The sequence below is a fragment of the Schistocerca serialis genome, chromosome 1 (genome assembly GCF_023864345.2).
Source record: "Schistocerca serialis cubense isolate TAMUIC-IGC-003099 chromosome 1, iqSchSeri2.2, whole genome shotgun sequence".
Lineage (NCBI taxonomy): Eukaryota > Metazoa > Arthropoda > Insecta > Orthoptera > Acrididae > Schistocerca > Schistocerca serialis.
The window spans coordinates 364,534,321-364,606,409 of NC_064638.1; the positions used below are offsets into that span (position 1 = coordinate 364,534,321).

General features: G+C 43.7%; 1 protein-coding gene across 1 annotated transcript; it reads right to left on the reverse strand.

The window, feature by feature from the left end:
- Window positions 1-10,823: 10,823 nt before the first annotated feature.
- Window positions 10,824-54,091, reverse strand: LOC126470409 (ATPase inhibitor, mitochondrial-like). The gene is made up of 4 exons (XM_050098261.1): window positions 53,939-54,091; window positions 50,814-50,964; window positions 22,184-22,328; window positions 10,824-11,036 (listed from the first exon to the last, which is right to left on the reverse strand). The coding sequence occupies exons 1-3, from the start codon at window positions 53,992-53,994 to the stop codon at window positions 22,197-22,199; spliced, it is 339 nt and encodes a 112-aa protein (XP_049954218.1). The 5' UTR covers window positions 53,995-54,091; the 3' UTR covers window positions 10,824-11,036; window positions 22,184-22,196.
- Window positions 54,092-72,089: the final 17,998 nt, after the last annotated feature.

Genomic DNA, 72,089 nt, shown 5'->3' on the forward strand with positions numbered 1-72,089 from the left:
TTACTTGCTTCAGTATCCACTTGGTCTCCAAGGTCTGCAGGGACACATTTCCAAAATATCCCAAGCACCAAAAATGTAGTCAACAGCAATCAGATCTGTAACCACATAAACAGCAACCACTGGATTGCTAAGGTTATCATGCAATCTGAATGCAATAGACCTCAAAACTGTTCTGCACTCTGCGTCTGCATTTTAGACAATTAATGCACTTTGCCCTAGATTACATACTACTGAGTGAACTCTTCACGAAATTCTAAGTGTCGGACATGATCTTTCATATGAATGTACGTTTTATATTTACTCCCACTGCAACTTCAGTTATGAGAGCATTCCACATGATGTTGATACACATTGTTAGCTGGCAAGTCTCTGAATAATGCGTAGGGTTTGAATTTAAATTCAACAGTGAATAGCAATAAATTCATGTTGATATCGCTCCTAAAACTTTCTAAGCATTTGAAATGTGATTGCAGATAAGAGCTACTACATTGAATAACAAAGGAATTTATTTGTAATAGTAGTATTTTTCTGAAAACCATTGTAGCTCCCAACTGTTGCTCTGTATTTGTGTGAAGTTATAAGCAGAATGTATCATAGTACCTTACGAAAAGTTTGTAGAGTGCAGATTCTACTGTTGGCAACATTGTCTAGTTGGTTGCATATCTTGCTGGTTATTGTATGGACATACATACTGCTCCTACCTTGTACAAAAATTGTGAATTCAAAGTATTCGTAATAACAAGTAATGGAAACTCCAGGTAAGAACATCAACAACGTAGGAAAAGGCAGACTGCTGCTTACTGTAAAGAAGACAAGTTAAGTTGTACATGGGCACAATTAAAAGACAATTATGCAACACTTTTGGTCACAGCCTTCAGCAACAAAATAAACACACACACACACACACACACACACACACACACACACACACACTAAAAACTACCCAATGCTGGCATTCTGATCCAAGCTGCCAGAGCTCAAAGCTTTGTTAAGTGCCTCAGTTGTGCCTATCTGCAACTTAACGGTCTTCATTATGGTAAGTAACAATCTATCTTTTCCTACACTGTTATAAGTATTTGTAATCTTTTGCTACATAGCCCTGGCTCATGCACTTGTGAGTTTCAGTAACAATGCGAAGTAATAATTAATTCCTATGCTATGGTTAGCAAACCCATTTTTTATAAAAAGAGGTGGTTACCAACTTAATGGACAATGTTAATAGAATTACGTGATTTTACAAATAGTGTCCGTTGAAGTTTCATCACAATGTAGTAAATATGTCAGTGGAAAATCCATTGTAATTGAATCAGCCTAAGTATATTTCCAGTAGCAAGTCACAAGTTACTGAGAAAACTGAGCAAATTTTCCTCTTGTAGAGAGGACTACTGCATTTTATGCAAATGAAGGAACAACGGATCTTTAATGTGTGTTCAAATGGTTGTAAAAAGCTGCAAAGAAACATACCATCCACAATACTGACAAGTGTAAAATTAAATGGAATTTCACAACCTAACAATAAGCTGAACAAAAAGGTAACAAACACTTGCTAGATATCATCTGATTTTAAGGTAAATATAACAAATTTAAATATGAACTTATGAACTTGTGTAAGACTGAAAGAATATTCAGAAACAATTTACATGGTCCTGAAGTATTTGATGCTGTGGTTGTCTATGCCACTGAACATAAATGACAGTTCTTAGAATTGGTCACTTCATTAATGCTTGCCCCCTCATCCTATCACCTGCTTCCACAATTGGGATTGACATTACACAATTTATGGATGTACACAACTGTTCCTGCAGCTTCTACACTTAACAATCCTTCCCAAATGTAAGGAAAACAGTGAACTGCAACTAACATCATGTGATTCTTACGTAGGGCAAAAAATTTTTGTGTGGTTTTGAAAGGACTGTCTGATGTGTACATACCTTTTGGTGCCCTTCACAATTCACTGTTTAGAATATAAAAGCTCTTAGTTTTTCAGCTGATGGTAAATGTGGAACATCGATGCTGTAACACTGTATTCATTACTGTTTTTGCTTTCTAATGATTAGTGGTATTTCTAAAAAATTCACAAGGAGCATTACAATACTGCAAGTAACAATGTCAATGACCAATGCCATCAAGTTTTAAGGTAGTAGTTTCAGACAGGAGCTAATAGACTGGTTTCATGCAGCTCTTTCCACCAGCCTAACTTGGGTAAGTACTTCTGTAAAAGCTCAATTACTGCAGCCTACAGCCATTTGCACATTCTCGACTTCCTCACACCTAAAATCATATTTGATGTTAAAATATTTATCTTTTAATGGGAAGGTTTTCTTCCTATTCTCCATTTCCATTTAATACCATCTTTACTTCTGCTGTTGTCATTTTACTGCTCAAATGGCCAGACCCAATTCACCTGTGCTCCATTAGCCATGTTTTATTGATGTTAATCTTATAACTTCTTTTGAAGATGCTATACATTCTGCTCAAGCAATCTTCCTATGTTGCCTCTGGCACAATTATAACGTCATTTTCAAAACTTACAGCTTTTATTTATTCTCCCTGAACTAATAGCTTTTCCAAATTTCTCTTTGGGTTCTTTTACTCACTGCATTACTTTCTTCAGAATATATTTTAGGCAAACAATGGGAAATACAGGATGGAATACGGACAATACCAGACAAGGATGGATTGCTACTTACCAGAAAGGAGACGAGTCACAGACAGGTAAAAAAAAAAAAGACTACTAAACATTTAAGCTTTTGGCCAGAATATACACATATTCACAAAAAGGTAGCTCTCACAAATATTACTACAGTCAGTGGCGGCCAAGGCCACAATGTGAGCAACAGCCCATGATGGGAAAGCTATCTGGATGGTGGGGCTGAGGAGGAGGCTGGGCAGGGGTAGTTGGGTAGGGATGGGAGATGGTAAAGTGCTGTGTGTGAGAGCATTCAGCAATGAGGTTGAGAGTAGGGCAGATAGGTGCAGTTGTGAGGTTAGACGGAGGGCGAGGGATGGGGAGAAATGGAATAGAAGGCTGTGTAGTGCTGGAGAGGGAACAGAGAAGGGTGTAGGTAGGCAAAGGATGATGACAGACTGAGGCCAGGAGAATTATGGGAATGTACAATACATTGCAGGGAGAGTTCCCACCTACACAGTTCAGGAATGCTTATGTTGGTAGGAAGGATCTGATGACACAGACTGAGAAGAAGTCATTAAACTGAACATGGTGTGGGCAGTGTGCTCAGCAACTGGGTGCTTCAGCTGTTTCTTGGGTGCAGTTTGTTGGTGGCCATTCATGTGAACAGTTTGTTGGTTGTCATGCCCATGTAGCACAGTTGTTGGAGCTTAGCTTGCAGGTAACATGTCTTGTTTTACAGGTAGCCCTGTCTCTGATCGGATCGGATAAGAGATGCCTGTGACAGGACTGGAGTGCAGTATGGGATAGACTTTGCATCTATGTCTATTGCAGGGATATGAGTCACGAGGCAAGGGGTTGGGAGTAGAGGTTGTGTAGGGATGGACAAGGGTATTGTGTAATTTGGTGGGCTATAGAATACTGTTGTAGGAGGGATGAGGAGGGTAGTGGATAGGACATTCCTCATTTCCAGGCACTACGAGAGGCAATCAAAACCGTGGCAGAGAATATGATTCAGTTGTTCTGGTCCTATGTGATACCAAGTTGTGAAGGGAACACTCCTCTGTGGCCAGACGGGGGGACTTCAGGAGCTGGTGGGTGACTGGAGAGAAAAGCCAAGGCTGATCTGTTTCTGTACAAGGTTGGGAGAGTAATTACTATCTGTGAAGGCCTGAGTGAGATCCCTGGTTTGTTTCGAGAGGGACTTCTTGTCACTACAGGTGCAACCTACCCTCCTAAATAAAAGATACCAACCACTTACACCACTAACTCTCCACATTTCCTGTTCCTTTCGCACACAGCCCTGCTCGTCACTACTGATGCCAGCTCGCTTTACATCATCATCCCTAATGCCCATGGCCTAGCTGCTACTTGACACTAACTTCTCCAATGCCTGACAGATTTCATTCCTTATCTCTCCAGTCACTCACCATCTCACAAAGTCCCACAGTCCAGCCACAGAACATCATTCCCACATGAAGTACCATCCAGGACAAGAGCAACTGAATCACATTCCCCACCAGTGTTTAGAATACCTCCTGTCATACTCAGGAATCAGAAATGTCCTACCCATTATCCTCCTCACCCCTCCCGCAGTAGTATTCCGCTGTCCACTAGACCTACACAACATCCTCATCCATCCCCGCACAACACCTGGTCCCAATCCCTCGTGATCCATACCCCTGTAATGGACATTGATGCAAGACCTATCTCCTACATCCTCCCACAACCACTTACTCCAGTCTGGTCGCAAGCATCACCTATCCCATCAAAGATGTGGCTACCTGTGAAAACATTCATGTGGTCTACAAGCTGAACTCAAACCACTGTGCTTCATTCTATATGGGGATGACAACCAACAAGCTGTTGTCCACATGAACAGCTGCCAACAAACTGTAGCCAAGAAACAGCTCAACCTCCCAGTTGCTGAACATGCTGCTCAACACCATGTACTTTATTTTAGTGACTGCTTCACAGCCTGTGCCATCAGATCCTTCCTACCACCACAAGCTTCTCTGAATTGTGCAGGTGGGAGCTCTCCCTGCAATATATCTTATGTTATTATAAACTTCCTGGCCTCAGTCTTCATTAGTCATTGTCCTCCATCCATCCCCTCCTTGTTCCCACTGCAGCACTACACCGACTTCTATTCCACTTCTCCGACCATTCTCCACTCTCTGTCTAACCTTGCAAACTACACCTAGCTGCCCTACCCTCTCACCGCTTCATTACTGTATGCTCCCACAAGCAGCACTTTACCACCCCTAGCCTGTTGTTCTTCCCCCACCTAGATTCCTCCTCACCCCCACTACTCAGATTGCATCTCCCATCTTGCGCCGCAGATGCTCCCAATCTGGCCTCGACAGCTACAGACCGTAGTCATGTTTGCGTGAGTTGTGTTTGCGTGAATGTGTGCGAGTATGTTGTTTATTACAAAACAAGGCCTTCTGGCAAAAAGCTTGTGTGTTTAGTAGTCTTTTGTTGTGCCTGTTGCAACTCAACATCACTATATGGTGAGTAGCAACTTATTCTTTTCTAATATTGTCTGTATTCTAGTCAATATTGTCATAAGCTCTATCTAAATCTACAAGCAGCATAAATGCAGTCTAAGTTATACAGTCAATACTGCTTAGTGTACTTCTCTGCAACCAAAATTTACCTTCCCCAAGATAGCCTTCTACCACTCTCCTGGAGATAATTTGTCAGTATCTCACCATCATGACCATTTAACTGATTCAGTAGTACTCATACTGAATTCTGGAATTTGATTTATTATGCTGTTCATGACGTTTGAGATTATTTAAAAAGTTTCATATGTTGCCTTCAAGCTGCAAAAGTTGTCATGGCTGGTTCTTTCACAGATTTTAATAATTCTGCACGGACATTATCTGTCCCATGTTATATGTTGTAGCTAAGGTCTTTCAAGGCTTTGCCAAATTGTTCTAGGAGTATTGCATCATCAATCTCCAAGTTTTAGTGATAAATGTTCTTAGGATAAATTTGTCTTTCAGTCACTTAAACTCTGAATTGTTGAATAAAAAGAAATTTACAATACTTCTTAACCAAAACTACACAATTCTGCCTGTCTTCCCGATGTGAAGCTGTAAGGCAAATGTTTTCAAATATATTGGTTTTTCTAAAGTCTTAAGAGATAACTGCAACTGCATAAGTAATAAAAAGAGAGATGATCTATAATGGGGCTAGGCACAACAGCTGTCCGCTTGGCAGTTCATGGGCAGGTCCATCGCAGTGAAAGTGTGCACTTTGACTATATCACAGGAAAAGCTTCTGAACTACAACAGAAGACTTAAGCAACCATTTTAAACAAGTGCGGGAACTGTTCACAAAGAATATTCTCGTAGAAGATTCCCAAATTTTCTCGTGTTATATCCCTCCATCTAAGCACAATTAGGAAGTCATTGAGCTCCAACAGAATTTCAGGAGACACCAATCCTGTGTCTACTGAAAAATCAGTTGCAAAAATGTTAACAACAAATGCAAAGTAATACAAGTCATTAAATTCATTGTCGAACTTATCTGTCAGAGCCGGTAGCACAGGAACAATTGTGTCAAAATGTTCAGTGCCTTCATTTCCAGATTTTTGATACTTATAATTAGTCTACTGTCTGGAAAGTGCACAAAAATTTTCTGAAAGTTGCTTTGTCATTAATAGAAATTTACAGTGCACATATTTACTAATTATTGAAATATTTGACACTGCTTTGTTTTCAGAGAAAATTACTGTTGTATGAGCTTGGTCAGTGCAGTTACAAATGCAATATCTAAAACTCAGCAGAGTCCTCAAATCCTTATTGACTTTCCTTAATGTCTTTATGCATGTTGAAAATCCTTTCGAAAACAACAACTCTACTTAACCAGCGTACTTCAAAGAAAGAAGCACATCGAAATTCCCAGTCACATTCTTCAGAAAAGATGTAAACTGCCGATTCCTCAAACCATTCAATCTTAAACATTATTAAAATTACTTGCTCGCCAACACTTCATGTGTTGGAGCTTGTTTCCTCTGATGAGAGTGCTCAACGTCACACCCAACTATTTGCCATTGCAAACTTGACACAATAAATGGTCAGTTCACTTCCATTGTTTGATTAGTACTTTGTGTGAAAGTGCGGCTTTCATCACCATCATTGTACTTGTTGTTTTTTGGTATGGTTATCGTGTCTCATGAAATGAGAAAGGGAGTAGATGTAGCATTTGTGATCCACAACACCAAGAATGAAAGCCATACAAGGAATTGTGTTTGAAGGACTATCACCACAAGTCAAGTGCAACATGCAGGAATATTTTGAGAGGGAGGCAAGAAAAGGGGGATCTTTCTTGATGGTTTTCTATCTACTTGTGCAAACTGCAGCCACTGGTAAGGTTAGTGAACTGACCATACTTCACGTTGGGACACAGAAGTACAGGAATGGTGAAAGTGAAGCAGGACCGTCTTGCCTTTATATGCTGGGCAAGAAGAGAAGTATTCAGACACACTTAAGAAATCTTATAATCATTTTGTCCAAGACAATTTCCTTTTGTGCAAGACGCAATTCAGCATCACATATTCAATTATCACAGAGATCAGCCTACATTAGGTAAGCTTCATATGACATTGTGCAAGGCCAAACTTTTTGAAGGCAGCAAATCATGATTTTGACTGGTTCTGCAGAGCCTTGATTTTAAATACAGAAATATTTCAGGCCATAAAATGTTGATGGAACAAACAGACGTAACTGCTTTGTGATGCAGATCTTTGTGTGAAGTAGAAGTCATTAATTTCAAGGACACCAGATGGATCAACAAAACATGGGTGAACGCTCTTCAAACTGTTACAAAACGTTGGACTGATGACAAAGGAGAAGGTATGGCATTTCCAATGGTAAAGGAGGTAGAATTATTCTTTTGCATGCTGGTATCTACCATAGCTTTTTTCCTGACTCAACTACTTTTCAAATTTAAGAAAAGTAGAAAATACCATGAAGAAACGTAGAACAAAAACTTTGTAAGTTGGTCCAAAAATACTTTTTTATAAAGTTCAGAAATTTCTTCAGTAATTATTCTCAACAACATACCATCCATTTGTAAAGGATAAGGCTCCAACCATGCTGTCTCTGAAGGAAGACATTACTCATTGGTTTTGACAACATGAAATTACTTCGGATAATACACCGAAAAAAGTAGAAATATTAAAATTTTCTTCATTTTATAAGCCACAATTCCTGACATACATTATTGACAAGGCAGCTTATAAATAAGAACAGTCGTAAGACTACTACCTTATCACTGCCACTTTAGCATTCTGAACTTATTTGGGCTCAAATGGAAGGACATGATGCTTGTGGAAGTAAAGTTTACTGTGAGTGAAATTGAGAAAGGAACTATTTAGGGCCTGGAAAATATCACATAAATGGACTGGAGGACTGTTGTGATCAATATGAAGTGAGTGACTGATGAAACTTGGAATAATGAAGGTCTTTTTAAGATAGTGTTATGGAGCTTATTGCTTCCAGTTGCTCAATCACTTTGGGAAGTTCCAGCAACTCAAATGTGTGATATCCCCACTTTAGGAAAATGCAACTGCCTGCAGCTAGCAGTTGGTGCAATTATGTACACACACACACACACACACACACACACACACACACACACACACACACACAAAACAGTTTCGTTACTTTTAAACAGTAAGCTTTATTTCTACACACCTTGTCTGTGTTGCTATAACCTGTAACCATGTGTCAATCAGGACTGCTCTTTCAGCTGTAACGTGTCAGATCGGACAGTGAATGTGAAGAACGTGAAAGCTGGACATTATAGATTGCTCTTAGTGTTGAAACTGAAATTTTTCTGTCTTGAGTTTGCTTGTAGAGGTTGGCTTGAATTACCGTGAACAAAGTGTGTGTGATTAATAGTTCTGGCATAGGTTGAGGCTGCTGGTTTCTTGGGTACACTGTACATCACAAGGTTGTGATTACATTAGGGCATGAGATTAATTTCAGGGCTACAAAAATCATAGCAGTTCAGGCATCGATCACTTAAAATCAGTTGTCAACAGAGCATTCGCATTTCCGTCATACCTCACGGCAGCCACCATTCACTATTTAATCAGTATGTATGGAAACTGCTCTCATTGAAAGTGGAATTATTTCAAAAAGAGAAATTTCCACTGGACATAAGACTGCTGTGGCAGTCACAAATCATTACTTCAAAAATGCTCCATCATTGAAAGGACACACTACTACTGTTATTTTGAGTGCTGTGTGATAGCACAGTTTCATTGCAGCACCATTATGCACTACACATATTTCTTTCTTAAAGAGGAAGACAAAACCACATTATGCATTATCAAGAATAGTAATGATTTCAAGAAATGGCTTAAGTAACTACATGAATATTTGCTTCTTTCTCTCTCTTGTCTTATCTTAGTAAGTTTGGATTTCCTTTCTTCAATTATCAAACTGATGACTAATTTATCAAGAAGCAGTTGTAAATTTTGCTTCATATTATACCTGTTCAACACCTTATAGTCTTATATCACAAAAACACTGTGTCCCACTTAATTGAAAATCAAAGTGATCTTCTCCAAAGCATCGGCTGAAGCAAAAGAATTCATAAGATTTTCGTGTTGAGAATCTAAACTTATTTTGGGCCATGGACATTTTCTTCCCCGTTATCACTTACTAAGATCTTGGACAGAACAATATAGCAGAGTTTAAAGTCAGTTATAAATAGAGAGAAGAGACTATTATTCCGTATTGTGGCAAGGGATATGTTAGTGTACAATGACAGTAACAAATACACACATACTGTTCTGAGGACATGGATTATTACAAAGTTAAGTATTTTATCTTGTACAGTTATAATAAAGTGCTCTAATATTTTGTGCATGTTGTATCCACTCAGCCTCCTCTAGAAGTAAATCTAAGAACCCACCACAGCACAAACGAGTGTTTTTTCGTCCTGCGTAACAGAAGTCGTGCAGAGATGGAGCGGCTTCTATGGGATACAGAGCTATGTCAAACCTGCCTTCAGAGTGAAGACCACAACACATGGGAGTAAGAGGAATAGGTGAGAGGGATAGATGTCCAACAACTCATACTCCATACTTCTCTTCAATGTACTGTTTGATGCAGCAATTCAAATGAGTTCTGAAATACCGGTTATCATTCTACGCATTATTATTTTGAAACTTGGGTGCAAAATGCATTAATATGTTTATTCAACATCATTTTGAACATAATTATTCCAGTGACACAAGGTCAACAGGACACACTGTTGTTCCCATCTTTCCTCAATAGAAGTACAGTGGTAGAGGAGGCACTCTGGCAGTGTGTGTGTGTGTGTGTGTGTGTGTGTGTGTGTGTGTGTGTGTGTGTGTGTGTGTGGGGGGGGGGGGGGGGGGGGGGCGGTGTATGTAGTCCACATGTGCATGAACCTGCACAATCATGGAAGATATTCATTTTACATGCACTACTGAATGTATACCTCAGTCTTCAGTTGTCTCTAAACACATGTATCACTTACCATTATTGTACATTGACCTAAAAACCAATTGTGCAGAATGCAAAAAATCTGCACTGTTGCCTTATTAAATTTATGTACAATGCTTATTGCTGCAAATACTGAACAGAGTCTCAATTTCTTTTCTAAAAGATTTAATAAAATTCATTTACTGGTACAAATGCACAAAATACAATTAGACAAATCTGATGGCTGCCACATAAGATGGAAATTTCAACTATCACAAAAAATAGTTCTAAAAAATATCAGCTCCAACAATACTGAAAATATTCAATTTGCAACAACAACCATCATCATGATCTGGTACTGATATCGATTCTGTGTTTTGGATACCAATGAATGAATGAAGATTTCTGCTGTATGGCTCACTCAATCTTATGCTGAAATTTATAAAGGTTACATGCAAGCAAATGAAGAGATGTCAAGTTGGCTCACAATGGGCTGTGAGAAACAAGAATTATTATTTGCAGGAACTGCTAATGATATTGAGATGACTAACATATTGCCTGTTATCAGGGCATTACTGGACAACAATTCATTCTAAATAGTTATTTGACTTGACAATACACAAAATGTCAACAGCTTCAAATCATTTTCTCCACAAATATGAATGGGCACTACAATGAATTAAGGTCATATTGGGACTTTTCAATGAATTTAAATACTCAAACAGTGTATCATTCAACATTTAATTAGTTATTGTAGTCAGTCAGTAATGAGTATATACCATTCAAAGTTTAACATCACAACTGTACATTACAATATAGCTATGGCGCCACACTGCTGCCAAGTAAAATTAATAAGTACATAAAAATCTGTACTTTTGATGAGGCTTACTAATGAGTAAAAACTCCAAAATATCCATTCCAGCTAGCCAAGCATTCTGAAAACAAGAAAAGTAACTGTATTCAAAGCACCTGATGTATATTACGTTCACAATGAAATACTCTTGGATGCTTTTAAATTCACTTATAATACTGAACTTAAACAGTAGCTTACCTCTTCAAATATAATAATAAATATGAATATTTCATAAATTAAGATTTTTCACAAACTATTTAATGATACTACAGTAAACACTAAAAATTACATAAATAATTGTTTGCATTATTTCATTAGACCCATTATCACTTTAAAACCTGCACGGGGTCTCACTTGTTACACTATGTTACTATTATTACTAACATATGAAAGTAAAAACAACAGAATAGACACTTTATGTGAGTGAACTCAAATGATAATGGCAGCTTTCAATAAATGAAGAAAAAGCAATGTAGATGATATCCAGAACTACAGTGTATGTGAAATCTGATGTTTATTGCAGGTAAGTCATGTCACATTCAGGTCAACAAACTATGAAATCTAACCCATTTCACAGACTAAATTTAAAAAAATATTCAGTAATTGTTAGATTACAGCTTTAGCAATGAATGAAACACAAAGACCATGAATTATCTAAACTACTAGACAAGACTGCTGATAGCTTGTGATGCATTCCTCTGATTATATTACCATATAAAATGTTGTTTTCTCCTGTGGTGGAGGAAAGACCAATTTGGTGATTCACAACAAAACATGTTTCACATACTTATGTACTACTTCCTTCACAACGCTTTTCTTCATTATATTAAATATTTCAAGCTACTGGAATACTTTACGGAAAGGACACATGATTAATACTCTTACCTTTAACTACAAAAGTACTGAAACAACTAAATATTTAAATAAAATGAAATTGACCATAAAGGCGTGAACACAAATGCTTCTCTACAGTGTAGGATAGAGGGAAGAATAGGGGGTAGTGTGGGAATCTGAGCACGACTATAGACAACCTATTCCTGGTGTCTTAGTTACATAACAAATTCTCAGCCAGTGTAGAATTGTGATGAGTGATAAACTGCTGTACTTATTTATGAGGGGGATCAATGATTGGATGGTTGGTTCAGACAACAGAAAATCTATATGGACATCAGACTGGCACAGTAAATGCACACTGCAATGGCTAACTATCTGCATGCTGAATTAGCATGTAACACACAGTTAACCCAATTATCAATGCCATAAAAGAGGAAGGGTTACAGACAACAATGAGTTACTAGCTTACTAATGGCCCCTTTCTTTTTAAATTCTGTGGAAGTTCAATTTTACGTTTTTCACAATTCTTCACTATAAATTCATAGCCCCTGTGCAAACTCTTAAGATAAATTCTAAAAATTCCATATTTTTACATTAAGGGAATATTTTAGGCTGTTTTGGAGAGGGGAGATTTGAGAGAGGAAAAGATGACGTAATCCAGTATCGGTGTAGCCAACACAACCTGCAAGATTTAGCTTCATCACATAATTATGGTACAACTACTGTTGGGTTGCAGTGGTAATGGTTAAAGAAGACTATCGACACCAAGTGTTCCAGACCCAGCTAGTACAAGACGAAAGGGCCCAACCTTCACCTTTTCTTGTGCCACTTATAACTCAGTCTCACCTTTTTGCATGTATTTCTGGTGTGCTGTATTCACCAACAAAATCAATTGTTAACATTTTAAATTCAAACACTGAATCTCTAAGAATATGATCAGTCATAATCAAGGAAATGTCGCCCATTTCTGCCTAGTGAACTCTTACTGGCTGGTGACTTTTTAAGTCACCCAATAGCCAGCGCAGCCACCGCACAACACTAACACATGTAAAATGAGCTCACCTACTGGATGTGTGGAGAGGAGGAATAGGCCTTGAGTGATGGGAGTGCAGGTAGAAGTGAAAGCATTTTGTGAAGTGCTGAAAATATAATTTTCATGTAGGTGGTGTGCTATGACAGATGTCACACAGAAATAGAACAAAGATTTTGCGACATCACATTTTAAAGAACTTTGTATTCTAATCTGATATGATACAGTTGCAACAACTGCACACACTAATCATGTAAATACTTTGAACCACACACTGTAGGTCATAAAGATTAGCAGCAGTGATAGAGGGCATGAAGCCAAATTGTAGCACCTGAGCTTGCTTTCAAATTTACATTTTACACAGTGTACAGAAATTCACTGAGCTGACTTCTAATAAGCTTGTAACATGAACTGGTGAAGTAAACTCAGTTTTTCGCATCTGTTTCTCCCATAAAGCCTAAAATAACACTGACAGTGGAGAGCATATGAAATGTGGCTCATGCGAGGTGCGACTATAAAGTAATGAGACTGATTTTCTTTGTAAGATTTTTGTTTGTTTGTTCGTTTTGGTTTGAGGGTGCAAAACTGCTATGGTCATTAGCGCCCGGTCCGTGACTTAGGAAACAGTAAAAAACGAAAATGGAAACCAGCAGAAATGGGAATGAAACTAAAAAAATTGGAGAAACTAAAAGCAGAAGGAAGGCTTAAAAATTCACTACAGAAAGGGGTTGGTGGTCCCCAAAAAAAGCTTCAAATGACTGACGTCATTTCACTGGCACTAATAAACTTGAGAACGCGATCGGCCGAGCGCGTGTCATCTGCTAAAACTGACGATATATCAGGCGACAGCTGTAGACAGGCGCGTAACGGAGTAAAATAGGGGCACTCAATTAAAAGGTGTCTTACCGTCCACAGCTGAGAGCAATGGGGACAGAGTGGGGGAGGATCGCCGCTTAAAAGATGTTGATGGCTAAAAAGACAGTGCCCTATGCGGAGTCTAGTTAAAATTACCTCCTCCCGACGACGCGTTCGGGAGGAAGAGGTCCAAGCACAAGGAAGAGCTTTCACGTCCCGCAATTTATTATGGGGAAGTGTCGACCAATGTGCGTGCCATAAAAGAACAACACGACGACATAAAACGCTCCGTAGATCGGTGAAGGGAATCGATTGAATAGCTGGCCGAAGAACAGAGACTCCAGCCTTGGCCACTATATCGGCCGCCTCATTTCCACAAATACCAACGTGTCCCGGGAGCCAGAGGAACACCACCAAGACGCCCGCCAGGTGGAGCAAGTGCAGACAGTCCTGAATCCGGTGGACCAGAGGGTGGACAGGGTAAAGAGCTTGGAGACTGAGGAGAGAGCTGAGAGAATCTGAGCAGATAACATACTGTATCCGCTGATGGCGGCGGATGTAGTGGACAGCCTGGAGAACAGCATAAAGCTCCGCAGTATAAACCGAACACTGGTCGGGAAGCCGAAATTGATTTGGGGTGTCGCCAACAATATAGGCACTCCCTACACCTAACGATGTTTTCGAGCCATCAGTGTAAATAAATGTGGCTTCCTTCATTTGTGCACATAGAGCAGCAAATGACCGACGATAAACAAGTGGAGGGGTACCATCCTTGGGAAATTGACAGAGGTCACGGAGCAGGCAGATCTGGGGACGGAGCCAAGGCGGTGCTGTACCCCAAGTTGTCAAGAAGATTTTAGGAAAGCGGAAGGAAAGAGAATGGAGCAGTTGACGGAAGCGGACTCCCGGTGGTAGTAGGGAGGAGGGGCGGCCTGCATACCCTACATCCAAGGAGGTGTCGAAAAAAATGTCATAGGCTGGATTAGCAGGCATGGAAGACAGATGGCTAGCATAACGACTCAGAAGGACAGCTCGCCGATTGGACAGCGGAGGTTCAGCAGCCTCAGCATATGGGCTTTCCACAGGGCTGGTGTACAAAGCTACAGACACTAAATGTAATCCACGGTGGTGGACAGAGTCGAGACGCCGAAGAATAGACGGCTGAGCAGAGGAGTAAACTATGTTTCCACAGTCCAATTTCGAGTGCACTAAGGCGCGATAGAGGGAGAAGGACCACTCGGTCCGCTCCCCAGGAGGTACCATTCAGGACATGGAGGGTGTTGAGGGATCGCAGACAGCGAGCCGAAAGATAGGAAACGTGGGAGGACCAACACAGTTTTCTGTCAAACATAGGACTCAAGAATTCAGCGACATCCAAAAACGGAAGGTTGACAGGTCCTAGATGTAAGGAGGGTGGAAGAAACTCCGTACGACGCCAAAAATTAACACAAACGGTCTTACTGGGAGAAAAGGGGAAGCCTGTTTCGATGCTCCAAGAGTGGAGGCGATTGAGAGAGCCTTGAAGACGTCATTCAAGAAGGCTGGTCCGTTGAGAGCTGTAGCAGATCTCAAAATCGTCCACAAAGAGGGAGCCCGAGACATCAGGAAGGAGACAGTCCATAATTGGATTTATGGCAATGGCAAACAGTACAACACTTAGCACGGAGCCCTGGGGTACCCCGTTTTCTTGGGAGAAAGTACGGGAGAATGTAGTGTTCACCCGCACTCTAAATGTGTGCTCTGCCATAAATTCGTGAAGAAAAAGTGGCAGCCGACCTCAAAAGCCCCAAGAGAACAGTGTGCGGAGGATGCCGGTCCTCCAACAGGTATCGTATGCTCTCTCCAGATCAAAAAATATTGCTACTGTTTGGCGTTACCAGAGAAAATTGTTCATGATATAAGTGGGGAGATAAACAAGATGGTCAACTGCAGAACGATGCTTTCGGAAACCGCATTGGGCAGGTGTTAAAAGACTGCGGGATTCCAGCCACCAAGCTAAACGGCAATTCACCATACGCTCCAAAACCTTACATACACTACTTGTGAGAGAAATGGGGCGATAGCTAGAGGGGAGATGTTTGTCCTTTCCAGGTTTTGGAACAGGAATGACGATAGCTTCCCGCCATCGTCTGGGAAAAGTAATGTCGGTCCAAGTTAGATTATAAATGTGAAGGAGGTAACGCAGACTATGGGTTGATAGATGCAGCAACAGTTGGATGTGGATACCATCCGGTCCTGGGGCAGAGGAGCGTGAAGAATAGAGTGCATGTTGGAGTTCCCGCATGGAGAAAACAGTATTATAGCTTTCGCGATTTTGAGAGAAGAAAGCAAGAGGTTGCACTTCTGTTGCACGTTTCTTCGGGAGAAACGCTGGCGGGTAATTTGAAGAGCTCGAAATCTCAGCAAAGTATTTACTCAAGGAGTTAGAAATTGCGACGGGGTCCACTAACGTATCACGCGCGACATTGAGCCCAGAGACCGGGGAGAAACTAGGCGCGGCAGATAACCATCGAATTCGATTCCAAACTTCCGAGGAGGGAGTGATGTTGTTAAATGAGCTAGTAAAGAATTTCCAGCTCGCCTTCTTGCTATCGCAGACGATGCGACAGCATCGCGCACGGAACTGCTTATAGCGGATACAGTTGGCCAAAGTAGGATGGTGCCGGAAAACGCGAAGAGCACGTCGCCGCTCACGTATTGCATCACGGCATGCCTCGTTCCACCAAGGAACTGGGGGGGCGCCGGGGCAATTCGGAGGTGCGTAGTATTGAACGTTCCACAGCTGTAAGAATAACGTCGGTAAGATGTGTGACCTCATCGTCGACGCTAGGAAAGTGACGGTCATCGAATGTTGCTAGACACGAAAAAAGTGTTCAATCGGCTTGGGCAAACTTCCAGCGTCGCGGGCACATATATGGCAGTTGAGGCTGCAGTCTAAGGACACATGGAAAGTGGTCACTCGAGTGTGTATCATCAAGGGCGAACCATTCGAAGCGCTGAGCTAGCGGAACAGTACCGACCGAAAGGTCCAAATGAGAGAAATTTGTCGTGGAGGCAGACAAAAATGTAGGGACCCCAGTGTTGAGGCAAACTACATCCGCTTGGTGGAAAACGTCTAGCAATAGTGAGCCACGTGGACAAGGATGTGGAGATCCCCAAAGCGGGTGGTAGGCATTGAAGTCCCCAACCAGCTAATAGGGGGGGTGGAAGCTGACCAAGAAGATGAAGGAGATCAGCTCGTGCCATTGGTGTGGACGATGGACTGTATACAGTACTAAGAGAAAAGGTATATCCAGAAAGGGAGAGACGGACAGCGAGAGCTTGGAAGGAGGTGGTTAAGGGGATTGGGTGATAATGGAGAGTATCATGAGTCCACCATGGGATGGAGTGCCTTCAACAGAGGGGAGATCAAATCGGACAGACTGAAAATGGGGGAGAACAAAGCGGTCATGGGGACGCAGCTTTGTTTCCTGAAGACAGAAGATGACCGGCGAGTAGGATCGTAAGAGGATCAACAATTCATCCCAATTGGCTCGAATGCCGCGGATATTCCAGTGGATAATGAACATAGGGTAAACAGAAAAATGGAGGAATGTGACAAAGGTTGCCGTCAACTCAACGACTGCTCAGAGCTTGCGACCGACAGCATGGAATGGCATTTAGCCGAAGACAGAAGATCCTGATCCATAGGTTGTTCAGGAGCAGCTCCTGCCACCAGCGATCGGGCCGGTTGATCGGCCGCCAGCAGTGCGCCTCGGCGACACACAGGACGGCCGAGGGCGATTTCCGCCATGTGGTGCTGTAGATGGGACACGCCTTGGCGGAGAAGGAGATGAACTGGGCTTCTTATTAGCCTTCTTGGAAATATGATGTTTAGATGAAGGAGGAACCGATGGTTGTGAAGTTGGGGTGCGTAAAAAATCATCATGAGTATGCTCTTTTTTCGAAGTCTTGGTGTCTGACTTTTGGGCTCAAGATTTAGCAGAACCCGATGAAGGCTGAGCCATAGAGTGGGCAGGCGATAGTGGTGATGTTGAACGGGCGATCTTTGCACTGACCGATCTGACGACCGTGATACTACAGGTGAGGTCGCAAGTCTGCGTGGCCGCCTCCTTTGTTGACCGAGGAGAAGCAAGGACAGTGGTGTATTTTCCTGTCTGAGGCACGGTGGGCTGGTGACTGGCGAATAATTTTGAAGCAGCAAAGGTCGACACCTTTTCCTTCACTCTGATTTCCTGGATGAGCTTTTCAACTTTAAAAATGGGGCAATCTCGAGAGAAAGCAGCGTGGTCACCCATACAGTTGATGCAGCGAGGGGATGGAGGTGGACAAGCACCCACATGGGCGTCCTTGCCACACGTAACACATTTGGCCAGATTGGAACAGGACTGGCTGGTGTGATTGAACCGCTAACACCGATAGCAACGCGTAGGGTTTGGGACGTAAGGGTGAACGGAAATTATCTCATAGCCTGCTTTGATTTTGGATGGGAGTTGAACTTTGTCAAATGTCAAGAAGATAGTGCGGGTTGGAATGATGTTCGTGTCAACCCTTTTCATAACTCTATGAACAGCCGTTACGCCCTGGTCAGACAGGTAGTGCTGAATTTCGTCGTCAGACAATCCATCAAGGGAGCGTGTATAAACGACTCCACGCGAGGAATTAAAAGTATGGTGCGGTTCCACCTGGACAGGGAAGGTGTGGAGAAGTACGCAGCAATTTTTGTGCCTGGAGGGCACTGACTGTTTCTAACAACAAGGTGCCATTCCGTAATCTGGAACAAGACTTTACGGGACCTGCAATTGCGTCAACACCTTTCCGAATAATGAAAGGGTTGACCGTGGAGAAGTCGTGACCTTCGTCAGACCGAGAAACAAGGAACTGTGGCAACAATGGAAGAACTGTCTGTGGCTGAGACTCAGTGAACTTATACTTGTGAGCGGACATAGTGGAAGGTGAGGAAACCATTGCGGAAGAATCCCCCATGATTACCGGCGTCTCCGATGGCGCGCTCCTCCCTTGTGGGGGCCCTCTCTGAGGGCACTCCCGCCTTAGGTGATTGTTCACACCTCAGGTCACACCTCCCGACAAACGGACGGATGGACCAATCGGCACTTTCGGAAGGTATCAGCTCGGGTAATCACCCCTCCCTGGGCCTGGCCGTTACCACGGGGTACGTACGTGTCCTACCTGTCTACCCGGGGCGGGGAATTACGCGTTACCCCGTCACCAGCTACGCATGGAAATGCATGGGTCGGCCTTCAGACACGCACAGGGAGGAAAAAAGAGAAAGGGAAAGGAAAGAAGAGGGGTCTCAAATGCCACAGCAGAGAAAAGGGCAAAGGGAAGAGGTAAGGAAAAGAGAAGGACAGAAGAAGAACGAAGACTTGCAAGCGGAGAAAGCAAAGAATTTGTTACTGTTTCGAGCGTCCGTCTCTGGACGTAGGCACAAACCATACTCCCAGAGGGGGAGAAAGGGAAGGAAAGAGCCAGAGGTGAGGGGGGGGGGGGCGAAGATGGGGGATGGGGAAGGATGAGGAAAGGGAAGGTATGCAGCCCGGAAAGGAATGAAGGCCACATTAGCTCGGGGTCCCGTGCTCGCTATGCACGTATCCACAAAAGAGTTGTGGACCCCCTGGGGGGTTTGTAAGATATGGCAACCCTGCAGGCTTGCATAGGCACAATATCTTTGACCTTCATCTATAAGCTGCTTCTAATCCAAGCGGCACATCGATGCAACTTCTCAGTCGTGAGTTGTGCTGTAATAAGTTAACATGTGTTTGTGTCTCTCGTCACGGAAATGGAACAGCATAATATTGCACAACGGTATGCCATTTCTTTTTGCCTTAAATTGGGTGAAAACATGACGACAACTTACGGTAAGCTTCAGAAGGCTTTTGGAGAGGGGGTTATGTCAAGAGCTCTAGTTTTTCGGTGGTGTAAAATGTTTAGTGAAGGCAGAATGAATGTTGAAGATGAAGACCACAGTGGACGACCATCAACCTCATGGACGGATGTCAACTTGACCAGGTGCATGTACTCTTACAATCTGATCGAAGATTACCCGCAAAAAAGATAGCAGAAGTACTGAACGTCAATCGGAGAAATGGTTCATTTAATAATAACTGAAGATCTTGGTATGAGAAGGATTGGTGCAAAAATGGTGCCCAAAAATCTCACACCACAACAGCGAGAAACACGGAAAAATGTGGCAGGTGATGTGTTAGAGCAAATGGGAATCAATTCAGAATTGTTGAGCTGTGCTACCACTGGTAGTGAAAGTTGGTTTTTTCAGTACAATCCAGAGACAAAAAGCCAAAGTTCGCAATGGATCTCAAAGGGATCACCTAGACCAAAAAAAGCTTGCATGTCAAAGTCAAAAGTGAAATGAGTGCTTGTGTGCTAATTTATTCCAAGGGAATTGTTCATAAACAGTGGGTGCCTCCTGGACAAACAGTTAACCAATATTACTACAAAGAGACGTTAGAAAGATTTCGTAAAAGAGTTCTTCGTGTCCGTGCCAACATTGCTGATAACTGGATTCTGCATTAAGATAATGTGCCACCCCATACTGCTCTGTCAGTACAGCAATTTTTAACCTCAAAACAGATTTTAGTACTACCACAGCCACTTTATTCACCAGATATCACTCCGTGCGACTTTTTTCTATTTCCAAGAGTCAAAATGGTGGTCAAGGGGCACCATTTTCAAACAACACAAGATGTTCAAAATGCTGTGACGAGGTCTTTGAGAATATTACAGAAGATGAGTTCCAGAAATGTTACCATCAACGGCAGAAGTGCTGGAAAAAGCGTGTGCAATCAGAAGGGAACTACTTTGAAGGAGACAACACTAAACTTGACTAAAATGGCATGCAACATTTTTTTTCAACATCAGTCTCATTACTTTAATGTCGCACTTCGTAAGAAAAGCATTACACAATAACAGCAATGGTGACAAAGTATGTCACTAAACGTAAGTCTGCATTTATGCTTATGGTTTAACAATTTCGCTGCTGCGATGTTTTTGATATAATTCAATGTGTTCATTAGTTTTTGCTTTTTCCTGAATGAGTGCCAAGGATGAAAAAAAGCATGTTTTGAACATATAATCTGTGGTCTTAGCACATCAGAAAATAGCTCCATTACCTTGTACCCTGATGAGTTTTTACTTGCTGTTACCCATCTATGATTTTTTAAGAACTGATGAAACCACAAGTTATTGTATAAACATTGTATTGTACATTTACTTTCCTTCACTTGGACAGATTTCATATGAAGTATTGGAGAGGATTGGGATTTTTTTTATCATATATGTCAATTACATGTGTTTTTGCTTTTTTTTTGTGCAGGGGGGGGGGGGGGGGGGAGGAGGAGGAGGAGGAGGAGGAGGAGGAGGAGGAGGAGGATAACATTTTCCTCAATTTTGCATTTTTTAAAGCCTGGACTGCACGAAAATGTAAAATAGGGGTTTCACTTTACAACACTTTTACAGATACTGCATATTCTCCATCTTCTCTGTACAAACTTCTCTCTGCCCATAACATCTCAATATTATCCAATTCAATCTCGGGTAACTTTGCTGCACTAAACACCAACCATTTCTAGTTGTTTAATTCTTTGTTCCACGTGCCACGGTAATTCCTTTTAGTAACTCTTCAACAAAAACTAATGTTCTAAGATTAGCTGTCTGCCAGTTCTTACACTAAATATTTAACATTAAAGACACTGTAATTCATTATCTCCCTCACCTCCCTCTCTCTTTTGCAATTCTGAAGCAAACTATACAGGTGGTTAACAAGGTTGTGGAAACCCGGGCATTAGCTCATAGCCTCTTTTGTAGTGAGGGGGGAGAGGGGGGAGAGGGGGGAGAGGGGGGAGAGGGGGGAGAGGGGGGAGAGGGGGGAGAGGGGGGAGAGGGGGGAGAGGGGGGAGAGGGGGGAGAGGGGGGAGAGGGGGGAGAGGGGGGAGAGGGGGGAGAGGGGGGAGAGGGGGGAGAGGGGGGAGAGGGGGGAGAGGGGGGGAGAGGGGGGAGAGGGGGAGAGGGAGAGGGAGAGGGAGAGGGAGAGGGAGAGGGAGAGGGAGAGGGAGAGGGAGAGGGAGAGGGAGAGGGAGGAGAGGGAGAGGGAGGAGAGGGAGAGGGAGGAGAGGGAGAGGGAGGAGAGGGAGAGGGAGGAGAGGGAGAGGGAGAGGGAGAGGGAGAGGGAGGAGAGGGAGAGGGAGGAGAGGGAGAGGGAGGAGAGGGAGAGGGAGGAGAGGGAGAGGGAGGAGAGGGAGAGGGAGGAGAGGGAGAGGGAGGAGAGGGAGAGGGAGGAGAGGGAGAGGGAGGAGAGGGAGGAGAGGGAGAGGGAGATAGGGGGCACAAAGCATTCTGGCCAAAGATGACATTTAATAATTTCCTATTTTCCATCTAACAGCAGCTTTGTCTTTCATTATATGACTTAACTGAGTTAGAAGATGGCAAGCGTAGCTTATAAAATACCATTTAAAAACATTTTACATAATACTTACTGCTAGAGGTTTGCTAATTGTCATCAATTCCCTCAACCCTCTTCTTGTGGCGTCTAATTGCCTCCTGATGACGCTTTATTTGTTCTTCGTGGAAACTTATCTCATCCTCAAGGTCTGATTTTAATTTTGTGAGCTGTTCTTTTTGCTGAAAAAAAAAATAATATGGTAAACATACTAAGTATGAAAGAGCAATTTGGCTAAGCAAAACCTCTGAATAGAAGACAGGCTGGCTAAATTATACATTCAACAGATCACAGTTCCATATGCTGAAGAAAACAATTTACATACTAAATATTTTATAATTATGAAAATGTACTGTGAACACTGTGTTTAACTTCTGTGAACCCATGTCTCAACTGAGGCCTAAGAATAGTTGTTTTATGAATTTTAGGAAATACATGGTACATGTAAATTCCAGGAACACAACAATGAGATTGTACACAACCTTCAACAGAGCTACTTTTTCCATAAGCTGTGGCTAGTGCCTCAGTAACTTTCATACTATAAATCCACAGGTAAAGTCACTCATATCTTACATTCAGTTTATGGTAAACCAGCTGTGTGCAGCGTGTGTTGTAGTGACTTTTTCTCTCTCTGTAAGTAATTAGGAACGAACACACACGCACGCGCGCGCGCGCACGCGCGCGGCGCGCACGCGCACACACACACACACACACACACACACACACACACACACACACACTTGTACAAGTAATTCCCCCGTATTTACTGAATTTTGCACTGTAATTTCACCAGCATTCTGAGAAAATTTATAATTTTGAGATTAACTGGTAGTTGTTTGACAAAGACCAGTCGCTGGCAACTGTCCAATTCTCCAGTGTTTTATATCATGCGACTGTAGAGAACACATTAAATGTGCCTATAGTATAGAGTCTGGTGGCACCAATCTTTGGCCCTGAAAGATGATGTAATTGATGCGCTGAACAATGCAAATGAGACAAGTGTACTTCATACTTATGTAGTATTCCAATTCAACTAATCACACGAAAGATATTAAAGGACATTTTTGGACATTTCTACATGTCAACCCTTCTCATTGTCACCTCATCTATAGTGGTAGTAGGGGTATCCTACACCAGCAGTATTTTTATGCATTTAGTGTGTCCATTTGAAATTGCAGGCATTCCCAAATTAATATTTACTATCAAAAACAATCTTGATCACAAGATATTTATTCCGGTGACTGGTTTCAACCACAACTGTGGTGATCTTCAGACCAATGAGCAAGAACCTCCATCTGGTGGCAAATCACTAGTGATTTACCACCAGTTGTGGTCAAAACCGGTCACCAGAATAAATAATTTGTGATCAAGACTGTTTTTGATAGTAAATATTAGTAGTAACACTGATCACTGGTTGCTCCCACAATGTATTCAAAAGTAATTCCCCACCTCTGCAGGTGGTAGGTGGTTCTTACACCAACAGGAACATGTGCAGGTGTGAGTACAACAACTCACTGTAGTTTCATCATTATTTGATTAATGGCACAGAAACACATAGATGACTGAAAGACAAATATTCATTTTTATGCATTAGATTGTTAAAAAGGCCATAAAATTTCCCAGCAGGTTAAAACTGTGTGCTGGGTCGAGTCTCAAACTCTGAATCTTGCGTTTCACAAACACTGCTCTTATCAACTGAGGAACCGAAGCATTATTCAAGACCCACCCCTCACAGCTTGATTTCTACCAGCATCTCTCTCAGTCACAGAAGTTCTCCTGCATACCTCATTGGGCTAGCATTCCGGGAGAAAGGACATTACAGAGAAATGGTTAGCTACAACATATGGAACTGGTTCCAGAATGCATCAGGATAGCTACTCAGTTGGTAGATCAAGTCCTTTTTATCTCTTGGCCAGTTTTAGTGCCAAGATAGTTTCCTGTGACACACAAATGTGTTGTTATCCTCTAGAAATTCATGGTGGCAGTAGTAGTTTCCCATCAATAGTGAAAAGCAAAAATTCTGAAGATGGTGTGTCTCAAGCATTAGGTGCCCATGGTCTGACCACCACCAAATGCACAATGCCATGTGCTTTATCTTTAACTACATATACACTGTTGAAGTCATGTACAGTACATCGAAGAGTGTACTTTGCAGTAATAGTAAAGATTTTCTGTCCTGTTCCAGTAACATACTGATAAGGGGAAAAATGACAGGTTACAATTCTAAATGGTCTACAAAAAATGTTAAGATTCTATCAGCTCATCCCTGAATACATCTGATATCTGCTGTGCTGCCTCCTTGCAGCCTTCAAGCAATGGCGCAATACTCTAGAAATGATCACACAATAGAGTTTTACTAATTTCTTCACAGATGCACTGTACTTCCCAAGGAACTTCAAATACATCCAAATCTTACATTCACTTTCCCTATTAGTGGCTTTTTGACAGTACCATTCTTCCTGCTTGTTGGTACTATATGATGGGTGTACATAAAGTGTGGGAACACTTTCAATTATTTATTGCACAAGAACTAAACATTGTACAGATGTCATACACATTGCACTTTGAAGAGAAACTCTTAACTTTTTTTTTACCTGTCCCAGCACGGCATCATCGACTGTGGCAGTCACTTCCTGTAATCTCTCCCAGAGCTCTGCTACATCATGTGGTAGAGACAGTACATACAACAGATCTCTAATGTGTCCCCACAGAAGAAAGTCATATGGAGTGAGATCTGGTGATCAGGAAGGACATTTCATGAAACGGCTGCCCCTACTGTAGCATGGCTGATCCATCCACATGGCAGCTCCGTGTTCATGTACCCACAAACTTCACAATGAAAATGGGGTGGAGCCCCATCCTCTTGAAAGATGAATGGCTCTCAGCAAAGAAGTATGGCCCATACAGTTTTTGATGTGAAAAGGCACAAAAAACATGTACCTTTGGGGAATCATGCTCAAATTCAATGCATTCGTGCTTCATGGCTAAAAAATTAAGCAATCAACAATCCTTGTTCAGTTGTTGCAACTGTGAACAAAACTTGAAATGCTTGCCTTTGTCATAGTCATTGAGCTTCTGCACTAGCTCCAATTTGAATGGTTTCATAGACAGCTTCTGTCGTAGGGCTTTCCACACCATCACTGAAGTCATTTTGAGTTCACGGGATGCATGGCACACTGATTTCTTTGGACTCATTATTAATGTCTCTGGTATGCACTCCACATTCACTTCACTCACACTGGGATGTTCGCTTCTCTTTGCCAGGCACAAGCAAGCCATTGTAACGAATTTGTTATGCCAGTGGTAAATGGCCTTTCTTGTTGGTGGCTTCTTACCATACTTGGTTCTAAACATCTGTTGAGCAGCTGTAGCAAACTTGTTTTTGTCAAACTCAAACACACAGAAAGCTCACTCCGCACCTGAACTCGCCATGTTTGCGACTAGCGCTGACTATTGGCAAATTACCAAACTGCGCTGTTGCAGTATACATGGGAGGGAGGGGGGGGGGGGGGGGGGGGGAACTTTCAGGGTTTCTCTTCAAAATGACATATGTATGATATCTGTACAATGTTTGGTTCTCGTGCAATAAATAACTGAAATAACTGAAAGTGATTGTGGACTTTATGTACACCCTGTATTTAAATGATGTGACCACATTGATTTTCCTTTCATTGTTTCATCTTTCAGTTGGTTCGTTGGAGGTTAAGTTACTAAACAGAGGTCATTTGTCACTCCGTCAAGAGTTAGTTCATTAGGAGTTAGTAACGTCCACCAGAAATTCTGACTACATTACAGAAGTATGTAGTAGTGGGAAATACGTGACACTGAAAACAATATTTTGCCAGAACTGAGGCATAATTGAAGAAGTAAAAGTATTTGGGTTGGGAAAGTACTTAGGTGAGAGCAAATGAGGGTTCTCCCAGGGTTCATCTGTGGCAGAATAAAATCCACCCACATCTGACCCCTTGCTAGTGCTGTTAAGGCTAACAGTTACACAGTAACAGTTCACCACAGGAGAGCAATAACAATAAAAAATGATACAGCTGACAACATAATACTTATCAATTGGACCTACAACAATAAAACAATGTGTGAGAACTAAGCAGGTCAGCAATGGGGTGGGGTCATGTGAGCTTCCTCCAGAGCTCTGCATGTGACGGGTTGTCCCACCCCCAATAGGTTACTGGCAAAGTGTTAAAGAGGGGTACAGCATCCACTATTGATTGGAGTGTTACCCCTGAAACGGCTAATAAAGTGCAAAAGAAAAAGGGACTACCAATGCAGCTGGTAAAAGAGAGATGCTTGAGGGTTGCCAGTCTTAGCATGCAGTTGGAGACGCCCCAAACCCAAAGAAGCAACACCCACCTCAAAAGCAGTTTAAAACATTGTATCAGAGAGAGAAAACCTCTTAAGGAGAAAATGACGAACCAATTCAATTGTGCGTGACTCGCATGCCAATATCAGAGGCAAAGAATCTGGAAGGTTATGCTTAGCATGGAGGACCAGGAGGAAGGAATATTTTAGCAGGATGTGAATGATTGCCTGTAACCGCAACATAAGGAGCTTCACTGCATAATATAAATGTGTGAGTTAATACAGCATGACAAATGTGGAAGCAATACACACACAGAGAAGCGTATGATAACATGCTGCTTCTGAGAATCTAGGTTGGTTGGTTGGTTGGTTGGTTGTTTGAGGTTTAAGGGACCAAACAGCAAGGTCATCAGTCCCTTGTTTCAAATATGGTCCATTCCGTTAATGGGACATCTCAATAAAGTAAGAACAATAAAAGGGAAAAAGCTAAAAACGTAAAAAGGCAGTCATGTTGTCAATGGTAAAAAAATGAGGGAAGTCAGCAAGAGAACGAACCCAACACTATGCTGAAGCAGCAGAGGCAAGACCACCTGTGACTTAAAAGGTGCAACCGCTAGAATGTAGAAGTATGTATGGGAAAAGGAGACTAACTAAGCCTTAAAAAAAAAAGGGTAAAAAAAAAGAGTAAAAGGGGAAGAAAAGAGGATTTCGGTCAGGGAGGTGAATCGGGAATCTCCGAACACTACTTACAGTGGGAGACACCCAAACACTCACCGCCCTGCCCCAATACCAGAGAGAGATTAAAAATCTTAAAACTGAGAATAAAAACCACTTTCCCGCAGGAAACCAAGAACCAGAGAGACCATCCGGGAATCGTCAGCCAACATCAAAGGTAAAGTGTGGGGGAGTCTGTACTTAGCACGCAGAGCCAAAAGAAGGGGGCATTCAACCAAAATGTGGGCTACCGACTGGAAGGCTCCACAACCACAAAGTGGGGGTGGCTCATTATGCAAAAGAAAACCATGGGTCAGCCTGGTACGGCCAATGCAGAGACAACACAGTGTGGTCGAGTCCTCTCGGGAGAGGCGAAAGGAAGAACGCCACGGGCCTGGTGTCACCTTAATCGCACGAAGTTTATTAGACAGGCGAGTAGCCTCCCAAGAATTGGCCCATGACTGTGCGAAGTGGGATTTGATGTGAAGCCGTAACTCAGCTGCAGGAGGGGTTACAGAAAACGGGGGTAAGTGACTGCTCCCCCAGCCAAACGATCAGCGAGCTCATTACCCGGGATACCCACATGGCCAGGGACCCAAAGGAAGTCAATGGAACAAGCAGCACGGTGAATATCAGCGAGATGGTCATGGATGGCAGAGACCAAGGGATGGTGCGAAAAACACTGGTCAATAGCAAGAAGGCCACTCATCGAGTCCGTACATAACAAAACGTCGTTGTGTTGGGACTGTTTAATAAAGGTAAGGGCCTGGGAAATTGCCATCAATTCCGCAGTGAACATCCCACATGTAGGTGGCAGCAGATGATTTTCCGTTCCGACAGAGGACGTGAAGGCATACCCCACATGAGCAGCAGATTTAGAGCCATCAGTGTAAAAAACAACAGCATCCCGAAACTCCCATAAAATTTGGTGGAAGAAGGAACGGAACACCACCGGGGGGGGAGGGGGGGGGTGGGATGGAATCTTTTGGACTTCGGCGGAGATCCATCCGAATTCGAGGCCGAGGAACTAACCAAGGGGGGGTGGAGGGGAGGGAGCGAGGAAGGCAGGACAAAGAAGGAAGCTGAAAATCACGGCAAAGAGACGCAAGGCAGAGCCCAACCGGTAAACCCGCCCAAGGGCGGGAGTCAGGTGGGCGACGTCCATGGTCTGGGAACAGGATAGAATAGGAAGGATGAGTGGGAGAGGAACGGATAATGAGTGCATAAGACACCAGAAGCTGGGACTGCCGAACAGAAAGGGAGGGGGGGGGGGGATCCCAGCTTCAACCAGGAGACTATCAACAGGGCTAGTAGGGAAGGCACTGGTGGCCAAACGGATACCATGATGGTGGACTGGATCCAGCACGTGCAGTGTGGAAGGAGCAGCTGAACCATAAACTTGACAACCACAGTCCAAGCGAGACAGAACTAGAGCATGATAAAGATGGAGAAGGAGGGAACGGTCCGCACCCCAAGAGGAGTGGGCAAGGAAGCGAACGACATTGAGTTTACAGAAACATCCTACCTTCAGATGTCTGATATGGGGCAGCCAAGTGAGCTTGTTGTCAAAAAGAAGACCCACGAAATGAAACTGTGGGACCACAGGCAATCGGTGGGCATCGAGGTAGAGCTGTGGATCATAGTACGGCGACAGAAGTGGACCACCCGCGATTCTAGAGGAGAGACTTGGAACCCATGTGAGAGGGTCCATGCAGTGGCACGCCGTATAGCTCCCTGGAGCTGCCGCTCTGCAGATGCCGCCGAAGAGGAACTAACCCAAATGCAGAAATCATCCACATACAGGGCAGGGGCGACCAAAGGACCGACAGAGGCCACAAGTCCATCGATAGCAATGAGGAAAAGAAGGACACTCAAGACAGAACCCTGTGGGATGCCCATCTCCTGGGTTCGTGGAGAACTAAAAACTGTACCAACTCTAACTCTGAATGACCGATGGAACAGGAACTGGCGGATAAAAATTGGGAGTGGGCCCCGAAGACCCCACTGATGAAGGGTAAGTAAGATGTGATGGCGCCAGGCCGTGTCATAGGCCTTGCGAAGGTCAAAAAGCACTGCAACCAAATGGCGGCGCTGGGAAAAAGCCTGCCGAACTGCGGATTCCAAGCGAAGTAAATGATCGATTGGAGACCGTCCCTCTCGAAAGCCACACTGGTAAGGGGACAATAGATCCTGAGATTCGAGTACCCAATTGAGCCGACGGGCTACCATCCGTTCAAGTAACTTACAAACAACATTGGTCAAACTAATTGGCCGATAGCTGTCAACAGATAGGGGGTTCTTACCAGGCTTAAGGACAGGAACCACAATGCTATCCCTCCACTGAGAAGGGAAGTCACCCTGGAGCCAGATACGGTTAAACACCAAAGCACTGAGATGTTGAAGCAGTTGGTTATGAATGGAATCTGGGCCGGGGGCTGTATCATGAGAAGAAGAAAGTGGAGAAAGAAATTCCCATTCAGTAAAAGGTTCGTTGTAAGATTCTGACTCACAAGGGGTAAAACATAAGGTGGAAGCTTCAGCCCACTGTTTCAGGTGAATGAAAGCAGCTGGATAGGAGGCTGATGCTGAGGCCACTGCAAAATGGGTCACAAGATGTTCTGCAAGAACTAATGGGTCCGTACAAAGGCCATCTGGGAGGTGAAGGCCTGGGAGGGTGGACTGCCAATGGCAACCTTGGAGAGAGCGAAGTGTAGCCCATACCCGTGACAGAGGGACAGTAGAACCAAGGGAAGAAACGAATCATTCCCAACATATCCGCTTGCTCTGTTTGATTAAATAACGGGCTTTAGCGCAGAGGCGTTTAAAGGTAGTAAGGCTGGCTACGGATGGGTGCCTCTTAAAAGTGTTGCAAAGCTCGACGGCGATCACAGATGGCAATGGCAATGGCCGTGCTCCACCATGGGACTTGCCGGCGACGAAATGGTCCAGATGAGCGCGGGACAGCAAGGTTAGCAGCGTAAACAATCGCATCAGACATGTCACGTAGGACGTCATCAATACAACCCGACAAAGAGGGAGAAAACACGACCTGTGCAGTGTATAGAGGCCAATCGGCGCGTTGGAAAGACCAACAAGGTAACCTGTCCATCGGGGAGCGGGAAGGGAGTGAGATAATCAACGGGAAATGGTCACTATCACAAAGGTCGTCGTGTGGCGACCAGTGTAATGAAAGGAGGAGAGAGGGAGAAGAAAGAGAAAGAGAAAAGGTACCATGACCGGCACTGAAATGAGTAGGGGAGCCAAAGGCACAAGTTGTGGACTGCAATAAACTGGTCTATAAGAAGACCTCGTCTAGATGGAAAGGCACTGCCCCACAAGGGATGATGAGCATTAAAATCCCCAAGGAGGAGGAAGGGAGGAGGAAGTTGCTGAAGAAGGGCAGTTAAGGCAGCAAGTGTAAGAGTCCTGTCAGGAGGGAGATAAAGATTGCGAACTGTGACCGCAGAGTCTAGGTGGACCCTCACAGCAACTGCTCCCAATGTAGTTTGAAGAGGGATCCACGTGCTAGCAATGTCTGCACGGACCAACATACAAACACCACCAGAAGCCCGCAGGGGTCCGACCCGATTTCGACAGAAAACACGGAACCCACGGAGGGTCAGTGAGTGAGAATCAGTAAAATGAGATTCCTGGAGAACCACACAAGCTGCAGAGTAAGACGAAAGAAGGGATTTCAATTCCGGAAGGTGACGATAGTATCCATTACAATTCCATTGCAGAACCACAGAATTATGAGTTAAATGGGGGCTGAACACACTAAAGCCAGTCATACTGCCAGATCCCCATACGTCACCGACAAGGAGGGGGCGACATCCATGAACGACAGGTCAGAATCCGGTTGTGAAGTCGGGGAAGGGACCTCCGGTGACACCAGAGGCTCTTTGTCCCGGGACTTATGTTTCTTCTTCTTTTCAGGCTGAGATCGAGGAGGGCTGTGTGGCATAAAGGAGCCAGCTGCAGCAAGATCAGGAACAGAAAGAGACCGGGTGACCTGGGGGCCGACAGACCGCGGCTCTCGCAGTCGTCGCGCGGCACCAGACCTTTGGCCTGGAAGGTGCCGGGAAGGGGCATCCCGGGAGAGGCGCCCTTGACCGGCAGACGCCGAAAGAGTGGGACACTTCTCCGGCTGGGGAGGGGGAGCAGCGCCCAGAGGGGAAGGTGTGGGAGCCGCAGGAGAGGGGGGGAGGAGAGGGGCGGAGGAGGGGGGGGAGGAGAGGGGCGGAGGAGAGGGGGGAGGAGAGGGGGGAGGAGAGGGGGGGAGGAGAGGGGGGGAGGAGAGGGGGGAGGAGGGGGGGAGGAGAGGGGGGAGGAGAGGGGGGGAGGAGAGGGCGGGAGGAGAGGGCGGGAGGAGAGGGCGGGAGGAGAGGGCGGGAGGAGAGGGGGGGAGGAGAGGGGGGGAGGAGAGGGGGGAGGAGAGGGGGGAGGAGAGGGGCGAGGAGAGGGGCGAGGAGAGGGGCGAGGAGAGGGGCGAGGAGAGGGGGGAGGAGAGGGGGAGGAGAGGGGGGAGGAGAGGGGGGAGGAGAGGGGGGAGGAGAGGGGGGAGGAGAGGGGGGAGGAGAGGGGGGGAGGAGAGGGGGGGAGGAGAAGGGGGAAGGAGAGGGGGGGAGGAGAGGGGGGGAGGAGAGGGGGGGAGGAGAGGGGGGGAGGAGAGGGGGGAGGAGAGGGGGGAGGAGAGGGGGGGAGGAGAGGGGGGAGGAGAGGGGGGGAGGAGAGGGGGGGAGGAGAGGGGGGGAGGAGAGGGGGGGAGGAGAGGGGGGGAGGAGAGGGGGGGAGGAGAGGGGGGGGAGGAGAGGGGGGAGGAGAGGGGGGAGGAGAGGGGGGAGGAGAGGGGGGGAGGAGAGGGGGGAGGAGAGGGGGGAGGAGAGGGGGGAGGAGAGGGGGGAGGAGAGGGGGGAGGAGAGGGGGGAGGAGAGGGGGGGAGGAGAGGGGGGGAGGAGAGAGGGGGGGGGAGGAGAGGGGGGGGGAGGAGAGGGGGGGGAGGAGAGGGGGGGGGGAGGAGAGGGGGGAGGAGAGGGGGGGGGGGAGGAGAGGGGGGAGGAGAGGGGGGAGGAGAGGGGGGAGGAGAGGGGGGAGGAGAGGGGGGAGGAGAGGGGGGAGGAGAGGGGGGAGGAGAGGGGGGAGGAGAGGGGGGGAGGAGAGGGGGGGAGGAGAGGGGGGAGGAGAGGGGGGGAGGAGAGGGGGGGAGGAGAGGGGGGGAGGAGAGGGGGGAGGAGAGGGGGGAGGAGAGGGGGGGAGGAGAGGGGGGGAGGAGAGGGGGGGAGGAGAGGGGGGGAGGAGAGGGGGGGAGGAGAGGGGGGGAGAGGGGGGGAGAGGGGGGGAGAGGGGGGAGAGGGGGGAGGAGAGGGGGGAGGAGAGGGGGGAGGAGAGGGGGGAGGAGAGGGGGGAGGAGAGGGGGGAGGAGAGGGGGGGAGGAGAGGGGGGGAGGAGAGGGGGGGAGGAGAGGGGGGGAGGAGAGGGGGGGAGGAGAGGGGGGGAGGAGAGGGGGGGAGGAGAGGGGGGGAGGAGAGGGGGGGAGGAGAGGGGGGGAGGAGAGGGGGGGAGGAGAGGGGGGGAGGAGAGGGGGGGAGGAGAGGGGGGGAGGAGAGGGGGGGAGGAGAGGGGGCGAGGAGAGGGGGCGAGGAGAGGGGGCGAGGAGAGGGGGGGAGGAGAGGGGGGGAGGAGAGGGGGGGAGGAGAGGGGGGGAGGAGAGGGGGGGAGGAGAGGGGGGGAGGAGAGGGGGGAGGAGAGGGGGCGAGGAGAGGGGGCGAGGAGAGGGGGCGAGGAGAGGGGGGGAGGAGAGGGGGGGAGGAGAGGGGGGGAGGAGAGGGGGGGAGGAGAGGGGGGGAGGAGAGGGGGGGAGGAGAGGGGGGGAGGAGAGGGGGGGGAGGAGAGGGGGGGAGGAGAGGGGGGGAGGAGAGGGGGGGAGGAGAGGGGGGGAGGAGAGGGGGGGAGGAGAGGGGGGGAGGAGAGGGGGGGAGGAGAGGGGGGGGAGGAGAGGGGGGGGAGGAGAGGGGGGGAGGAGAGGGGGGGAGGAGAGGGGGGGAGGAGATGTAACCAAGGCGTAACTAGATGTCATGGACACAGGGTGAAGACTTGTATATTTCTTACAGGCCTCTGTGTAGGTTAAACGATCGAGGGACTTTTACTCCTGTATCTTTTCCTTCTAATATACTGGGCAATCTGGTGAACGTGGAGAATGACTACCATGACAATTTACACACACAGGAGGGGGAACACAGGGACTCCCCTCATGGAGTGGACGTCCACAGTCACCACAGAGAGGGGCCTGTGAACAGCGGGAAGACATGTGTCCAAAATGCAAGCAATTAAAACACCTCATAGGAGGTGGGATGTACGGCTTCACATCACATTGATAAACCATAATCTTAACTTTCTCAGAGAGGCCAGGATAAAGGCACCAGTATCAATGCGATTGTCTTTACGGCCCTTCTGGACACGCCGAACAAAGTGAACACCCCGCCGTCCGAGATTGTCCCGAAGTTCCTCATCAGTTTGAAGGATGAGGTCCCTGTGAAAAATGACACCTTGTACCATATTTAGAGACTGGTGGGGAGTAATGGACACAGAAATTGTGCCAAGATGGGTACAGGCACAAAGGGCCGTAGATTGGGCAGCTGAAGCAGTTTTGATCAGCAACGAACCCGACCGCATCTTGCTTAGGGAGTCCACTTCGCCAAACTTGTCTTCAAAGTGTTCCACAAAGAATAAAGGTTTGGTATTGGTGAAAGTATCTCCATCAGTCCTGGTGCAAACTAGATAACTGGGGAAAAGTTTCGCCCCGAGCCGACGGGCCTGACCATCCTCCTAGGGGGTAGCCACGGAAGGGAAGGCCGAAGGGGCAAGAGAAGAAGCACTTGAAGAATCAGTTCCACGCAGAGAGACGGCCGCAGAAGAACGGCCAGAGTACTGGACCCGTATGCGTTTCATTTGCATAGCGTCCGCCCTGATACCACCCACTCCGATCAGGGGCTCTCCTCACGGGCGCCACCCTGCCACAGCAAGGGCTGTCTGGTACGGCGGCCATTGCCGGGAGTTCCGATGCTCCAGGATGACGAGCAACCACTCCAAGGCATGCATGAGGAGGTCACAGAAGTGTGATCCCTGTGTGTTCAGGGGGCCAACCGAAAGGGTACATAGCGACCCCACCACACGGGCTGGCTACCGTGCTGGCTATGCACCCTAGCATCAGACAAAGACATGAAAGAAAAGGTGGAATGTACTAGGAGAGCGCACGTCGGAGACACTCGGTAAGGTGCTCTTCCCCAAATGGCTCACACTACGGAGGAGAAATTTTGTAATGGAGGTCAAACGCCAGAGGGGGACCAAGGAATGCCAAAAGGAGGAGATGATTACGCAACAAAGCCGGATTGTAAAACCAACAGAACCAGGAGGATAGCAGGGGCCAAAATAAGCAAGGACACCAAGAGAGGGATAGGAGAGGGCGACGGGAAAGGAGCAAGAAGGGGAGAGGAGGGGAAGGGGAAGGAAATGCAGCCCTGGAGAGAAAGAAGGCTGCAATAGCTCGGGGCCCTGTGCTCGCCACGCACGTATCCACAAAAGAGTTGTGGACCCCCTGGGGGGCTGAGAATCTAGAGACATGCCAGCCATGGATAAAATCTGACTGGCAGGTTAACAACGAGGGCATGTGTGCCGGCCAGCCTGGATGTGGCTTTTAGGTGGTTTCCCCACATCCAACTAGATGAATCTGGGCTGGTACCTGCATTCGAATGCACTTATACCATTCACAAATGTCGCAAGAACTCACTCTCACTTTCACATGAGAACACTTGATGCAAACAGATGGAGTACACAAATTCCACGTTGATGTGTAGGAGGGGGAAGACATGGTGATAGGAAGGGCATCTGACCATGATCTACCACTAACACTGCCAAATCCATATAAACATTCTGATCACAAGATGATATGAGAAGACGACAGGAAAAAGAAGAAAGGCCACTGCTGAGGTGACATAGGACTGTGTGTTCCTTTCTGGGAGGAATAGGAGGAGTCATCCCATTCAGCAGTAGTTGCCTTGAGAGTATGGAATTGATTAGAGGGCAGCAGCCCACCAGATGCTCCATTTCCAAGTCATAAGAGGTGAGGTCTTATTTGAACCTGCAAATCCACACCTGGGGTCATCAAAGAGAATATTGGGTGAATAATTGCTTCTTGGTCCAAATGGTCCACCAGTTCACTCCTTGAATACACAAATGTCTTAAGAAAAGAAATAACTGAACAGGCTGCACAACTAAGGTCAAATAGAAGGTCATGAACAGGCTGCACAACTAAGGTCAAATAGAAGGTCATGAACAGCAGGTATCACACAGTGACAAGAGTAAATAATAGCCTGGAGACTGCTTACTGAGTCACAATAAATTAAAAAGCACTTGAGGGGAATACTTTTAATATAACTAAGGATTCCATCAATGGCTATTAGCTCTGTAGTAAAAAGACTACATGTTCCCAGCAACAAATATTCCTGAAAAGTGGGAGATGTCCTATTCACGATTTTAGAGCCATCAGTGTAAATTATGACAGCGCCCTTAAGAACAAGAGGAACAGACACCGAAAGGTAATAGGGATGACGAACTTTAGGTCCTTGAAATATATTGATCCAATTTCATTGTCTGGGTACTACCCTAGGGGGCACAGGAGAAGGGGTGTGGGGAACACAGAGAGAACATTCTTAGGTGGTTAGTCAGAGACTTCAGTAAAGGGCCTTGAGGTGCTTACCAACTAGTAATCTCATTGAGGGCAGGTTTTAGTGGTCTATACACCAGGTGTGCAAAAAGAATTTAACAATGCTGACAGCAAAATTGCTGGGTAGTGACTGCATGAGTTGGCACCCCTAATACAGAAGAGAGGAGATGCCTGCTTCAGGAATGAGAGTGTCTACAGGATCAGTCCAGAAAGTGTCAGTGGACTGTCTTACTCTATGATAATGGACTAGGTTCAACAATTTGAAAGCTGAAGGTGCTGCTGAGCCGTATACTCAATCACAGTCCAGTCAACACGAGATCATGGCCTGGTAAATATGGAGATCAGCAGCCCAATTTGCACCCCAAGAGGTGAGGGCAAGGAAGTAGATAGTGTTAAGCTTCCACACACAGCTAGCCTTTAGTTAATGAATATCAGGCAGCACTGACAGCTTTTTACCAAAGAGAAATCCCAAAAATATGGACTGCAATAATGTCCAAGTGCTGCAGTGGTATCCATGTAGAACTGTGGGTCAGGATGGACCGAGGCATGATTATAGATGTTTAATTTGTGTTCTTGCAACAGAGAATTGGAAGCTATGGTAAAGAGCCACATGGAGACCTTTTGGATAGTACCTTTAAGTTGGCATTCAGTGAGGACCACAGACAGAGCTATATCAAATACAAAAGTCATCGACTTACAGTATGGGGGGAACAGTAGCTTGACAGAGGTCACTAACCAATTTGAAAGGTGATGAAGGGATGTAACAATCAGCACAGTGCCCTGCGGGATGGCATTTTCTTGGCCTCGCGGGGTGCTGAGTAATGTACCAATTCTAACCTGAAAAAACCAGTGAGATAAAAACTGATGAATAAAAAGTATAGGGAGCCTAAAAGCTCTAGTCATAGAGGGTAAGCAAAACAGGCACAAAGGGGTGTCATATGCCTTATGTAGGCCAGATAGCAATGAGGTATTGGCATTTAGAAAAGTCTGTCAGACTGCTGTTTCCAACTTAACCATAGTGTTACTTAAACATCAGTTAATTGATAGTACCTGCACTATCATCACAATCGGTCGCCTGCTTTAACTATCCATAGTCTATGCTGTTTATAAATTATGTTGTTAACAGAGTGGTCGCTGTGGGGGGAGGGGACGAGAGAGAATTTTCTTGTTTGTCTTCCAGTAATTACAATTCATGGGCTCATCCTTATGGTAAAATCTACACATGTAAATAACATGGATTTGTGATTGTGCATTATACAGATTGTCATCTTCAATTGAGAGAGCTTGCTTGCTTGTAGCAAGGAATAAAAATGTAACAAAGACTGGTGTAATACAACAGTTAGTAAAGAGGAAAAAAAAAATGACATTTTAAAGATTTGTTAAGTGTCTGTAATTAGACAGCATAAAGAATTTTAAAATAAATACAATTATTATCAGTATTAATTAAACAGACCTGCTACTGTTCTCTTCTGTTTCTGAGTCCTCATTGTACATCCAAGTATTTTCAGTTGTACATGTTAATGTATAAGATGATTCGAAAACAAAAAACACTGACACTCCTAACACACCCCTAATTGAACACAACACAGGCAGTCAACATATATCATTCATATATTGACTGCCTGTGTTGTGTTCAATTAGTGGCACTTGTTCCTTCAAAGACACACCAGCTCCCGCAGAACTGAAGATAGTTAAAAAACAACCTGTCAAGTGTCAAGTTTTTTTATTTGCATGGTGGCGGACATAGTCATTAAAATATACAGCTGCGTTCACATTCTATCTGATTTCACAGTATTTCAGGGCATATTCATAAATAATGCACGCGAAATGTGAATATTTCAATGGATATGAGACAAAACTAATCTCTTTTGTCAAGAGTAGATGGTGAATGTTTTGTAAAAACTCTTAATCCTATACACATATCTTGAGCTGTTGCCCATTAATGGTGAAAACCGTTCCAGAATGAAATTTTCATTCTGCAGCCAAGCGTGTGCTGATATGAAGCTTCCTGGCTGATTAAAACTGTGTGTCAGACGAAGACTAACTCTGGACCTTCGCCTTTCGCGAGACGGTTCATGAGCCATGCTTGGGTAGCTCGGTTGGTAGAGCACTTGCCCGTGAAAGGCAAAGGTCCCGATTTTGAGTCTTCATCTGGCACACAGTTTTAATCTGCTGTAAAGTTTCTGAAGCCCCTTGTTTAAAACTTGTGGAGTTGGTGGATTAGCTCACCATAATTTCTTTTTATGTTTTCGAGTTGACATCATTGTGCGACCTGACAAATAATTTCTCAAGCATTATGAGGAAAAATTCTGCCTCTAAAGCTTCTAGCTCTTCTGTTAGAATAACTCTTTTAAGAGCTTCTCAATTCTTTCGGTTGCACCTCTTGCACTGTATCTAGATCACAAGTTCATCTTTATCCACAAATGATTGCTATTGATACCATTCCATACAGAACTTCCGACCATCTGGGTTTTAAAAAATTTGTTTAGAGAGCAGATATGAGTTGCCAGATAAAACCACACTGTTCATTGATCTCAATAACAATATGAAGAGAGAAAAAATAAATTAGAAAAAGCCCTTACAAAAGGTATTTTTTTTAGTGTTACAATGGACATGTGGAAAAGCAATGCAAATGAAGGTATACTGGCACTGGCTTGCCACTTAAGACGATGAAACTCAATGTAACATTGACAAGTAATATGTTGACCAAAGTTTTATGAGAATTTTTTTTTTAAAATATGAAAGTAATTTTTCAGGTTTCAAGGATTGAAACAAACTTGTTTGACAATATTGTGCAAAATTTCGGACATACTGGCAGGTGATTTTAAAATTACATTTTTTCCAGGTCATCATTCAGATCTTAATGGAATACAATACTCATGATAAGACAGTAGTAGTGGTCACAGAAAACTTTACAATATGACAATGCTGTCGAAATCCTAAGCATTTGACATTCACCTGTTTCGCCCACTGCATCAACTTAACAGTAGAACATTGTTTCAAAGCAGAAATATTTTCCAAAATTTTATTGAAAACAAAGGATATTGTGACTTTCAAAACACTACACTAACCAGCTACAAACTGCGCAATGTTAAAAAAAAAAAAAAAAAAAAAAAAAAAAAAAAAAAAAAAAAAAAAAAAAAAAAAGAACCGAGACTGATACAAGTGGCGCTGGCTTGATGGAAAGCTCACACTACATGCTCAAAAGAATTATGGAAGTACGAAGTGAGCTTGCGATCGCGATCAATGAAAGTTCCAAAGCACTGCCTACTCTCACAGCAGAAAATTACTTAGCTATATAAGAGATAATAGGTCTTCTGAAACTTTTGAAGCAGCAACAGCAACAGCAACAACAATCTCAGGGGAGCCATATCACTGCTTCCTTAATTTCCACGAACAATATGAGACTGGAATAGAAGGGGGAACTGCTAGAGGTACTCAAAGTACCCTCCGCCACACACCGTCAGGTGGCTTGCGGAGTATGGATGTAGATGTAGATATGAGGTATTGCTGCAAAGTTGTCAGTCTTGGAAAGCTTGGTAACTAATGAAGTGCCACATGTTCTGGATTCCTTGATTAAATTAGTCAAAGAAAAAGTGAAACCATTTAACTGATTGTTAATATGCTTGTGACATTATTAGAGACCAGGTTTAAGAAACATGTTTCAGATCATTTCAAGAGGCAGAGACACTGCACAAGTACTTCAGGAAGAGCATGCTGCTATCATTGTATCAACACCAAGAATATTACCTGAAACAGAAGCATCTTTGAGTAGTGCTAATACATCTACTGATATGTCGAACAGTTCAAAATATGATCTACTTTTTCTGCCCAATTAGCAACAGTGTAACATCGATGTCATTACACCAGCCAGTGATTCTGTAATTGACTAATGTCAATACTTTGAAAAATCTGTAATAGACAAACATGCTTGTGCATTAGAATATTGTGGAAAATCTAATAGTATGATGTGTGTAATAGCCACTAAATTTTTGTGCTGTCCAGCGACTTCCATTCCAGTAGAGGGTGCTTTCCCCAGCACAGCACAAATAATAACTGAAAAATGCAATAAACTAAATGATAAGAATTTAAATACCTTACTTTTATAAAAACAAAATTTACATATCCTGTATTATTGTATTTTAAACAATAAAAATTCTTAGAAAGCTATTTTTCATTTCAAACACCTGCACAAAGCAGTCAATAGTTAATATATTGACAGTATTTAAGAATACTATTGATAATATCGCAAGAGTCAACTATTGATGTTTAAGTAACACTACCTAACCAGATGGCCAGTTGTGGATTGTCCGTCCCAGAAGCCACGATTTGAGAACCCAGAATAATACTCGAGCTACAATATTTCCAAGGAGTTTGCAGAGGCTAATCGGTCAGTAGCTGCTGAGAGACATTGAGCTTCTACTTGGCTTAAGGACTGGGGCAATGATATCTCACCGTTGCGAAGGGAAGGCATTTTCAAGCCAATTATTGTTGAAGACCCTGAGTGGATGTAGCCTTTGCATAACATTCACATGTTGACTCATCCGATTATGAAGAGTCTATAGCAGTTTCCAGTCAGCAAAAGGTTCATTACATAATTGGTGCAGCGGCAGAGAGGGGGCATTGGCAGCAGGGAGTGAAGGACAGTACGTCCAACTCTTTTATGCATTATAAAGGTAGACGTATAACAAGAGGACACTGATGTCATCACAAGTGGGTTGCAAGTTGTTTAAGGAAGGGCAGATGCACCGGTACAAATAACAACATGGAGATCTGCAACAATTGTTCACTTTGTCAACCCCGAAGATTACAGAGCTTGGCCCACAATTGGGATGACAATGGACACGTTCCCAAGGAGGATAAGTAGTGCTTCTTGCACTCATTCTTACTGCATTTACATGGTGTGCTCCAAAACTAAGGTCTGGTAACCAACGTTTAACTGATGATAGGCATGAGTGAAGTGTCACACATGCAGTGCTTTCTACAAACTCTTTAGGAAGCTACTGCAGTTTTGGTTTGATTCAGAAGTTATTTGGCAGTCAGTGAGAGCAGATCGCAATGGCCAAGACAATCTTAGATCCCGCCAGCTGTGAGGTGTGCAGTGCAATTAGATTTCTGGAGGCAAAACGATCTTTAGATGCTGAACTCCATCTTGAGTTATGTCTAACATACGAATCAGAAATAATGAGTGACAAACAAGCTTTAAATTGGTGTCGAGAATTTCAAAATGGCTCTGCGAATGACCATGATGAACAGCAGAGGGCGGGCACAGTATTTGGACCAATGACATAGTTTATAAAATGAACCAGAAACTCCAAAGTGATTGACAACTGACAATTAGTGGTCTTGCTAATGAATTCAAAAATGTTGCTCAAACCTTAATTTACTGGTTTGTCATGGAACAGGCTGACTACCACAAATTTTGTGCAATGCAGGTTCCGAAAGTACTCACTGATCAGCACAATGAACAAAGAATGCTTAGTGTATGCCAGTTTTTCAGTGCTATAGATAAGACAGAGATGGCTTGTTTTCCCACATTGTTACTGGTGACAAGACGTGGATACCAGTACACCTACACAGAATCTAAACAACAGTCAATGCAGTGATGCAATTCCAGTTCATCCAAACCAAATAAGTTTATGTAGTCTCCAGTCTAACTGAAAAATGATGGCTACTGTTTTTTTGGGACAAAAATAATGTCCTTTTGATTGATTTCATGGACTGTGGGTCAACAATTACAGCAGAAAGAAATTGTGAAATACTAACCAAACTGAGACATGCGATACAAAATTGATGCCGAGGGAACTGTCGCCTGGAGTAATTGGCCTCCATGACAATGCACACCCTCACACCTTTGAAAAAACCAAGAACATTCAATATTTTTGTTGTGAACTTTTTGACCACCTTCCATACAGTCTCAACCTTGCACCTAGAGACTATTTCCTTTTCTTGCATTTGAAAAAGTGTCTGGGTGGACAAAGTTTTCAAAACGACAACAAATTCTAGACTTGTGTTACCAACTGGTTCAATTCCCACGCAGTACACTTTTATGCGCAGGAGTACTGCCATTTAAAGACAGAGGTCAAGATATGGAAGAAGATGGTCAATCAGAAGGCCTCTACCATATGAAGTGGAATTTTGTCACAGGAGGTGGTATGCACTGAAGTCTCCAAGTAGACGAGGAGTGGGAAACAGTAGTTTGATTAACATGGTGATTCAAAGTTAAGGAAGTGCATAGTCTGGATGAAACTTAACATTACAGATGTTGCTGGCTGGGAGTTTGCACACACACTGCTATTGCTTCCAATGTGATATGGAGGGGAGTGTACTCGTGGACGACATCTGTGGAAACCAAAGTACGGACCCTCCTGATACTCTTTTGTGGCCAATACAGTTCCAACATAATGCACAGTAACCTCAATGAGCTGGCAGTTGTCACCAATGAAGTGCACTCCTTGGGAACCAACACAGATTGAAGAACAAGAGGAAATTAGTTGTTGTAGTTCCTGCAAATGACAGTAAATCTAAAACAATTCCATTGGATCACCACATTGAGGGTTGTCACACAAGAAAGGATCAGGAGGGCAGCACTGTCCTGTCACCAGTAGGGGCAGATCATATCAACATTGGTTCTGAGTACAATGGTGTGGGGACATCTGTCATCTCCAGGGTTACCGGAGTAGCTTTCTCCTGGGATTTCTTCTCCTCTTTTACAACTTTTGGTGTTTACAATTATAGTGAGAGCTTATCCACTGTGAATGTAGGAACGGAAGAAGAGCAGGCTCCCTCAACCAATGACTGGTGTCAAGCCTCTGACCTGCAGATTTCCAGAGACAGGGTTACTGAGATGGAGCCATGTCACTGGTAAGATAGAGGAGAAAGCTGCTTCTCTAGATGGGTGCGAGGAGTTGTTCCCAAAGATGGTGTCACAGGAACCATGGGAGGGTCTGGTTGGTTGGTTTGGGGGAGTAAAGGGACCAGACTGCTATGGTCATCGGTCCCTTGTTCCAAAGACAAAGAACACCCATAGAGAATAAAAACAAGGAACAGAAGAGATCACAGACGATACAGAACAAGAGATACTGAGACAAAGACAAGACAAAACAAACTAAAACCACACAGAGTGTGACGGTGGTTGGCCGACCATAGACATAAAAAAAGGAAAGGCCAACCACTTAGAAACACATTAAAAAATCAGTGTAAAACCATAGGCCAAAGGCCAGAATCGACACAAAACAATAAAATAAAACAGAAACACTCAGAGTAAATGATAAAATCCCCCTGCCCGAATAAAACGTAAAACTAAGTCAGCCATAGTGGAGTCGTCTGTTAAAAGGGCAGGGAGCGTAGCAGGCAGCGCAAATGTCTGCCTGACCACAGCTAAAAGGGGGCAGGCCAGCAAAATGTGGGCCACTGTCAAAGCTGCCCCACAGCAACATAGAGGAGGGTCCTCCCGGCGCAGTAAAAAACTGTGTGTCAGCCGGGAGTGGCCAATGCGGAGCCGGCAAAGAACTACTGAGTCCCTGCGAATGGCTCGCAGGGATGACCGCCACACAGCCGTCGTCTCCTTGACAGCACGGAGTTTATTGCGCATTGGCAGTTCGCGCCATTCATCGTCCCATAGCGCCAAGATTTTGCGGCGGAAGACTGCCCGCAAATCAGTCTCTGGGAGGCCAACGGCCAGAGATGGCTTACTGGTGGCCTCTTTCGCCAGGCGGTCAACATGTTCGTTACCCGGGATACCGACATGACCGGGGGTCCACACAAAGACCACAGAGCGGCCGCAACAGGCGAGAGTATGCAGAGACTCGTGGATAGCCATCACCCAACGAGAACGAGGGAAACACTGGTCGAGAGCTCGTAAACCGCTCAGGGAATCGCTACAGATAACGAAGGACTCACCTGAGCAGGAGCGGATATACTCTAGGGCACGAAAGATGGCGACCAGTTCAGCAGTGTAAACGCTGCAGCCATCCGGCAAGGAACGTTGTTCGGAAAGGTCCCATAGAGTGAGCGCATATCCGACACGACCAGCAACCATCGAACCGTCAGTGTAAACAACACCAGAGCCCTGATACGTGGCCAGGATGGAATAAAAGCGGCGGCGGAAGGCCTCTTGAGGGACTGAGTCCTTAGGGCCCTGTGCCAAGTCGAGCCGAAGGCTAGGGCGACGAACACACCATGGGGGTGTATGCAAAGTAGCCCGGAAAGGAGGTGGAACAGTGAAACCCTGGAGCCCAGAGAGAAGCTCCTTGACGCGGACCGCTATTGTACAACCAGACCGGGGCCGACGTTCTGGCATACGGACGACCGACCGCGGGAACAGGAGACGATAGTTTGGATGCCCGGGCGAGCTTAGAACATGGGCAGCATAAGCGGCCAGCAAACGTTGGCGTCGGAACCGCAGTGGAGGTACACCTGCCTCCACTAGTACGCTGTCCACAGGGCTGGTGCGGAAAGCACCAGTGGCAAGGCGTATCCCGCTGTGGAGAATCGGGTCCAGCATCCGTAACGCAGATGGGGATGCTGAGCCATAAGCCAGGCTCCCATAATCCAGACGGGACTGGATTAACGCCTGGTAGAGCCGCAACAGTGTAGAGCGGTCGGCGCCCCAGTGGGTGTTGCTCAAGCATCTCAGAGCGTTTAGATGCCGCCAACACGTCTGTTTCAGCTGCCGGATATGAGGCAGCCAAGTCAACCGGGCATCGAAAACCACCCCCAAAAACCTGTGGGTCTCCACCACAGCAAGGAGTTCGTCGGCAAGATAAAGCCGCGGCTCAGGATGGACTGTTCGGCACCGGCAGAAATGCATAACGCAGGTCTTGGCTGCCGAAAACTGAAACCCATGCGCTACAGCCCAAGACTGTGCCTTACGGATAGCGCCCTGTAGCTGACGTTCAACGGCTGCAATGCCAGTAGAGCTGTAATAAAGGCAGAAGTCGTCAGCATACAGGGAAGCGGAGACAGAATTTCCCACGGCCGCAGCAAGCCCGTTAATGGCTATTAAAAACAGACAGACACTTAAAACAGAGCCCTGTGGCACACCGTTCTCCTGGACGTGGGAGGAACTATACGAGGCCGCGACTTGCACGCGGAAGGTACGACACGACAGAAAATTGCGGATAAAAATCGGCAGAGGACCCCGAAGACCCCATCCATGGAGCATAGAAAGAATGTGATGACGCCACGTCGTATCGTACGCCTTCCGCATGTCGAAAAAGACAGCGACCAGGTGCTGACGGCGGGAAAAGGCAGTACGGATGGCCGACTCCAGGCTCACCAGATTGTCGGCGGCGGAGCGGCCTTTACGGAACCCACCCTGAGATGGAGCCAGAAGGTCCCGAGACTCCAGTACCCAATGCAAGCGCCGGCTCACCATCCGTTCAAGCAACTTGCAAAGAACGTTGGTGAGGCTAATGGGACGGTAGCTGTCCACCTCCAGAGGGTTCTTTCCAGGTTTCAAAATGGGGATGACAATGCCTTCCCGCCATTGCGACGGAAACTCCCCCTCGACCCAAAGACGGTTGTAAAGATCGAGAAGGCGCCGCTGGGAGTCCACTGAAAGGTGTTTCAGCATCTGACAGTGGATGCCATCTGGCCCAGGAGCGGTATCAGGGCAAGCAGCGAGGGCACTGCGAAATTCCCACTCACTAAATGGAGCATTGTAAGATTCTGGGTGGTTGGTGCGAAACGAAAGGCTCCGACGTTCCATCCGCTCTTTAATGGAGCGGAAGGCCTGGGGGTAATTCGCAGAAGCGGAACTCATAGCAAAATGCTCTGCTAAGCGATTGGCAATGACGTCGGAGTCAGTACAAACTGCTCCATTCAGTGAGAGCGCAGGGACGCTGGCAGGTGGCCGATAGCCGTAGACGCGTCGAATCTTGGCCCAGACCTGCGAGGGAGTGACATGGAGGCCAATGGTGGACACATACCGCTCCCAGCACTCCTTCTTGCCTTGGCGGATAAGGAGGCGGGCCCGCGCACGCAGCCGTTTGAAGGCGATAAGGTGGTCGAGGGAGGGGTGTCGCTTGTGACGCTGGAGCGCCCGCCGGCGATCTTTAATCGCTTCAGCGATCTCAGGCGACCACCAAGGCACAGCCTTCCGCCGAGGGGACCCACAGGAATGGGGAATGGCAGATTCGGCGGTAGTAACGATGCCGGTGGTGACCGATTGAACCACCGCATCAATGTAATCGGTAGAGAGAGGCTCAAAAGCGGCAGCGGAGGAGAACAAGTCCCAGTCAGCCTTATTCATAGCCCATCTGCTAGGGCGCCCAGAAGAGTGGCGCTGTGGTAGTGACAAAAAGATCGGAAAATGGTCACTACCACACAGGTCGTCATGCACACTCCATTGGACAGACGGTAAGAGGCTATGGCTACAGATTGAAAGGTCAATGGCGGAGTAGGTGCCATGCGCCACACTGAAGTGTGTGAAGGCACCATCATTTAACAGCGAGAGATCGAGCTGCGACAATAAATGCTCAACGATGGCGCCTCGACCTGTTGCCACTGACCCACCCCACAGAGGGTTATGAGCGTTGAAGTCGCCCAATAGCAAGAAAGGTGGCGGCAATTGGGCGACCAGTGCAGCCAGAACATGCTGCGAGACATCACCATCCGGTGGAATGTAAAGACTGCAGACGGTAACAGCCTGTGGCGTCCACACGCGTACAGCGACAGCCTCTAAAGGCGTCTGGAGAGGGACAGACTCGCTGTGCAGAGTGTGAAGGACATATATGCAGACGCCACCAGACACCCTTTCATAAGCTGCTCGGTTCTTGTAATAACCCCGATAGCCACGGAGGGCGGGGGTTCGCTTCGCTGGAAACCAAGTTTCCTGGAGAGCAATGCAGAAGAAAGGGCGAAGGCTGAGAAGTTGGCGGAGCTCAGCTAAATGGTGGAAAAAACCGCCGCAGTTCCACTGGAGGATGGTATTGTCCATGGCTGAGAAAGGCGTGAAAGGACTGGGAAGGCAATTTACGCCGCTTGTTCACTCACTGCCACCGATTCAGTACCCGGACGAGAGGCATCCATGGCGTCTGAGGGACCAGCGAGATCAAGGTCCTCAGCGGACGCTAGAATCTCGACTTCATCCTCAGACGCAGAGCGCGAAAGGTGCGGTGGGGTTGGTGCCACCGCAAGTTCTTTAGCCTTAGAGGTCTTTCTCTTGGAGTTCTCTCGCTGAACCTTGGGTTTCACCGGCTGGGAAGGCTTCACCGATTCAGTCTCCGGGACAGAGGAGGATCGTGAAGCCCTACGCCCGGCTGCTGGTGAGGACTTATGCCACTGGTGGCCGTCATCCTTCCCGCTGGGGGAACCCTGGGAAGGGAGGGTCCCAAGGGAACTCTTACGGGCGAGAGTAGCCGAAGAAGTTAGACGCTTCTCCGGCTGAGAAGCGGGGACGGACGTCCCCGACGGGTGGGAGGAGGTTGCTCCTGAGGTAAGTGGTGCAGGAGCAACCGGTTGGGGAGAGCCCCCCACGGGCAAGGGGGCAGAAGGAGTCGTACTGCTTATCGAGCTGGCTGGAAGTCTCGAAACTGATGGAGCTAGCACAGTTGTTGTAGCAGCTGCATAAGTAGATGTCATTCTCACAGGATGGAGTCTGTCATATTTCCTTTTGGCCTCAGTATAGGTCAGCCGGTCCAGGGTCTTATATTCCATGATTTTGCGCTCTTTCTGAAAGACTTTGCAGTCAGGCGAGCAAGGGGAATGGTGCTCCCCGCAGTTGACGCAGATGGGAGGCGGGGCACATGGAGTATCGGGATGAGACGGGCGTCCGCAATCTCGACATGTGAGGCTGGAAGTGCAGCGGGAAGACATATGGCCGAACTTCCAGCACTTGAAGCACCGCATCGGGGGAGGGATATAGGGCTTGACGTCACATCGGTAGACCATCACCTTGACCTTTTCCGGTAACGTATCACCCTCGAAGGCCAAGATGAAGGCACCGGTAGCAACCTGATTGTCCCTCGGACCCCGATGAACGCGCCGGACGAAATGAACACCTCTACGTTCTAAGTTGGCGCGCAGCTCGTCATCAGACTGCAAAAGGAGATCCCTATGGAAAATAACACCCTGGACCATATTTAAACTCTTATGTGGTGTAATAGAAACGTTAACATCCCCCAACTTGTCACAAGCAAGTAACCTGCGGGACTGGGCGGAGCATGCCGTTTGTATCAGTACTGACCCAGAGCGCATTTTAGACAAGCCCTCCACCTCCCCAAACTTGTCCTCTAAATGCTCGACGAAGAACTGAGGCTTTGTGGAGAGAAAAGACTCCCCATCAGCTCGCGTGCAAACTAAGAATCGGGGCGAATAACTGTTAACTCCATCCTGCGACTTACGCTCTTCCCACGGCGTGGCCAGGGAAGGGAACGTTTTCGGATCGTACTTCTGAGCATTAAATTGAGCCCGAGAACGCTTAGAGACTGCTGGCGGCTGGCCGCCAGCGAGAGATGATGTACCACGCTTCATTGCGGGTCATCCGCCCTGATGCCACCTACTCCGACCAAGGGCCCTCCCCACGGGCGCCACCCAGCCACAGCAATAGCCACCTGGCAGGATGGCCATTGCCGGGAGTCCTGATGCCCCAGGGAGATGGGCATCTACTCCTTGGCATACGTGGGGAGTGAACGGCGCAGGCATCAGTAGAGCGATCCCTGTGTTGTCAGGGGGCTACAACCAAGAGGGTACATGGCGGCCCCACCACAACGGACTGGCTACCGTGCTGGATGTTAGGTGACATGTGGTCCATGGGCGTCGGCAGTGCAGAAAATGGCCCTGCACAGTGCGTGGCAGAAAGTGCACGCAGGGGCGCATCGATGCCCAAGAGATGGAGAACGGGCAAGACTGCAATGCAACGACGAATAAGATGGCGAAAGTTCTCAACACAACACGGACACAATGCACCAAGTAAGGCGCCCTTCCCCAATCGGCTCGCTCTTCGGAAAAATTTTGAGATATGGAGGTCAAACCCGACAGGGGACCATCACATAAGGCCGAAACGTTTGAGACTCCTTTTAGTCGCCTCTTACGACAGGCAGGAATACCGCGGGCCTATTCTTACCCCCGAACCCGCAGGGGGCTGGGAGGGTCTATAACCTAAACAGTTAAGTTTATTTGTGCAGCTTTTGAATGTTGATGCAAGGGGAGGAAATACACCAGGTATTGCTGATGACCTGGTCACAGTAATTGCAAGTGTGGGTATCACTGGTACTGGTTACAAACAATATTTTTTCCCAGCTTCAAAATATAACACACTGTCTACAACTTTCAGTTCCTGGATTCAGAATTCCTCGAGTAGGTTAAGTCAGCTGGAGGATTACAGAGCATGGCTCTTCCTGCAACTGAAATACAAGTGGTAGTGCACTTAGTGAATTTTCATGAGGTGGCTGGCTACAGCCTCCACATATCAACTTGCCTGTACACTAGGATGACAAATGCCTGAAGTGCTGGCATTTAAAACACCGCACACGAGATGGAAAAGTATTCCGATCTTTTGCTTACACTCCATTCATTAGAAATCAAGTGCATATGGATGCCCAAAATCTGTCTCTGACAAATATTCTTTCAGTTTTCGTAATGAAAGTATTACTAATAAAAACGGTAACTTCCCTAAGATGTATTAGCTGTTTCTTATTGACCTCCATTTACATCTTTTTTGCACCCTAATGACCACATTCTGAATCACCAAAGCATTTACTGTGGTGTTGCTGCAATCTCTCTGTTCCAATGCAGATTTCATGTCCTACTCACAAATGACTTAAACCACATTTAGAATTCTAGTAACTACTAAGAATTCTTAATAGCTTTTTACAAATACTCAAATTGGTCAGCATTCTAAGATCCAACTCAGTAATGAATCAAAGGCACATTTTGAGGATAGGCTTACAAGGGAACCTCCCCATCGCACCCCCCTCAGATTTAGTTATAAGTTGGCAGAGTGGATAGGCCTTGAAAAACTGAACACAGATCAATCGAGAAAACAGGAAGAAGTTATGTGGAATTATGAAAAAAATAAGCAAAATACACAAAGTGAGTAGTCCATGTGAGATAAGCAATATCAAGGAGAGTGTGAGCGTAGGAGCGCCGTGGTCCTGTGGTTAGCGTGAGCAGCTGTGAAATGAGAGGTCCTTGGTTCAAGTCTTCCCTCGAGTGAAAATTTTAATTTTTTGTTTTCAGACAATTATATCTGTCCATCTGATGCGATCACTTTTTAGGGAGTGATAATCACATCCACAAGAAAACCTAAATCGGGCAAGGTAGAAGAATCTTTTTACCCATTCGCCAAGTGTACAAGTTAGGTGGGTCGACAATATATTACTGTCATATGACGCAAATGCCGTCACCAGTATCGTATAGAATATATCAGACATGTTTTCCTGTGGAGGAATCGGTTGACCTATGACCTTGCGATCAAATGTTTTCAGTTCCCATTGGAGAGGCACGTCCTTTCGTCTACTAATCGCACGGTTTTGCAGTGCGGTCGCGAAACACAGGCACTAAACTTATTACAGTGAACAGAGACGTCAATGACCGAACGGACAGATCATAACTTTGTGAAAATAAAGAAATTTTTCACTCGAGGGAGGACTTGAACCAAGGAACTCTGGTTCCGCAGCTGCTCATGCTAACCACGGGACCACGGCGCTCCTGAACTTTCGTCGTCCATGTTGTTGCTCAAGGACTACTCAGTTTGTACGTTTTGTTTATTTCTTTCGTAGTTCCACGGAACTTCTTCCTGTGTTCTCGATTGATCTGTGTTCAGTTTTTCGAGGCCTATCCGCTCTGCCAACTTATAACTAAATCTGAGGGGGGTGTGATGGGGAGGTTCCCCTGTTAGAAATGCTGATAACACTCGCTGCACACTACCATGTAAAAAAACATCAGTGTCCAATATAGAAGTGTTGCATACCTTCCTATAGAAATATTCTTCTTCCTTGGCTGCTTCCCTCTTTCCAAAAGCTCCTCCAGCTTCCCTGATAGCACCTCCACCACCACCACCCTTTCCGGCACCACTGCCCAGGTCACCCAACTGACCACTGCCATTACTGTACTGCAATTGACTGCAACATAAAAATGAAAATCCTTCAGAAAAATACAACACAATCATACGAACAGCAAATCTTCCTACTAGAAAAAATTGTGTAAGAATGTACCTGGTAGACAGTTGCGATAATGTTTCGTGCACTTACAGATTTTGGACAGTCTAGTCACACGCTAGAGTGACCACTTGTCAGTCTTTGTAATTAATGGCATCCCAGCAAAAAAAATCTTATTCATGTACAAAAGCACCGGGAACATATTTAGGGCACAACTACCAGTTAAGGTTGCACTTCGCTTAAATACTTACCAAGTATTTAGGTGGCAGTATAAAATATTTTGGCATAGTAGAGGCCTTTAAAGTTGATATGGATCAACCTTCCTCCATGTAGGAAATGACTTGCAACAACTTTTGTAAAGAAAAGTGATGGGAAATTCTTTGTTTGTAGTGAAAATCTATATAAAGAGTATTAAACTACTGATTGTGGCAAGCTGTGTGACTTTCAGGCATACAAAGCAGCAGCCATCTCCAAACAGACGGATAACTAAGCTTCACACTGTTGGTGAAAGAGCTGTACAGACAGCTAATCTTTACAATTATTGATAGTCAAGGGCCAGCTGCACTTACGCTAGCATATTCAAATAAGACTCTTTGGATTACACCCCACAAACAAACTGGAAACACCTCTGTCTCTGGAGATACGTTATTGGCAATTTCCAGTCTCCTACTGCTGCCCAAATGGTTGACAATGGACATGTAACAATACTATGCTGTCCTGTCCTGGAATAATTGTCCACACAATACATATCTCTCTTCAGACTGACTGGCACACTTAGTTGACTTCATGGCTTCAATACAAGTGAGTGCTTTCTTATATGAACAAATACTCCTGTAGAGGAGGTATTAATTTCTACCAAGTGGCAAGCACACACCCATCCTTCTCTGTAAGATGGTGGGAAGAAATTCAAAGTTTAATGCCACACCAACAAAAATGTCATTAGAGGTAGGGCACAAGCTCCGATGGGGGTGGCGAGAGTGGGTGATGGAATTGGCAGTATACTTTTCAAATGAACCATACAGGCATTTGTTTTCAGCCATTTATGAAAACCGCAGAGAAACCAAATCTGGATGATCAGAAGCAAATTTGAACCACATCCCTCCCAAGTAACAGTCCAGTGTCTCAACAATGGACCACCAGAGTCTGTATTCTCCACAGAGACAAATTCTGCACTGCGTACATCTCAAGTTTGTGCATCTTCCACAATCACTGTTTCATGGGTTTTAGTACAGAGTTTGATTAGAAACACAGACACTGATGGCAAATTCTTCATCATTCTCGTCATGATCTTTAGACAAACAAATCCAACATTTTTAATAAAACCTACTACACGCAAAATCTCACACATTAAGAGGAAGGTTGGCTTAAATCCTCTTCTACTTTTGCACAACAGACGTTACACAGCCAGTTCCAATCCTGGTACGTACAGTGGCAAAGGAGAAAATTCAAGTGGTCAATTGTGCTATAGATGTTCAATGAGGTGCATTCACTTATATGGAATGTGCACTGGGCTTAGGAACTCAATGGACCATTATTGTTCTTCCTAAAAACAAGCCCTATGTCTTGACTCCATCCTTTTAGCTGTAGTAGGTTCTCTTGCAGTTTCTGTGAGTACAGATGGTTTCAATTTTGGCATGCAATACAAAAAACCTCCTTTCCTGCCTCTCAGTTATCTAAACCTATCCCTCCATTGGCCACATGAAACTGACATATCACCATCTACATACCATAGAGGCAAAGTGTCCTGGCTGACATTTGCTTTGGTGATCTTTGGTGGAGAGGTTGCTGTTCCAGTGAGGAAAGTAGGTAGGTTATGGGTTAAACTCATAGACAAGGTATGAGTCTGAGCTGAAGTTTGGATAAACCTAGTATGATCACTGAAATTATGTTTCTCTTGTGCAGTAAAATAAACGGAATAATGCAAACCAAAGGAAATCTAAATACTGACATATCAAGAATAATAACTGCTAGTCCTGAATGAGAGTTAGTGCACAAGTTTCCCACATCACTCTGTAGGTGGAACAGTGTGAAGTAAATGTCAGTAACTTATCGGACAGTTTCACACATAATGATTACTATTATGATGTGAATTATGCTAATGTTGCTAGAGATGGCACGGGTTCAGATTTGCATGGAATAATAAACCCACCACACACCACTACACTGATGCAAGTTTATTTATGGAAATCACACTTAAGCATAAGATTGCCTGGCCGCTATGTGAATCCCACTGACTCATCGGTATGTATTTCAGTACTGCAACACCTTGATTCTTTTCATGAAATAAATCTTCATCTCATCCCTTCCATACAAAAGTTGGCTGCATGATCCCAATAGGAATTTCTGAATCAGTGCATGAACAGAAGTGTATATCTTATCTTTACATATGCCTCAGAACATTCGTCCTTAGAGTAAAGTAGTGACAGCGAATCTGGTCAGACTAATGGCCCACACAGTAAATACGCTGTGCGTAATATCTGCTGAAGAGCTTAATGCAGAATATGTAACCGCATAATTTTTTTTATAGTTTCCACTTGGTAATGAGGATCTTAGACTTTTACTTCATGCAGCTTGTCTCGTTTGGAGCACAAGAAAATAGTAATGACTTTCAACTAATTCTTTGTTCTTTGCATAGTACACACGCAATTTCCCATTTTTACATCGTCTGCTTCTAATAGGCGACTAAAGATACCCAATTAATATCGAGTTTCATCCCAAAAACTTTGCTCTCCGTAATCTTCTCTAGCTATTCTGATACTGTTTCTGCGTCTGTACTGGAACACAGAACTTTGGAAGTACATCGCATGAAAGAAAAATAGTCGGGGAACCAATTCGGTACTTGTTTGCTCGTTTTAGAATAATTTTAATCATCTTTTATTGAATACGTTAAAAATAACACGGTGACATACTTAGTGAAGCGTTGAAGTACAGAAATTACCTCATCGCCGACAAAGACGGCTGCAAACGCTTCGAAATCAGTCTTATCGAAAGCATTTCATCCACCTCTTACTTCTAACTACGTATCTGACCCCAAGTACCTTCGGCAGGGATCAAGTAAGTCAAAGACACCAAACGTACAGATATTTCAATTTTGAAGCTTGAGTTTCAAGCGTATATAATAATGGTCAAAGAGCTTGGTTTCCTCAATGCCACTTGACGAAACCACAGTCTGTGTCACGACCACAGGGGGCGCCCACCTGCGGGTGTTGGTTTCCTTGTGAAATAAAAGACTGTGCACCTAGGGATGTTAGTTTCCTCTTGAAATATATGCCGAGGACAAACACTGAAGAGTCTGTATCCGATCAGAGGAACATATGTTCAATTTTCAGCAGTTTCCAATTAAAACACGCCGATTAGACATTAATGATGCAATTGAATCAATTTAATCACTGACACTCATTTTACTAAGGTTCGAAGCTCCTCTTTTCGTTCTTCCGTGTCTGCGATTTAAAAACTGGGTTGTTTTGGAAATCAGCCTTATGCAAACACAGTTAGTGTTAAAATTACTGTGAACTGGAGTTACTTGAAGCACCAGGTATATTTGAACATTACGGATGATTATTGTCATGATGGCTACACTTGACATGTATTTGATTTAACACTTATTTTTACGAGCTGCCCGTTTTCAGAAGCTTCAGATGACAATCTTCAGTTCATTAATAGTTGCATCTATTTTTTGGTATGCATTTGACACTTTGAAGTTGACTTAAAAAAAACTAAGTAAAAATCTTACTATACTGAGTCAACTATATAATACGTGCACAGAGTTTAATTTGTGATGAAAACATAGGCAAGAACATGCTTTGTAATGTCTGAATAAAAAGTTTGAGTAGGAACTATGTTTCAATTATGAGTACTTTTTCCTGTGAAAATGAAATATAAAAATTTTGGGTATACTTGAACCACACTGCCAAGTCTAAAACTGTAATATGTTGTTAAATTTTATAAATTAGAAAATGTTTTTCTTAGTTAGATAATTACAGAGTATGGAAACAATGTGGCCAAGCTACAATCTTGGCTGATGTACCTTCGCTTCTCCCTTGTATAAAAAACATACACTAAATTTTCTGGACTTACAGACATACTCCATTATTCATCTTCACCGAGGAGGTTATTTGGGCTCCATATTGATATACAACTTAGCGACAATAAATAAATATATATGTTGTCCATATATACTGCCAAACGTTAATACTCGAGCTGAATATGATTTTTAAATCAATAGTATAAATAGCATGTGGTATTAGAGTTTGTATCCCTTTTGGGACAGACCTTTTGTCAAAACATGAGGCCCATTCATTTAGTTATTCTGTTTACAAATATAAGCAATTGGTTTATGATACATAGGAATACATTTGAAATATTTAGAGTGTTCAGTTTCTGGATCAAAATCCGTATGCTGACATTGTCATAAGAACCTGGTATATTTATGGATACAGAAATACTATATTTATTCAGTAAAAATATTGTTCCTCTCAATAGCCAACATGGTCAGGTTCAACAAGAGTGCTTCTGAAATTACAAATGCTGAATCGTGTTTGCAGCAGCAGTTGATAGTGTACTAGCCACCATTCTAGGCATTTTTAAACAGACTTTCAGAAGTTGTGCAGGACAAGAATGTAATTGACTTTTATGTTGTTACTTAGCTGGGTTGTCCGCCCCGATAGCTGAGTGGTCAGCATGACGGACTGCCATCCTACAGGCCCGGGTTCGATTCCCAGATGGGTCGGGGATTTTCTCCATTCAGGGACTGGATGTTGTGCTGTCTTCATCATCATTTCATCCCCATCCAGCTCGTAGGTCGCCCAATGTGGCGTCAAATGTAATAAGACCTATACGATGGCGGCCTGGCCTGCCCTGCAAGGGGCCTTCTGGCCAATGACGGCAAACGCTCATTTCATTTCCACTTAGCTGGGGTCGTTCCCTGTTTTTAGAAGTGGCACAACGACTTACATTGTCTAGTTTCCTGGGAATGTTATCCAGAGACCAGTGAAAAATTTAAACCAGAATGCTAAGTGCTCTTGTGAGATACTGGCAATTATGGTATAATGAATTTGACTGAAACTGCAGTGTCACATGAGAGCTTCAGAAATTTCTCCAGCTCATTGGTTGTAAATGTGTTAATGAGGACACTTCTCTGTTACGTTGTTCTTATGACAGTGAGATGGAAGATATAATCTTAGCAAATTGTTCATTTCGTTTCCGTGGTGTCCTAGGGGGCTTGCGTTTTCTCTTTAACACATTGACCTTTGATAGAACTATGCTAATATGGGATATTTTTGTCTTTCTAGCATTCTGCTCTATTTTTCACAATCTGAGAAATTGTTTGATGATTGCATTCATCTATCTGTAAGCCAGAGAAGATTTTTTTCCATGGTATGCTTTTTAAAAAGTCTGAATGCCTGTTATCTCCTTGGATCCATTCTAGAGCACTTATAGCCCTACCATGACACTAATGTGTGTGTGCTAGTTGTTAACATTTTTTTCTATGTGATAGGTGCAGTACACATCATTACTGAGATTCAAAAAGATGTATCATTTATCACATGTGTATCAAATGTAGTTTGTAATACACTGATGCGCCAAAGAAACTGGTATAGGCATGTGTATTCAAATACAGAGATATGTAAACAGGCATAATACGGCACTGCGGTCGGCAACACCTATAAAAGACAACAAATGCTTGGTGCAGTTGTTAGATCGTCTACTGCTGCTACAATCACAGGTTACCAAGACTTAAGTGAGTTTGAATGTGGTATTACAGTTGGCGATGGGACACAGGATCTCCGAGGTAGGAATGAAGTGGGGATTTTCCTGTACGACCATTTCACGAATGTACCATGAATATGAGGAATCTGGTAAAATATCAAATCTCCCACACTGCTGTGACTGAAATAAGATCCTATTAGAACAGAACCAATGACAACTGAAAAGGATTGTTCAGTGCGACAGAAGTGCAGCCCTTCCACAAATTGCTGCGAATTTCAGTGTTCGGCCATGAACAAGTGACAGCATGCAAACCATTTAACAAAACATCATCGATATGGGCTTTTGTAGCTGAAGACACACCGTGTACCCTTGATGACTGCACGACACAAAGTTTTATGCCTCATGTGGGCTTGTCACACATTGACATTGGACTGTTGATAACTGGAAACATATTGCCTGGTCAGACGAGTCTCACTTCAAATTGTATCGAGTGGATGGACGCGTACGTGTGTGGAGACAACCTAATGAATCCATAGACCCTGTATGTCAGCAGGGGACTGCTCATGTGTGCTGGGCACGCAGACAAAAACATTATTCGTCATATCTGGAAAGCCTTTCAATGTGATGTTCAGAGGAGATCTCCATCCCTCTCGTTCCCTTACGGCTTTATGGACAGCCCTGTGGGATTCATGGTGTCAGTTCCCTCCACCACTAATTCAGACATTAGTCGAATCCATGTCATGTTATGTTGCAGTACTTCTGTCGCCTCAGGGGGGCCCTACACAAGATTAGACACGTGTACCAGTCTCTTTGGCTCTTCAGTATATTTTACTTTACTATTTTTGAATCTGATTTTTTAACACTCAGCTTGTTCTGTGGTTTGATACTAATTGTCGAATTTTGTGAAAGGCCTATAGAAATCAATTGCTGTTGATTAGAGCCCACTGTGTTAGGAATTACTTTCCATTCAAATTCCTTGGATTTAGTTGCTGAGCATGATGTTAAATCTACAGTTGAAGTTCCTTTTCCTTGAGTTGGGTAGAGTTTTGGAGATTCACAATTAAAAACAATTAGGTTGATTCACTATTTGGTATTTACATGAACTTTCAAAATTATGTTACAGCCACAACCTCACTAACATGTGTGGTGCTTCCAGTTGTTACATGTGTATTTTATACTGGGAAAGGGTGAAACCAAAGAATAATAATGGCAAGGTCAAGGACAAAATCCACTTTATTATTTACTCCAGTACAACCCGATAAACATCCATACAGGCACAAAGCTCAGAACACACTACTCTCCTCTCTAGATATTCTAGTAATGGTCACTGCTGCACTGATCAGAGAGCCTTATCTCCTTCCCTGCCACTACCACTGGTGAAATCACTACAGAGGACCCCCTGTCCCCTCACTCTGGGAGTGCAAAGCACTGGGAAAGGAGCTATTCAGAAACCATTCGGTGCTGTGATCCTGTCTACACACTTGTATGTGTAACCAACATCTTCTGGGCCGGCTGCTATGGCATGGCTGTGGTAATTCTTCACGAGCAAGGAGAGAGAGCATGATGATGTTCACCTGTATATGGGTGGTATTGGTTGAGGTTGTTCAGAGTGGATGCCATAGTGGTAATGATGATGATGATCAGGGGCACCGACTTAGAAAAAATACTGAGGGGATACTGGAGGTCTTGCCCCAGAAAATTTTCTAAATTTTAGATGAAAAATAGTGAGTTTTAAAGTTTTTTAAAGCCTTTTAGAGTCATATGATCACCTTTAGAACCCCAAAAACTGGACTCTCGATAACTCGACACTCTGGGAAACTCGACAAGCCTGACACATTTTTTGGCTTTGAAAAACGAAACTAAACATAAACATGCACGCTATTTTCGTAAAAAGCTAATTTAATTTACCGTAATAATCATGCTTATAGACTATTACAGAGCCGTGAATATATAGCTCTGAGAAGTGTGAAATTATATTTAAATAAATCCTAAACTATCATTAAAAGAATAAAACATAAAATATTGCTGTCACACAGTAATAGTACTTTGATTAATAAGTGAAATAGACAATTTAAGCTTACTTTGAGTAAGGATCAGGGTTCATTAAATAAAAATACCAAAGTTAATGCTTTAATATAGTTGATAAAGTCAATGCAGTTTGCTGATTTCTTTCAGTCAAAAAGTATGTAAGTAGCGGGTTTGAATTGGGTCTTACGCCCTAAAAATATTTGAGTATTTGAAAGCAACTAATGCAGTACTATAGTAATAATTCAGTACTAAACTAGTACTAATATTTCGAAACTGAAAATTTAACTTGTATGTATTTAATTCTCTATTTAATAAAGATTTTTAATATTGCTCTACATGCCATTATTAGGCCTAGAGTGTCTTTAGAATGGAGCAAATGTCGACCGTCTGACTGGATTACTGAATATGACGTCATTGATGTTTGTGATTCAGTTTTGTGGGTCTCATATAAGCCAATAAAGTCTTCATTGATAATTAAGAAATCATCGACTGTACAAATACAGAATGACACTTGTTTGTGAATGAAAGAATCACTTCTTTCATTAACCATAATAGAAAAATGTTCAGTCTTTTTGACTGAAGCTAATACCTTCCTCAACACAGACTTTCCTAGTAGATCAAAGATCTCATTTTGAATATCGTGGGACTTCTACTTATACCCCAAACGCCCTAACCAATCTGTAAACTCAGTTATGTCACTCTTTCAGAGTTCTAACAATTGAAAAAAAAAATTGAGTTTACATCTTCGTGCCCTCTTATTGCTAGTCATTGTTGGCATAGAAATTGCATGGTAGCAAAAATTGTCTCAAGAGCTAAATGGCCTTTCTTTATATCACTATCTAACTGTTCACTGTCTGCCTCCATAGTGCAGCTGTAGCGTTACTGCCTACCACGCAAGGGGGTCCAGGTTAGATTCCCAGCAGAGGACTGGGTGTTGTGTGTCCTTCATCATCATTGACATGGAAGTAGCCAAAGTTGCGTCAACTAAAAAAACTTGCAATAAGGCGGCCTAACCCCAAAGGGGATATACCGGCCAACAAATGCCATACAATCATTTAATTTCACTGTTAATTCAATTGGGATGCCACACTTCGGTTAGTGACAGAATTTTATTTCAGAACACCTTCTTTATGCGTAAAAGTATTTTCATGAAGACATAATTTTTCCAAAGCCTTTTTCCAGTTAGAAACCTCAACAGAAGGAAGTGCATCTTCTTTTTTTGAAGAAAATTGTAGTAGATTTGTAGCATCTGTTTTTTGCAGGTTTCCAAAAAACTTTTTCAGTTGATGCTTCATATTCTAGCTACATATATTTGATCAACCAAGGTTTTGCAAAAAACTTTTTCGGTAGATGTTTCATATATTTGATCAACCAAGACTTCTGAAATGATCTTCCCTTACAGGATTGTCCAGGTTTTAGCAGTGAACCATTTTCGCCTGAAGATGATGAAGCAGTTGATGACGCAATAATTGTTGGAGGTTGAATTGCAGTATTGTCAACTTCCAAGTGCACCTTTTTGGCAACAAATTTATCCATTGCAAACTTAATTCACAATACACTAAGTGACTAAAGTAAACGAATAAAATATAGTCATGTAAAACAGTTCACTAGACAGTAAAGTCGGAACACGAAACACGTCTGCAGCATGCACTGAACGAAACTATCCACACTGAATGACTGCGACAGCAGGGTGGCGTTTATATAACTGTGGCGTTGTAATGTCTCGAAACGTCAAGGCGACGCAAGGCGGAGGGTTCCAGGCACTTCTGTTCCAGTTCTTTTGATGTTGCGGAGGCTGCAACGCTGGCCCGCTGTCGCCAGACTTTACCTGAAGGTTTGCAAACCAGGAAAAATTCTAAGTGTGTCTGCAGCACATTAACACTATTACGATTCACACCACTCGTTTTCAGTTAATCTGCATACTACCATAATGACTATTTGTTTTAACCCATTACTGAATGTATTTTAAAAGGTAACTAGTGTCAAACAAGGAAAATAAAAAATTCCAACATAATTTTGTAATTTTACAAAACATAATATAACTATTAATTATATTTTCTTAAATTAGTGGGGGCTCCGCCCCCCCAAACGAATTTTTGAGGGGGCTCGGGCCCTCTCAGGCCCCATAGAGTCGGCGCCTGTGATGACGATGATGATGTTTGGTTTGTGGGAGGCTGAATTGCAGGGTCATCAATGCCTTTACAAAGTCCCAATCTTTAGACAGTCCAATGTAGCCACATTCACTGATGATGATGATGAAATGGAGAGGACAACACAAACACCTAGTCCCCAGGCAGAGAAATCCTCAACCCAGCCGGGAATCGAACCCGGGACCTCATGATCCAGAGGCAGCAATGCTAGCTAGTAGACCATGAGCTGTGGACATAGTGAAAATGATCTACAATGGTTGGTACTAATGCAAAACTGATTTGTGTGTGTGACAAGGAAGGGGAGGGGTGATATCAGCATCCATGGTAATTGTAGTAGCTGCTCATGGTGTTTTGGGGGCTGTAATGGCGAGAAAACCATCAATCGAAAAAGTGCATGTTATCATGGCTGAAGTTAGTAACCATGAGTGATATGTCTAGTGATAAAGCCAGTGTTGACTTCATGATCCCCATGTTTCCCTTTAACCACGAGGAAGTTTTCTACCAGTTTGATCTGAATATCATCCAGCAGGCATTGTTGTATATCGAGTTTTACTATGAGTGTGTTATTGATATTTGGAGTGGGGAAGCGCTGTTGGAGTCTGGAGTGACACGTATGGTGACATCAGTTTGTGCAGCCTCCATGTCATCAGTATTTATGATGGTGTACAAGGTCCATGTGGGTTTAAAACAGTTGACAGTCATGGTGGTATGATTCCCTTGAAGAATGGTCTTGGATGTATTGGTACCCCCTTTAACGACTTTGTATGGGCCAGGGTAAGGTGGCCACAGTATGAATCAGATGGTGTCAACCTGTAACATGATGGAGTCACAGTCTGCCAGTGCTTTATGAATAAAAACTTTTGTTGTGCTGTGCACCTGTGATGGTGTTGTTGTTTAGCCCATTTCATGCAGGAAGGAAGCTCTATGGTCTCTTGTAGTTGTACAGGTATCACAGTATCTGTTCGCAGCTTGAGTGCCTCAGTGTATAGAACCTCTGCTATGGAGGTGTGGAGATCTTCTTTGTAAGTGGAGCATACACCTAGCCGCACCTAAGCTAATAACTCTGTCCAGTGGCCAGTGTGACTCATTAGTGCAGCCCTAAGTGTATGGTGCCACTAATCTTTCCTTTGTGCTGCACACTACAAAGGTTACACCGCTCATTAAAAGCGCCAATTCAAACTGACATCCTTGGCAGCTGATGTGTGATATCCATATACCAGTTTATGCCATTGCCATCGTTTCTGCTGTTATGTCCATCAGGGGTGTGGTTTCAGATCAATATCAGATCCTGTGTTAATATTTCCTGACATCGAACAGGAGATCATGCTTTCATGTGATGCCTCCAGCAATGCTTTTGGTTGTATTTCAAGTCAGAATGTTGATGAGAAAGAACAGCTGGTGTCATATATCTCCAGACAATTGAATAAGGCTGGAACTAATTATTCAACAACTGAAAGAGAAAAGTTAGCATTTACTTACAGAGTCTCTTACTTTTGTTTGCTATTCTTACTGTTTGAAATTCAAAGCGATTACAGACAATACATATTTAAAATGGTTATTAGGGTTGAAAGATCCATCAAGTCGACTAATGGGATGCTTGTTAAAATTGAATTCGACCATGAAGAAGCTAATAATCCAAAAGTCAGACCTACCCTAAGGAGGAAGATAGAAGTTTTTCAAGTAGTGGCTCGAAGCCAGGCTAATTGGATAAGGCCACAATCAGCTGAAAGTGAGTGTCAATTATTTTGAACAGACCCACAGTTTAAAATACAAGAAGGCTTACTATACAAATTTATAAAGAGCTGACCTCACATTGTAATTCCTGCAATGCTAAGACTGGAAATATTACGTCAAGTACACGACCATGTCTTATCAGGTCATGGAAGGAAAAGAAGACTGATAGAGAAGCAGCTGAAAGGCTTTGGTGGAAAATGCATTGCAGTGATGTATAACAATATGTAAGAAATTGCATCCTGTGTGCTTAAAGAGCAGACTGGAGTCATCAGAAAATTGAGCTAGAGAGATACTAGATGTTGACAAACCGCTTTCTATGCTAGGACTGGATATCCTAGGACCTGCCAATAGGATACAAGTGGGCAATAAATGTGTCCTTATGATCGTAGATCATTTATATGATGTTTGATTATGGTAGCCATCCCAGATCAGAAGGTGAATATGGTAGCACAGATCATGACAAACAACAGGTTACTGAAATATAGTGCACCGGAAACCTTTATTACAGATCAGAGAAATAACTTCATATCCAAAGTAATGGAACAATTATGTCGATCACTGAAACTAAAACTGATTCCATCCTCAAACGAATGGACAGACAGAACATGTTCATCATATATTATCCAAACTGCTTAGCCATTATGTAAATGCACAGCATTCAGTTTGAGATGTCTATGTAAGTTTCATCATCAGTGCATGTAATTAGGAGTTCATGTCAGAACTGGCTTCTCCCAGGGTGACATATGGGAAATGCTGTGGAACTTACCAAGTTATCAAAATCACTTTGCCAGCCATCATAAGTTGCAGAAAAAAGGAGATGCAGGTTAATTTTGTTTGTGGAGGTTGCATACATTCAGGGGCAACTCTATTGTTCTGTTAACTGATTTATGACCCCCTGGGGATAATCAATCTTTCTGAGAAAACCGCACACTCATTTTCCTCCCCCTCCACCTCCCCTATCACTCTCCTATCCCCCTTCCCCTCACTGATATAAGCAATCATCACATGCATTGTGTAATTTCAGTACTGACTGACATTCTCTATGTGGTCAACGTGCTAATACTGGGAGGTGTGTGCTTAATGATAGATAGCCAGCAGTCCCTTGTGGTGCAGTGTGGTGTTGTGAGCCTGGGCGCACTGTGGCTTCATGTGGATGACGTGTGCAAGCCACTCAGCCAGCTTGGAGCACTGTGCTGGACATCGGCCTGTGTGCATGTGTGTGAAAATGTAATTGGGAGGTTTTTAACAGTTTAATATGTTGACGTAAATTTCATGACAGTCCCCCTTGGGCGATGAGGAAAAGCTAGCAATTTACATATTTAACTACTCCTTTTCGGTGTATTTTACAAGACCTACATCTTCCAGAATTAAATAAACAGTGGAGAATGATGAGCTAGTCCCGCAAATAAAAGAGAAATCCAATCCCTGTGAATGGAGTGTTATATATAAGCAGTATATCCTGTGTTTGTAATCATGAATTTACTTCTCACCATGAGATTTGCCAGGTATCCACTACTTTGTTCAGGACAATAGACCAGCTAGTGCAATACATGATAGATTGTCACTAGGTGGGAAGTACGCATTTGAAAGAGAGAGAGAGGGCGACAAAGAAATAGAAAGAGACAGAGAGAGAGAGAGAGAGAGAGAGAGAGAGAGAGAGAGAGAGAGTGAGAGCATGTGTTTCGACACGAATTTTGCAGATATCAATATCAAATAGTTGCTGCCACCTAAAGCTTTGTCCAACAGGAAATAACTGGAGGGACAAGGAGAAGGATAGGAGGGAATTGGAGGGAGGAGGGCTGGGAAGATTGTATCATACACTCTCCTCTGCTGGTGGTATCGTGAACTAACTCAGTCAGTATCTGCATATTAGGATGAGCAGATTCAGCAGCTGCTTCCACTGACAAGATGGCCGCCGAGTAAGTGACGCCAGAAACCATTCCCAGAAAGTTAAGTGATTTAGACAGAAATATAATCTAGTTTAACGCCGACAACAAATTAAATACGTGCATTAGTGTATTGTTTAGTCTTGCCATTAAAGATTTGACTTTTCTTTGCGTATTTTTTCAGAAAACACGAAAAGATCGTAACTTCGCGAAGTCGCGCTTAGGCTTAAATTTTGTAAACGTGTTTGTTTCTTGTTTCACGGTAATTTAACTAGTTTCTCGGTAACAAATAAGTAAACTACCGAAAATAGCGTATAACTTCATTGTTTTAATACAGATTTCAGAAAAACAGCGTAACTTTATATCAGAAACTTGCCTATATACATTTGTTTATAGGCCTAATTTTCGTAACGTTTTTGGAGAATCAAAGCTAAAGTATCTCGTTTAATTGTCCTTTTTTTCATTCCATCGAGTGAAATATATAATAAATAGCGTATACCTTCATTGTTTTAATACAGATCTCAGAAAAACAGCGGAATTTTAAATCAGAAACTTGCTTATATACATTTGTGAATAGGCTTAATTCTTGTAACGTCTTTTTTGATTTTCGGTAATTTAATTGATTTATTCTAGCTAAAGTATTATTTTTGCCATGAGTGAGAAGTGCCTGACTTGCCGTAGAATTGTTAGTTCCGGGGTTTGGTGTGATGGATGTAGTAGTTTTTCTCACTGGGGGGACTGCAGTGGCGTGGGTGTTGGGAAAGTGGATCAGGCTCATCAGTGGTTATGTAGGATTTGCAGCAGAGATAGGAAGATAGTGGAACAGGAGGGGAAAATTGCTGCCCTTCAGGCTGAACTAGATCAGGCTAGGGAAGATCTGGACAGGTTAAGGAGGGAGAAGGGCAAAGGGAGGTGGGAAGTGGCAACAGGTAGCAGAAGGAACAGGTCTAGAACTAAGTCTGACAGTTTTGTGGTGAATGTCGAAAATAAGTTTGACCTGTTGCTTCAGTTAGAAACTGATGAGCCTCAAGCAGAGGTAGGTGTAGACAGGACACAAAAAACTTTCAATAGGAAATTGAAAAAGAATGTAGGAAAGTCATCGAAAAGGAAGAAAGTTTTGTTGTTAGGCAGTTCTCATGCCAGAGGTGTAGGCCAACTTCTGCAGGAGGAATTAGGACCAGAATACCAGGTCACAAATTTTTTCAAACCAAGTGCTAGTCTGGATCAGGTGACAGAGGATTTAGGTTCACTCTGTAAAGGATTTACCAGGGAAGACACCGTGGTTATTGTGGGAGGGCCAGGGAACAGCATCGACAGAGATCCTGGGTACACTATAGAGTGTGACCTGGTAAAGAGAGCGTCGGCATCGAGATACACCAATGTTGAATTTGTATCTGTCCTGAGACGCCATGACCGGCCTCATTTGAACTCTTCTGTTGGGAGAGTTAATTTGGAGTTGGAACAGCTGCTTGGGTCAGGTGCGGGGGCTCATATTGGTGTGGTTCCTGTTGATTATCTCAGTAGGTGGGACTATACCAGGCACGGCCTAGATCTCAACAGGAAAGGGAAGGGGAAACTGGCTGGGGTAACAGCAGGAAATTTAAGGGGGGGGAGGCACTGCCATGAATGGTAAAATACCAGTGGTTACAGGTGTTGGAGCAGCACCTTTTTTAGGATAGGTAAGACAGAAAGACGTCAAGTTCTACGAGAGGTCAGGATTGAAACAAATCTTCAGTTTAGGAAAGAAATTAAACAGCACAATTCTAGCACATTTGATCACCAATCACAGCTATCAATTATAAATTTTCACCAATCACCAGAAATTTTATCTCCACCAAGTTGTATCTCAGTCCTAGGTAATTGCATTGATGAATTAAAGTCACCCAACCCAGTTGACATAATCTGCCTCTCTGAACACCATGTGACCACTGGTATAGGAACTAAGCCTAAGCACAATGAGAAACTCAGACAGGAGAGTACTGCAAATGTTAGAATAAGGAAAGGTTCTCATAAAAGTATAATTAAAAATAATGTAAGTATATTTCATCAAAATATTGGGAGTTTAAAGAATAAAGTAGATGAGCTTCTGGTTTGTTTAGAAGATTTAGAAGCTAAGAATGAAATAGATATACTATGCCTGTCTGAGCATCACATTGTTACTGATATGGATAAGGTAAATGTAAGTGGATATAAGCTCTCTGCACATGTAATGAGAGAAAATATGGAGAAAGGAGGAGTTGCCATATATGTCAAAAGTTATCATTGTGCAAAAAGTATAGAAACAAAAAAGTTTTGTGTAGAGAAACATATAGAAGCATGTGCCTGTAAGCTTAAATATTAAATAAAGGCACATTTATAATTGTAACTGTATATAGGTCCCCATCAGGAAATTTTCATCTATTTCTGAAAAATTTGGACTCCTTGTTGCGCTATCTGTCAGACAGGGGGAAGCAAATTATTAATTGTGGGGACTTCAATGTAGACTCTCTGAAAGAGGGTAATAGGAAAAATGACCTTGAAGTATTACTCGGTTCTTTCAATTTCACACCCGTTATTGATTTTCCTACTCAGGTGGTAAAGGATAGCAGCTCACTGATAGATAACTTCTTTATAGACCAAGATAAGTTTAACCAGATAAATGCTCAGCCTGTTGAGAATGGTCTTTCTGATCATGGTGCACAGCTAGTTACAATATATGACATAGCTACATTCAGCAATACTAAACAGTCCTCCAAAATAGTACGTTCAGCCAACGATTTAACAATTGCAAATTTCAGGGAAAGCCTACAGCAGTTAGACTGGGATGAGGTGTACCGTGAACCTGATGCCAATTTAAAATATAATTTATTCCATGACATTTTTGTAAATGCATTTGAAAACTGCTTCCCCAAGAAAATAGTTAAATATACTCATAAGAAACCTTGTAACAAACCATGGCTTACTAAGGGCATAAAAATATCTTGTAACCGGAAAAGGGAAATGTATCTGACAGCAAGAAAGAGTAGTGACCCAGAAACTATAAAAAATTATAAAAACTACTGTGTTATATTAAGAAAAGTTATTAAAAAATCCAGGAGTATGTGTATCATGTCTGAAATCAGCAACTCTGATAATAAAATTAAAACAATTTGGAATATTATTAAAAGAGAAACAGGTCAACCAAGAGCAGAGGAAGACAGTATTACCATCAAATTGAATGAAAACTTTACGAACAAAAAGTCAGAAGTTGAAAATATTTTTAATAATCATTTTCAAAATGTTGTGGATATAGTAGGATCCAGGTGTTCATTAGAAGATGCTAGGCTGTTAATGGAAGAGGCCATACCTATGCAATTTGATACAATTGAAATCTCACCCACTTCTCCCTCTGAAATTAGGAAAATAATAAACTTGCTTAAAAGCAAAAACTCACATGGAATTGATGGTATTTCCAGCAAAATACTAAAAGCTTGTTCTCAACAGATAAGTAAGATTCTCAGCCACCTGTGTAATAGCTCTCTGGAACAGGGCATTTTCCCTGATAGACTGAAATATGCTATTGTTATACCTTTGCATAAAAAGGGGGATAGATCTGATGTCAACAATTACTGTCCAATCTCCCTTCTAACAGCTTTATCCAAAATTTTTGAGAAAGTAATGTATTCAAGAGTAGCTTCACATATCTGTAAAAATGAAGTATTAACAAAATGTCAGTTTGGTTTCCAGAAAGGTTTTTCAACAGAAAATGCCATATATGCTTTCACCAGTCAAATTTGGAATGATCTGAATAACCGAACACCACCCATTGGGATTTTGTGTGGTCTCTCGAAGGCTTTTGATTGTGTAAATCATGAAATTCTGCTAGACAAGCTCAAGTATTGTGGCATGAGTGGGACAGCGCACAGATGGTTTAATTCGTACCTAACTGGAAGAGTGCAGAAAGTTGAAATAAGTAGTTCTCGTAACATGCAAAGATCAGCACATTCCTCAAACTGGGGAACTATCAAGAATGGGGTTCCACAAGGGTCAGTCTTGGGTCCTTTGTTGTTCTTATTATATATTAATGACTTGCCATTCTATATTCATGAAGAGGCAAAGTTAGTTCTCTTTGCTGATGATACAAGTATAGTAATCACACCTGACAAACAAGAATTAACTGATGAAATTGTCAATACTGTCTTTCAGAAAATTACTAAGTGGTTCCTTGTAAATGGACTCTCACTGAATTTTGATAAGACACAGTACATACAGTTCCGTACAGGGAATGGTATGATGCCATTAATAAATATAGACCTTAATCAGAAGCATATAGCTAAGGTAGAATATTCCAAATTTTTAGGTGTGTCCATTGATGAGAGATTAAATTGGAAGAAACACATTGATGATCTGCTGAAACGTTTGAGTTCAGCTACTTATGCAATAAGGGTCATTGCAAATTTTGGTGATAAACATCTTAGTAAATTAGCTTACTACGCCTATTTTCACTCATTGCTTTCATATGGCATCATATTTTGGGGGAATTCATCACTGAGGAATAAAGTATTTATTGCAGAAAAGCGTGTAATCAGAATAATAGCTGGAGTCCACCCAAGATCATCCTGCAGACATTTATTTAAGGATCTAGGGATATTCACAGTAGCTTCTCAGTATATATACTCTCTTATGAAATTTGTTATTAACAACCAAACCCAATTCAAAAGTAATAACAGTGTGCATAACTACAATACTAGGAGAAAGGATGATCTTCACTATTCAAGATTAAATCTAACTTTGGCACAGAAAGGGGTGAATTATACTGGCACTAAAGTCTTTGGTCACTTACCGAATAGTATCAAAAGTCTGACAGATAACCAACAAGTATTTAAGAAGAAATTAAAAGAATTTCTGAATGACAACTCCTTCTACTCCATAGAGGAATTTTTAGATATAAATTAAGAAAAAAAAGAAAAAAATATTTAAAAAATAAAAAATAAATAAAAATAAAAAATAAAGAAAAACAAAAAACACAAAAAATAAAGTTGTTATATTAACTTAAGTATGTTGCTAAATTAACCTAATTATGTCATGTATTAGAAAATTCGACTCGTTCCACATCATTACGAAATATCGTATTCATGATCCATGGAACTAGTATTAATCTAATCTAATCTAATCTAATCTAGGGGTGAAGGTGTGTGTATGGGAGCAGATTGTGTAGATGGTACAACTGGAAGTAGCAACTTGAGATGGGAATTCCCCAGCAAAACGACACCACCACGAGCAAAGGAGACTGCAGCTATGGGGTGACCTGGCTGCCAGTCAGTCACAGAAAATTTTTCTTGTGTAGCTATCACAGGCAGTAGAGCTCTCTGGGTGCTCACTACACATAATGTAATTTCAATATTGATTGACAGTCTCTGTATGGTCAGTGTGATAATACAGGGAGATGTGCACTGAACGGTAGATGACTGGACTGTCCTTTGTGGTGCAGTGTGGTGTTGCGAGTCCAGGTGTGCCACGATTTCCAGTAGAAGGTGTGTCCAAGTTTCGTGGTGGCTTGAAGCACTATGGTGGGCAGAGGTGGGGGGCAGAGCCGAGAGGACAGCATGTACATAAGTGTAAAGACACAACTGGGAGGTTTTCATCAGTGTAATTATGTGCAGTGAGTCATGATGACGTCTATTTCGTGATGGTATTCCTTGCACAGTCGAAAAAGGTGATCTATTTGCATATTTAATTATTTCTTTTCGATGTATTTTACAGACCTGTATCTTGCAAAACTAAATAAACAGGAGAGGCTGATGAGCTATTCCCAACAAATAAAAGAGGGGTCCAACTCCTGTGAATTGAATTTTATGATTAAACAATATATCCTATGCTATGTAACTGGCATCAATTTCAATTTCATATCACGAGATCGTTCCTCTCCAGCACAGGCTGAGACTTTTTCCTGCCAGTTTCCTGGTGTAAAAGGGAAAGGAGAAGTGGTGAAGGGGAGGGACTGGGGGATTTCCAAGAGTGGTCAGGGTTATTTAATTAATTAGGCAGATATCAAAAGTGTGCTTACATGGCAAAGGGGAGGGGGGCTTGGGAGTTTCCTACAGGGATGGGGATGCTGGAAGTGGAGAGGGAGGGGATGTAGGGTTTCTCAGAGGTCATAAATCAATTAAGAGAACAATACATTTGCCCCTGAATGTATGCCTGCCCCTGAACGTGCACAAACCAAATGCACCCACATCCCCTTTGCCCTACTACACTCGTAAAATTGCAGTTGCCAACTTAAGCTTCTATAGTCCATGTGAGTACAGTCAAACCGTTTAGAGGTGGGATTGATGCAGTGCCACAGATTTTTGCAACTGTCATGGAAAAAGATGAGTTACCAAGAAGAAAGGAACTTCAGAGAAATGACCCTCATGCACTTCGGTCTAGGAAATAGTGCAATTTTAATGTAAAATGCACATATAGCATTTGTTAGTTGTTTAGGTGAGTCTTAATTTTCTTTAATGGTCGTGTTTTGTAGTTATTTACTTGCATAAAGGAGGGAGGGCATTGATGGTACTTCCTTTTCTTTCAGGAATTAAAACTCTCTTGTGAAAAACTAAGGACTCAGTTGCAACAGTTGATAGAAATAGTGCCACAAATACTAATACATAAAAAACGATGTTTGTCAGATGCAGGAGGGGAACTGTTTAAAACTGTGTTCGCAACAATGGATAACGAAGATATCAAACATTTAAACAGCACAGTTTCGAAATGAATACAGATATAAACTCGTGAAGCGTTATTAGTTTCAAGATGGAGAGATGGTCATGTCATTATGTCTGCAGCAGATTTAAAAGACTGTATTAGAGAAGATGTTATTATTTGTCGAACAAATGTGATACAAATGAACAACTAGTCATGTAAATGCAGTTGTTCTTAGGGAAAATGGAAGCAGTGGAATAGAAGAAAAATGTTTTAGCTCTTCAGCCAAAATTCCGGAAATGGGAGAGCATTGGATTTACTCCATGTTTGTACCTTAAGCAGTAATTATCACTTGCTAAGGAAATGGTAAACCAACCAGGGTAATGAAAGTAGAATTACAGTGCAACAGATTGTTGATTAATGGAACTAGACATGAAATAGCAGGAAGAAAATTGCACCTTCCAGCTACCATCAAGGGTGCAACAATAATTGACATGTCTCGACCAGTGTTGTGTTGGCTTGAAGAACCACCACACATGTTGCCTTAATAAAACTTAACTTTTATTAATGATACCATAGGTACCACTTTGCTACAATCCCTAGATGAACTCATAATTTTAGAAGGACAAATTTCAAACAATCAAATAATGCAACATACGATACAACATTGTGAAAACATAGAGAAAATCAATTATTTTCAATGTACCAATGACAATCCTAATCTTGGTTCTAGTGTTTACTTGTGCAACTTATTTATGTGTAATAGAGTAAGATATCTTATCCGAATTAGGCAACCATACATCATATACTGGCAGAATGGACATGAATTAGTCATAAGTAATGTAAGAGCAAAGTGTAGATAGTGTATGCAATGAGGACAGGATGACAAAGTAGACAGTTCAAGAGAAATTTTCAAATAAAAGGCAGATATAGACTAATT

What these genes read in the sequence shown, in the direction of transcription:
- LOC126470409 (XM_050098261.1), bottom strand. Translation starts at nt 53,994, where the DNA reads ATGCTTTCGATAAGACTGATTTCGAAGCGTTTGCAGCCGTCTTTGTCG. An exon ending in CCGTCTTTGTCGGCGATGAG is followed by an intron (nt 50,965 to 53,938) that starts GTAATTTCTGTA and finishes TTTATGTTGCAG; the next exon opens with TCAATTGCAGTACAGTAATG. An exon ending in AAGAATATTTCTATAGGAAG is followed by an intron (nt 22,329 to 50,813) that starts GTATGCAACACT and finishes TTTTTTTTTCAG; the next exon opens with CAAAAAGAACAGCTCACAAA.